Source organism: Cibotium barometz, chromosome 48 (assembly GCF_041138505.1).
Source record: "Cibotium barometz isolate CiBa-2024 chromosome 48, ASM4113850v1, whole genome shotgun sequence".
Taxonomy (NCBI): Eukaryota; Viridiplantae; Streptophyta; class Polypodiopsida; order Cyatheales; family Cibotiaceae; genus Cibotium; species Cibotium barometz.
Window position 1 is genome coordinate 37415553 of NC_141093.1, and position 72089 is coordinate 37487641.

Genomic DNA, 72089 nt, shown 5'->3' on the forward strand with positions numbered 1-72089 from the left:
AAGGAATGACAAATTGAGAACCTGTGTAATTGAAATTCTCGTGGAAAATGTTCAGATGGAATTTTCGGTCTGATGGACCATTATTGTGTAAGGAATATGAATGAATTATTCTCTGGTAATGAGTTTTGTATGTTCTTCTTGTAGAAGGGATCTTTATCCCAGGATTCTGTGGGGGGCTGACCAAACTATAAAGAACCCGAGAATGAGTTGGAGATCTAAAGTCGAATTTGAATTATAAATAAAGTGGTCTTTTCACTTGAGCATCTTGGTTAATTTGGAAAAAAGGGACTTAACAAGAATTTTCGTATATTGATAGGATCATGGATCGAGGTTGTCGTGCTGGGAATGTTAACCCCCAACTCGATGAGGAAGAGCTTGACCCGGATGTTCGTCAAACTCTTCATCGATCGTCTCGCAGCCTAGACCTTTCAAGGGTGAAGGGAAAAAATTGGGCGAGGATGTGGAGAAGTGGATCGAAGCAATGGAAGAATACTTCGATGTCACCAGGTACAACGAGAAGTGAACGAACCTGTTAGATATCCGTAACGCCGCTACGGGCGTTACCACAGGAGGGAACGGCCTCTGGCTCACCACCCAGCCATAGAGGAAGAATGAGGATTGCCCCTCATTCCCCAGGCTATATAGTGTGTGGCCTGCCGTCCACACTAGCCTGGCCGCCCATGACTCCGCATGGGCGTCCTGTCCCACTGAACCCCGGACATGGCCATCCGGTCTGCCGTCGTCGGTCACAGGCGTTACAGCCTACGTGACATTACCCCCCCTTAAGAAGAGTTTTCGTCCTCGAAAACAAATTGGGAAAACCTTTTAGAAATTGCACCACGGCGTTCTCAGGTAGCTACCTCCTCATCCCTATCTGTCCATTTAACAAGTACCTCCTGGTACACTTTATGTCGGGTTTGTCTGTCACGATACTGTAGAGTCTTTTCAGGTTTATGTGGTATCTTTGGTGGCTCTATCAGTCCACCAAAATATCTGGAGAAACTGCGTTCTCTAACCCGTGAACTGATTTCTTCAGTTTACTGACATGGAAGACAGGATGGACTTGAGAACTCTCCGGTAGCTCAAGTTTATATGTTACGTCCCCAATGTTCTTAAGGATTTTAAAAGGACCACAATATCTCGGAGAAAGTTTATCACACTTTCCCGTTTTAAAGACAGCTGAATCTGTGAAAAAGGTAATTTCATATTGGGTGTGTAAGTGGTGTGACTATCTTGAACTTTGTTTGAAGCGCTGGCTAGGGGGGCCTAGGAACTCTTTTCCCTGGTACTCGGGGCAAAACATAACCAAATTTCTAAATGGATCCTATCAATACAGTGGTTGGGCGGTTGGCTAACCCATAGGATTGGATGGGGTTAGGCTAGATTGATGGATCCCTAAAATAAGACTCAATTCTGCTATGTTATGATAGTTAAAGTAAAATCTCGAATAATCCTTGTTCTATGGAAAAGAATCAACGGTTGTGCCTCTTAATGGGAAAAAAAACGTTGGTCTCTATGATCCAAGTGCAAGTTCATCCCTTAACCTGACCATGTGATTTGTGGGTGCAGTCGGAATGTCAATGGGTAAATTTAAGGCTCCTGACTAGTTAGAATAGATTATCCTGGTGGAACCGCCTATGTTTGTTGGGTGAGGGAAATATTTTTTCGTGTTCGGTTTTTGAAAGAACCGAGGGATTAGTCTCTTGTCGAATATTCGTGGGGGGCGAGGCCCCAAGTGGGAGACTCTGCCCTGCGCAGAAGTACTACTTTCGCTGCTAGCACCCGCAAATTCGGTTGTATGATGAAATTCATACAAATTGACATTTAGAATGAAGATTTATAAATTGGAAATGGGGTCTTCAGATGATGGAAGTACCGCAATTGTGTGGAATCCTTGACTTGCTTAAGGCCTAGTTATGATGGTATTTACCTTATAGTTCCAAGGACCGTGATTACCCGTATATACCGTGGATATAACTGCAGCTCTTTACTAGCAATATATACGAGTAAATCTAAGACCTTGAAATTATAAGCAAAAATGCTATCCAGATGATGAATTCGAATGCTGGTTGATATGATTTTAGAATTCTGGTTGAGAATTAATGAGTTGATTTGGATTCTAATTGAAAGATAATTGTTTTTGTGAATTCTGGTTAAAAGAAGATAAATTGATCAAAGCCACAATGAGGATTGGTACTGTTTGACCTTTGACCCAGTGGATCTAATTAAGGAATGACAAATTGAGAACCTGTGTAATTGAAATTCTCGTGGAAAATGTTCAGATGGAATTTTCGGTCTGATGGACCATTATTGTGTTAAGAATATGAATGAATTATTCTCTGGTAATGAGTTTTGTATGTTCTTCTTGTAGAAGGGATCTTTATCCCAGGATTCTGTGGGGGGCTGACCAAACTATAAAGAACCTGAGAATGAGTTGGAGATCTAAAGTCGAATTTGAATTATAAATAAAGTGGTCTTTTCACTTGAGCATCTTGGTTAATTTGGAAAAAAGGGACTTAACAAGAATTTTCGTATATTGATAGGATCATGGATCGAGCTTGTCGTGCTGGGAATGTTAACCCCCAACTCGATGAGGAAGAGCTTGACCCGGGTGTTCGTCAAACTCTTCATCGATCGTCTCGCAGCCTAGACCTTTCAAGGGTGAAGGGAAAAGATTGGGCGAGGATGTGGAGAAGTGGATCGAAGCAATGGAAGAATACTTCGATGTCACCAGGTACAACGAGAAGTGAACGAACCTGTTAGATATCCGTAACGCCGCTACGGGCGTTACCACAGGAGGGAACGGCCTCTGGCTCACCACCCAGCCATAGAGGAAGAATGAGGATTGCCCCTCATCCCCTAGGCTATATAGTGTGTGGCCTGCCGTCCACACTAGCCTAGCCGCCCATGACTCCGCATGGGCGTCCTCTCCCACTGAACCCCGAACATGGCCATCCGGTCTGCCGTCGGTCACAGGCGTTACAGCCTACGTGACATTACCCCCCCTTAAGAAGAGTTTTCGTCCTCGAAAACAAACTGGGGAAACCTTTTAGAAATTGCACCACGGCGTTCCCAGGTAGCTACCTCCTCATCCCTATCTGTCCATTTAACAAGTACCTCCTGGTACACTTTATGTCGGGTTTGTCTGTCACGATACTGTAGAGTCTTTTCAGGTTCATGTGGTATCTTTGGTGGCTCTATCAAGTCCACCAAAATATCTGGAGAAACTGCGTTCTCTAACCCGTGAACTGATTTCTTCAGTTTACTGACATGGAAGACAGGATGGACTTGAGAACTCTCCGGTAGCTCAAGTTTATATGTTACGTCCCCAATGTTCTTAAGGATTTTAAAAGGACCACAATATCTCAGAGAAAGTTTATCACACTTTCCCGTTTTAAAGACAGCTGAATCTGTGAAAAAGGTAATTTCATATTGGGTGTGTAAGTGGTGTGACTATCTTGAACTTTGTTTGAAGCGCTGGCTAGGGGGGCCTAGGAACTCTTTTCCCTGGTACTCGGGACAAAACATAACCAAATTTCTAAATGGATCCTATCAATACAGTGGTTGGGCGGTTGGCTAACCCATAGGATTGGATGGGGTTAGGCTGGACTGATGGATCCCTAAAATAAGACTCAATTCTGCTATGTTATGATAGTTAAAGTAAAATCCCGAATAATCCTTGTTCTATGGAAAAGAATCAACGGTTGTGCCTCTTAATGGGGAAAAAAGCGTTGGTCTCTATGATCCAAGTGCAAGTTCATCCCTTAACCTGACCATGTGATTTGTGGGTGCGGTCGGAATGTCAATGGGTAAATTTAAGGCTCCTGACTAGTTAGAATAGATTATCCTGGTGGAACCGCCTATGTTTGTTGGTGGGTGAGGGAAATATTTTTTCGTGTTCGGTTTTTGGAAGAACCGAGGGATTAGTCTCTTGTCGAATATTCGTGGGGGGCGAGGCCCCAAGTGGGAGACTCTGCCCTGCGCAGAAGTACTACTTTCGCTGCTAGCACCCGCAAATTCGATGCACAGTGGGGGCAGGGATCTTTCAGCTGGTATCAGAGCGAATCGGCTAAAGTGGATCAACCGAGAAGCAAGAAATGTCAAAAATTTATGAAGTATCAGTAAAAGATTGGAATTGTATGATGAAATTCATACAAATTGACATTTAGAATGAAGATTTATAAATTGGAAATGGGGTCTTCAGATGATGGAAGTACCGCAATTGTGTGGAATCCTTGACTTGCTTAAGGCCTAGTTATGATGGTATTTACCTTATAGTTCCAAGGACCGTGATTACCCGTATATACCGTGGATATAACTGCAGCTCTTTACTAGCAATATATACGAGTAAATCTAAGACCTTGAAATTATAAGCAAAAATGCTATCCAGATGATGAATTCGAATGCTGGTTGATATGATTTTAGAATTCTGGTTGAGAATTAATGAGTTGATTTGGATTCTAATTGAAAGATAATTGTTTTTGTGAATTCTGGTTAAAAGAAGATAAATTGATCAAAGCCACAATGAGGATTGGTACTGTTTGACCTTTGACCCAGTGGATCTAATTAAGGAATGACAAATTGAGAACCTGTGTAATTGAAATTCTCGTGGAAAATGTTCAGATGGAATTTTCAGTCTGATGGACCATTATTGTGTAAGGAATATGAATGAATTATTCTCTGGTAATGAGTTTTGTATGTTCTTCTTGTAGAAGGGATCTTTATCCCAGGATTCTGTGGGGGGCTGACCAAACTATAAAGAACCCGAGAATGAGTTGGAGATCTAAAGTCGAATTTGAATTATAAATAAAGTGGTCTTTTCACTTGAGCATCTTGGTTAATTTGGAAAAAAGGGACTTAACAAGAATTTTCGTATATTGATAGGATCATGGATCGAGCTTATCGTGCTGGGAATGTTAACCCCCAACTCGATGAGGAAGAGCTTGACCCGGATGTTCGTCAAACTCTTCATCGATCGTCTCGCAGCCTAGACCTTTCAAGGGTGAAGGGAAAAGATTGGGCGAGCATGTGGAGAAGTGGATCGAAGCAATGGAAGAATACTTCGATGTCACCAGGTACAACGAGAAGTGAACGAACCTGTAGATATCCGTAACGCCGCTACGGGCGTTACCACAGGAGGGAACGGCCTCTGGCTCACCACCCAGCCATAGAGGAAGAATGAGGATTGCCCCTCATCCCCCAGGCTATATAGTGTGTGGCCTGCCGTCCACACTAGCCTGGCCACCCATGACTCCGCATGGGCGTCCTCTCGCACACTGAACCCCGGACATGGCCATCCGGTCTGCCGTCGGTCACACAGGCGTTACAGCCTACGTGACATTACCCCCCCTTAAGAAGAGTTTTCGTCCTCGAAAACAAACTGGGGAAACCTTTTAGAAATTGCACCACGGCGTTCCCAGGTAGCTACCTCCTCATCCCTATCTGTCCATTTAACAAGTACCTCCGGGTACACTTTATGTCGGGTTTGTCTGTCACGATACTGTAGAGTCTTTTCAGGTTCATGTGGTATCGTTGGTGGCTCTATCAAGTCCACCAAAATATCTGGAGAAACTGCGTTCTCTAACCCGTGAACTGATTTCTTCAGTTTACTGACATGGAAGACAGGATGGACTTGAGAACTCTCCGGTAGCTCAAGTTTATATGTTACGTCCCCAATGTTCTTAAGGATTTTAAAAGGACCACAATATCTCGGAGAAAGTTTATCACACTTTCCCGTTTTAAAGACAGCTGAATCTGTGAAAAAGGTAATTTCATATTGGGTGTGTAAGTGGTGTGACTATCTTGAACATGCCATTTTAGTTAACCTGTCCACTACCACCCACACCGAGTCATTCCCTCGACTCGTCTTGGGTAAACCGGTAATGAAATCCATGGAAATGCTTTCCCATTTCCCTTGAGGAATCTCCAACGGATGGAGTAGTCCTCCAACCTTAAGACGTTCATGTTTATTGACCTGGCACTTACTGCATTTCAGCACATAAGTCTGGACGTCCTTAAACAAACTAGGCCAATAAAACTGTCTTTTTACTAGTGCATAGGTCTTCTGAATCCCAGGATGACCCGCACTTGGACTATCATGACTTTCTTTAAGAATTTGGGCCCGAAAGTCACCAATAGTTGGTACACATATTCTACCCTTGTAAAGTAAATACCCGTCGTCAATGGAGTAATTAGCATATTTCTCCCCCCGACGAAGTTTATCACTCCCCTTTGAAGCCATGGCAGTCAAAGGTGATGAAGGGCCTACGTCAGAGCTCTCCGGCTCCAAACTATACCCAGAAGACACAGCTAGTCTCTCCGGACTAACTCTCGCTTCCCTTCCCATTGCACCTTCGGCCAGTCTCTCCGGACTAGCAATCCGTGCCAACGAGGGAGGTGGTCGCGTCTGTGAAGAAGTACGTACGCATACAGCGCGCTAGACCTCTCTAAAAGATGGATCGTGCTCACATAAACCACGTAGTGACTCCAAGAAATCATTCTTGAAGACTGTGAAACTAAGTTCATTAATCTGTGACATGCGACTAAGTGCATCTGCCACCACGTTATACTTACCTTTCTGGTAACGTATCTGAAGGTCAAACTCCTGTAGAATCTCCGCCCACCGAGCTTTTCTACCCTTCAGTTCATTTTGACTTGAAAGCCATTTCAAACTTTCATGGTCCGTTCTGACCTCAAAAGTAGCACCATATAAATAGTGTCTCCACTTTTTCAGTGCTAGTAACTCTCACTCATAAGCTTACGCTGCGCACGATCTAACTTTTTACTCTCAAATGCAATTGGGCGTCCCCTTTGCATAAGTACGGCCCCAATGGCCTCATTACTAGCGTCTGTTTCCAAAACAAACGGCTCATTTGGATCGACAATAGTCAAAATAGGTGCATCTGCTACGGTCACCTTGAGCTTATCAAAGCTCTTCTATTGGGCTTCCCCCCAACTAATGTTTTTAGTCTTTGACCGTAACTGGTCAGTCAACGGGACTGCAATCTTCGCGTAGTCCTTCACATATTGTCGGTAGAACCCCGACATGGCAAGAAAAATCTACAGTTCCTCGAGATTCTTTGGCGCTGGCCATTTAAGAATAGCCTCTACTTTTTTGGCTCCATTTGCGTACCATCGGCGGATATAATATGGCCAAGGTAGTGAATTTCTGTTTCAAAAAATTCACATTTGCTCTTCTTTGCAAATAGTTTGTGATTTCGCAACAACTCGAACACTAGACGCAAATGCTCGATGTGTTCTTTCTGTGTCTTACTATACACAAGAATATCATCTAGGAAAACTACTACGAATTTTCCCAGATATGGATGTAAAATGCTGTCCATCAGTGTCATAAACGTCGCTGGAGCATTGGTTAGCCCAAATGGCATAACCAAAAACTCAAAATGCCCGAAACGGGTCCTAAATGCTGTCTTCGCAACATCTTCTGCTTTTATTCTAACCTGATGATACCCAGATCTCAGGTCTATTTTTGTGAAGTATTTAGATCCATAGAGTTGATCAAACAACTCATCCATGCGTGGCATTGGATACTTGTTCTTAATCATTATCTGATTAAGAGCCCTATAGTCTATGCACATCCGCATAGATCCGTCTTTCTTCTTTACCAGAAGAATAGGCGATGCCCACGGACTTGAACTAGGCCGAATGAAGCCTTTGTTCAAATATTCCGTCAATTGTTTTTCCACCTCCTGTGCCTCGGAGTGGCTTAACCTATAAGCAGGTTTGCTTATAGGTTTTGATCCTGGCATAACTTCGATGCCATGGTCTACTTCTCTAGATGGTGGTAAACCATCTGGTAAATCATCAGGAAAAACATCCTGAAATTCCTCTAATAAATTCATTAAAGTATCTACGTACTTTTTCTTTAATGTCTCATTCACCTGTGATTTTTTCTTGTTTGAATCACATGCATGCCAAACAAGGTTTTCAAACAGTGGGTCTCGTCCAAGGTTATTTTGTTTTCCTTGTTTGTCTACGCAAACATCATTTATCGTTTCATCTACGGAAACAGAATTCAAAAGAGGGTAACAAGCATATACCTCTGCTATCTGGTCTCTGCGGACTGCTGTACACAGCTCCATGGAGGAAATAAGTGGTGTGGCAGGGATAGTACGGTCGCCCTGCAGGGTAATGACTCTACCTCCGTGCTCAAAACATAGCGTATTATGTAAGTAATTCCAAGCTAGACTAGGGCCCAAGCCATACAGCCACTCCCTGCCTAGATATACGTCTGCTCTGGCTAAGTGCATGACCTGAAAGTCAAGCGGAGCCTCGTAGTCCTGCATAGATAATGGGACCCCCAATACTACGGTATTCCATACCGTTTTGTCATATCCGTTGGCTAGGACAACAGTATACTCATGATCACTCCGGGTCTCAGTCAACCCCAACTTCTTGACTAACGAGTAGTTCAAGAAGTTGTGGCTAGCTCCATCATCAATAAAAATAGCGACTCTACGGCCACCTATGGTGCCATACATGGCACCATGTCATGCGGACCTACAGTAGGCTGCCACATCGCTGGTGTCACTGAACAAGCGTGATGCTCATCACAATGACACACTGTCACCTCTCTGAACTCTGCCGAACTGAGAGGGAGTCTCTGCACTGTATGCAACTACCTAGAAGATTTACCATCTTTTTTGGGCTCGTTGCCACTCGTGCTGGCTTTAGGCTTTGGACACTCAGCCTTCGTGTGCCCTACTTCATTGCAATTAAAGCAGCGATTTTCCTTTTGCGCTTTAATATACTGCTCTTTCTTTTGGATTTCGCTGTCTCTTTTCTTCTTGGATGGTCGCGGTTTTTTAGACCAATGACCACCCTGTCCTTCCTGGTCCGTCCTATCCCCTTGTTTATCACTGCGGAACCCTTTTCTTTTGAGGCCTAACCTCCTCTTTTCACTACCCTCGGCCCTGCTAGAACCACCACGCGCACTACGGCGCTTGATGTCATCAAATATCTGTGCATATTTAATTGCCTCTGCTAAGTCTTTAGGCTGTAAGGGCTCTACGTACTCAAGGTAATCATCTTTGAGGCCTCTCTTAAAGCCTCACAATGTCTGGAATGCATCGATTCCCTTTAGCTTGAGTACTATCTCCCTGTAGTCTGAGATGTACTGAGTTAGGGATTTGTTCTCCATCGAGCACTTATCCCATAACTCCCAGCTTCTCTCTGCCTCATTAACAGGCAAAAATTCTTTTCGAAACATCGTTTCAAATTCCGTCCAAGTGGCAGGGCGAGTTGTCAAACTCATCCACCACTTGTACGCTTTGCCGATTAATGAGAGGCTAGCCTACGGGCTGTATCCGGCTAGGCTGCTGTCGCAGTGCGTGCAAATCTGACCACTTCGCTAGAAACATATTGACTGAGTCCTTGTTTCTCTCCCCTCGCCACCAAAACTAGGTGGCTTTAAGTCTTTTAATAACAACGAAGCTATCGTCGCTACGGCCGGTCCCGCAGGCGCATCAGCTTGTACTCCTGCAACCACTGGCGAGGCTACGCTCACCCGTGCCGTAGGAGCTCGGCTACCACGAGGAGTCGGAGTACTCCAAGAGGTCCTCCTCGGTCCCCTCGGCGACGTCGGTGTTCATGTCCTCTGGCTCACCGGCCAGAAAGGGGTCATCTGCCAATGCGACCGCTGCGGGCTCGCTGGGTCCTAAGGCGGGGTCAATAGACGAGGAGGGCGCTGGCGGATCACGCGTGATCGACGAGCGCACTCCGGACCGAACAACGGTCGGGCGTGTACGACCTGACAATTCGGTCGGGGTCAAACCCGCGACCGAGGACAAGAGACCTGAAAAACCTAGAGAAGTAGAAGGCGGTGGGGACACACTATGCCTAGCAGACATCTTTAATTCTTGCAAAAAATAATGCGAGAACTCGGAAATTACTAAAGAAAAACGCTAATAAAATGAGCAGTGGTGGAGAGAGAATAGTCACCCCCCTTTACGGTCGCCTGTCGATTTGTGTTGCGCTGCGAGCCTCCAGACAGCCCCGCTTCTCTGGGATGCTCCGATCCGAGAGAAAAAATGCCTGCAACTCATAAGAAAAATAAATTTGTTCGGGAGGCTGTGCCTGAAACAATCGGTTATCCCTTGTCGAGATTATCCCTCCCCAACCGAGAGAGAGAATTTGTTTGAATTTAGTTTCATTTTTAATAAATTAAAATTAAAAAAATATATATATAAATGAATTTTTTTATTTTTATTTTTTTTTCTCCTCTGGTGGCCGTTGATGGTTGGCCGGCCCCCTGGCCTTGCTGGCGTTGTGGCTACGCTGGCCGCCGGCTTCTCTGGTGGCCGTCGCCGCCTGGCCTAGCTGGCCGCCTAGGCCGCCGGGGCTGGCTGCGCCGCCTAGTTGGCTTGGCCGCCCACCACTGGGCTGGTCGCCTGGGCTGGCCGCCGGGCTGGCCCATGGCTCAGGCGATCGAGCAGCAGCTACAGTGGGCCCCGATGCAGCAGCAGTTCACCCCCCAGCCGGAGCAGCAGCAGCAGTTCGTGCCGCCCACCTCCACACGCCCGCCGTCGTCGTCGCCTGGCCTGGCTAGTCGCGCGGGTATGGCCTGGCCGCTTCAGCACTGGCTACACTGGGCGCTGAATGTATCGTCATTACACCTGGGTGGCTACGCCACCTCTCATTCAAGCCGTATACAGCCATTCACAGCAGTTTCACGTAGGTTCTCGGCCCTTCACAGCAGTTTCATGAGACCGTTTAACGGAGACTCTTCGGCCATTCACAGCAGTTTCACGCAGACCGCTTCAACGCAGAAAAGAAAAAAAAACGAGATCTTACCTGCAATCGCTTGTTGTGTGTGACGGGGGGAGAGAGAGAGAGAGAGAGAGAGAGAGAGAGAGAGAGAGAGAGAGAGAGAGAGAGAGAGAGAGTTCTTCCCTTCAAAATCTTCCTTTCAATTCTGGCCGCTTCCCTCCACACACTCCATTGTGGAGATAAGGATGAGAAGATGAATGGTTGAAAACCATGAGTGGGTTCCGGTCCCCCGGTCACGCGCGGACCCTGACGACCCAATCGAACCGACGCTCTGATACCAGTGTTGGATATCTGTAATGCCGACGGCGTTACCACAGGAGGGAACGGCCTCTGGCTTACCACCCAACCATAGAGGAAGAATGAGGATTGCCCCTCATCCCCTAGGCTATATAGTGTGTGGCCTGCCGTCCACACTAGCCTGGCCGCCCATGACTCCGCATGGGCGTCCTCTCCCACTGAACCCCAGACATGGCCATCCGGTCTGCCGCCGTCGGTCACTCACAGGCGTTACAGCCTGCGTGACAGAACCCTTGAATACCCTGGTGAAGAATGCCAAGCCAGTTTCTATGGGCTGAAGCTGTACGTATGGCGAAGGATTTCGCCAAGGCCTTTGTTGTCAAGGTCCCACCGAAGCCAACACCATCATCTTTCAAAAGATTTCTAGCTCCGGAAGTGATTCCAACTTTCCATCTCCTAAGAGACAACAAGGTCAATCTCAGCATATGGGAAGTCCAGAATGGAAGAAAGGTCCTTTTCTTGGAACTCAATCCCATGGAATTCAACTTCAGAAATTCCACCCTTAAACAAAGAAGTTAAATGCTATAACTGTCAAGGATTCGGACATCGCAGTATGGATTTCCTAACTCCTTTTAGATGAAGGTTTTCGGGGCAGGGAAGTCAAGGACCAAGATTCTAGACTCTAGCTCCTTCCTTCTAAAGCAATCAGGTTCCTTTCCGTCAAAATCAGGGAAATCCCAGAGGAAGACCCTCTAACCAACCCTCAGCTTCAATGCAAAGTAATGCAAAGACCTCCGCCTCAGAATAGGGAAAGTCAAAGAGAGATATTCCTAGATCGGCCGTCCACTTCCAAGGCAGTAACGCTGGAAGTGATTTAAGAAGAAGAAGAAGAAGAAGAAGAAGAAAGAGATTATCCTCCAGTTGCGAGATGAGGACATCTCACGTTTTTTAAGTGGGGTAGGATGTAAGATTCTTCCCTCCAGCTTTTGAGATGTAAAAGTGTAAGAACCTCCCCTTCTGTTCTTGTTATTATCCCCTCTCCGAAATAGAAGAAAGATCTTGTTTTACCTTGTTTTGGCCTAGAGAGAGGTAATTCAAAATTGAGATATTTTTGGATACAAAAATTCTTCTAGTGTCTAAAATGGATTCCCCTAAAACAGAAGTTTAAAATGAACTTTCCAATGTGCATTAGGAATTAATTGAAAATGGTATAAGGGACCTTAGCCTAAGGGTCTACATTTTCAGAAATTTTTGGATTATGGTGCAATTAAGGTTCCGATGGGCCAATAGGATTAATCCAAGTGTTGGGATGAGATAAATCCAAAGAATAAAAGAAAATACAAAAAATGAGTAAATGCTCACATGAGATGAAGAGTTGACTGAGTACAAGGTTTATTAGTTAAAAAGTAAGAGATTTTACTAAAAAAATGAGATATTTTGGAGAAATGATGCATTTTTGACACCTTAGCAAGGAGAGGGAGACCTTTGAGGTAGGTGCCTTTTTCACATGTGTGGTTGGGTTTTTTAATTCAAAAAATGTGATATTTTTATCTCACCTCTATCCTGGAAAAAAGTCGATCAAAAAGGGAGCCAAACTGGTCCAAATCTTGTCTAATTTGAGTCAAACTGAAGTTGGAAAATTCTAGAACCCAGTTGGACTTCGTAAGTGGCCTCCCTCACCTATAAATAGACCCTTATTACCCCTTAAATTTTCCTCTCTCTTGGGAGCTTGGAGCTTCTCTCTCTCTCCAACAACTCTTGAAGTTTGCTCTTCTCCTCTTAGAGGACCAATTGATTGGTTGGGGGCTTGACTGCTAATCAAGAATCAAGCCAAACTTGGAGGTAAAACTAATTTTTATGGTTTTTCAATTATCTTAATGACTTTCTTCTTCTCAACCCCTCTCAAGCTTGAGAAGCCTTCAAAATGATGGTTTTTATTCAAATCAGGCTTTCCCAAAGTCTCTTAATGTCTATTTAGATGTTGAATTTTATACTTAGTTTTAATGTTTTTCTTTAAGAAAATCTCTCTCTTGAAAAGATTAGTCATTCCTATGGCTAGATCTTGAGAAAAGGATGATTCTATTTCATAATCTCTTTATCTTAAGCTAATCTCTAAGCTTGGCAAGCTAGAGAAAGAGATTAGTTATTTTTCATGATTTTTAATCTAGGAAAAAGAAGGATTAATTCTCTTAATCTTGTTTATGGTATGAAAAAGCTTATAAATTCATCCTAAATGGAAAGGAGGTTATGTTGAAATTTTCAAAAATGAGGAATGATTATTTTGGGTTAATCTAGATAATTAATCATGATTACATATTAATTATGGTGATAATTATGCTATGAATGCATAAAACTAATTTCAAGTTTAAAAGAGAAGTTTCTATCATATTTTCATTACAAGATTTTATTCTTTTAGAAAAATTAAGAATTATTAGTTATAGCAGCGAAGCTATGATAAATTTTTCAGAAAATAATACATATCTTATTTTTATGCATAATGCTAAAAGAGAAATTCCTACCATATTCTAGGATTAGAGATCTTATGCAAAAAGAATGATTTTCATCATATTCATGAAAGAATACTTTTTAGTATTTATGCATAAATATTTAATTAAGAGAAAAGAGTAATTTTTAATAAATTTATTTTTATGCGAAAAGAGGAATTCCCATGATATTTGAGATCCAAGCAATTAAATGTTAAAAGATGAATTTTTGGCATAATTCAAAATATGAGTATTTATCAAAAGTGAAATTTTGAGTATTATCATTTTTATTGAGAAATATGAGTAAAATTGACTTTTGTAAATCCCATGAATCTTTTATTCAAAAAGAAGAATATTGACTATATCTTATTTGAGAAGTTTGAGAAAGAATGTGAAAATATCCATTGAGAAAACTTGGATAATTCTTAATCAGGAAAGGGAATCTGGAATCCCTGCGGGAGGATCAAGGATCCAATAAGAAAACAGAAGTTTAGATCTAATCTCATTAATGAAGCTTAAGGAATGAAAACACAATACGTAGATGCTCTTTCTAAGTTTTTACTATAAAATTATGATAAGGTTCATTTTTCTTTTTTAAACCTTCAACAACACTCTGATACTTAGATTTAATGGGATCGAAAAAAAGTTACCTTTAACTAAGCCAAGCAATTGGCAGAAACTTAGAAAAGTTGTATCAGTATAATCGAAAGTAGAGTAACCGTTACTGAATGGATGTGATGAGATGTGAATGTGATGTGATGATATGTGAATGGAGGTGACGAGATGTGAATGTGGTGTGATGAGATGTGAATGGATATGATGAGATGTGGGTAGATGTAAATGGATGTGACTGTGATGTGATGATATGAGAATGGATGTGACGAGATGTGAATGTGATGTGATGAGATGTGAATGGATGTGACGAGATGTGAATGTGACGTGATGAGATGTGAATGGATGTGATGAGATGTGGATGGATGTAAATAGATGCGAATGTGATGTGATGAGATATGAATGGATGTGATGAGATGTGGATGGATGTAAATAGATGTGAATGTGATGTGATGAGGTGTGAATGTATGTGATGAGATGTGAATGGAAGTGATGAGATGTGGATGAATGTAAATAGATACGAATGTGATGTGATGAGATGTGAATGGATGTGACGAGATGTGGATGGATGTGAATGTGATGTGGATAGATGTGATGTGATGTGATATGGATCTGGATAGATGTAATGGATGAGATGTGATGTGGACCTGGATAGATGTGAACGGATGAGATGTGATGTGGATGGATGTGACAAGATGTGATGTGGATCTGAATGGATGTAGACGGATGTGGATGAATGTGATGTGATGTGGATAGATGTGATGAGATGTAATATGATGTGAATGGATGAGAATGGATGAAGGACGATGGGAATAGATATGAATGGGTGTGGATTAAGCAATGTGAATTGATGTAGAAGAATGTCGAATAACGAGAAATGACGTGGAACAATGTGGAAAGATGAGAGTTCGTTAGAAATTTTATTTATGAAACCTGTTTTATGTCAAGAATGCTGGGAAGCATTTTGACTATCTGGTCGATTATGGTTATGACGACCTAAGTGAAAGTTGCAACAGCTGACGGAGAGTCAATGGAGGACGTCTCGCGTGGCAAGGTCGGCCGAGGTCTTGACCAGCCTCTGTTCGATTAGAATGGTGAGCTTTCGATAGGGTGGATGAGGGACCAAGGAAGCGGCCTATGAGTGAAGCGCTAGGTGACCTAGAAGGAGTCTAGAGGGTGCTGACCATACGGTGCTGTGGCTCTGGGTTGCCAAAGATACCCACGCGTGCGTCGAGGAGAAGAAAATAGAACAATGAGTTGGAGTTGTTTTTTGAACACAGGCATGGATCTGGTTGATTGGCCTTACTGGTCTTCAATAGATGAGTTCTTGGATCTTTTATATAGATTTGTTGGTTGATCTTACTGGTCTTCAATATTAGATGAGTCCATGGGTCTTTTATATGGATCTGTTGGTTGATCTTGCTGATCTTCAACGGAGAGTCCAACTGGATCTTCTTATGTGATTATATTTCCAGGTACTATGAGTTAGGGACTATCGAAAAGGCCCTTGAGTGAGCAGGTAGTGAGCGTTCTGGTTGCCAATGAAGCCATAGGTACACCGACGAAGGAATGATCGAAAATTGGAATTCAAGCTAGATATTTTGGAGGATTATAATTAGTGATACTATGGTTTCATTAAAAGATTGTTTTAAAGACAATTGAATGTGTGAAAAAGGTAATTTCATATTGGGTGTGTATGTGGTGTGACTATCTTGAACTTTGCTTGAAGCGCCAGCTAGGGGGCCTGGGAACTCTTTTCCCTGGTACTCGGGGCAAAACATAACGAAATTTCTAAACAGATCCTATCAATACAGTGGTTGGGCGGTTGGCTAACCCATGGGATTGGATGGGGTTAGGCTAGACTGATGGACCCCTAAAATAAGACTCAATTCTGTTATGTTACGATTGTTGAAGTAAAATCCCGAATAATCCTTGTTCTATAGAAAGAATTAACGGCTATGCCTCTTAATGGGGAAAAAAGCGTTGGTCTCTATGATCCAAGTGCAAGTTTGTCCCTTGACCCCGCCATGTGACCTGCGGGTTCAGTCGGAATGTCATTAGGTAAATTTAAGGCTCCTGACTACGTTAGAATAGATTTTCTTGGTGGAATCGCCTATGTATGCTGGGCGAGAGAAATATATTTATGGGTCCGGTTTTTGGAAGAACCAAGGGATTAGTCTCTTGTTCGGATATTTGTGGGCGAGGCCTCGAGTGGGAGACTCTGCCTTGCGCAGAAGTACTACTTCTGCTGCTAGCACCCGCAAATTCGATGCACAGTGGGGACAGGGATCTTTCATATATACATATATATACATACATATATGTATATGTATGTATATATAAATATATGTATATGTGTGTATATATACATATACATATACATACATACATACATATATATATATATATATATTTGTATATGCTTTATGTGCACATTTGTTCTCTTATCATCTTCCAGAGTGTATGTACACACAATGCACATATACATATATACATCTTTAGACACGCACACAAACACAGACACCCATATAAACATAAATAAACAAATAAATATATACATATACACATATGTATATACTGGCTGTCTCTCTCTCTCTCTCTCTCTCTATATATATATATATAGATGAATAAAGTAGACGTTAAGCGGCTCTCTCTCCTGGGTGTGTGTGTAAAAGAGGACACTCTTGCTGCCACTCATCGCGGATAAAAATGGTAGGATTACCCTTTGGATAACATGAACCCACCTGGATTCAAGTCTTTCCGTCTATTGGTCTCACTAAAGTCTACTAAGTTGCCGGGCTCTCTCTCTATATAAATTAATGTGCACGTTTGTTCTCTTATCATCTTCCAGTGTATCATCATTAGCCTTCAGTCTGCGGTGCACCCAGAGCCGAGCTTAAGGCCAAATTTTAGCAGGAATAGCGGAAGTACAGTGTGGCGTGAAGCTCTGTGGATGAAGAAGGCGTTATGTTATGCAGGCGTGCAAGCTGAGCATACGAGAGGCCCACCCATCGCAGGTGGTGAAGGTCGAGTTCGATGTCTTCTCGCAGAGCGCTGCCCTCTTGCTGGAAGACGAGTCCTGCCTTCTCTTCGTCTCCCTGTCAGGTAACACTCCGCCATCATTGATCCCCCCTTCCTGCACAGACATTTGCTTTCTTCGCCTCCGCGAGCGCAGCAGCCACCTGTCCTCCTCTTCTTCTGAGAAATCTGCAGAAACGGCCAGCAGATCTGACCTCAAAAAGCTCACAAATGTTGAAGGCAAAACTGCCGTGGTCGAGAAGGAAAGGCTCGGCGATGTCACGGTCAGGGCTGGATCAGTTGGCGATGCCGTGGCTAGGGTGGGATCGGTCGGCGATGTTATGGCTGGATCGGGCGATGAAAGCCTACTGTTTCTTACCCTGAAGCCTGCGAAAGGGGGCTTTTGCACAGATTTGATGGCGTGGAGATGCAGTGAGCTAGGGTTTCGACAGACACCTGTCTTCTTGGAAGGCTGCATTGAAGGTTGCAGGAGCTTATCTCCACAGTTCAGCCACCTGCCTGCTGCAATGGCCCGATTAGATGACATCCCCCATGGGATTTCTGTTGCTATTTCTGCTTCCATCAACGTTGTGGTTGTACACTCCCCTGCCGTCGGCAAAGTGTGTATACTCTCTGCAAAGCTCTCAGGCAGAGAGCAAGAGAATGCCAGAAAACCTAGATCTGAGCTAGCAGACGAATACTCAAAGGATTGTGTGCTCAAAGACACTTTCAATAGTACTCTGAAAGGGGATAGAAAACAGCATGGAAAGGACAGACATGGCTTCTTGCATCTCATCAAATGTGCAGTGGTTGATTGCAACGGTCCTGTCTATGCCCTGCATCTATCTCTGCAGCATCTGCTGGTGGGACAGTTAGGTGGAGTGCGAGTTTGGCTCCTAAGGCCTCTTATCAAAGGATCCGTTGTGAAAAGAAAGGAATTTAAAGCTGATGCACATTGCTGTGGCAGGGGGCGCTGTATTAATAAATGTGGAACAAGACATGAAAGCACTAAAATCTCTGAAGGTCGAGAGTTTGGAAAGAAGATACTTGACACACACAAAGGATTGAATGGCCAGGATTTAATTGCATTCGAAGGAAGGGGATCTGGAAGGACTTTGAAGGGACCAGGTGTTATGTTGGCTGGGCCCAAGAATGGGTTTTATGAATTGGGCGTAGTTGGTAACGGCATCATAAATGTTAAGCTTGCAGAAAATACAGGTTATCTTGATGGATTGAACAACGGTGAAGGGAACATTGGTAAGAGTGGCAAGCCCTTGGAACAGGTCTTTTCTGTTTCTGATGGCGGATGGACATGTGGGCAACACATAGGAGCTACTCAAAAGCAGAGTGGAAGTTCTGATGTGCAGCAAGTCATCACCAACACTTCTAGTAAGTTCCAAGAAGCATGTTTCTTTTTTTTGTTCTTGCAGCACATCTTCTTTGTTCAGAACCTGAATTCCGAGAGCTAGAAATGTGATTCCTTTTCATTTCTTCTCTGTGTTCTTTCTTTTTACAATCAATGCATCTTGTGCCATAAGACTCCAAAAAACACTGAAAAATCCCCTAGGAAGGCCATCCAAAGAGTATGAGAGGCAATTTTCTCTCAATTTTTAAGTTACTGCTAAGGAGAGGAGAGGCCTCTTTGAGTGCGGGCCAGCTCTCAGTTAGCAATCTGCCAGACCCACGGCTTTTCCAGCATGCACCTGTTGCTTGGCCAACCCCCCTCTTGCCTGAGGATCTGGATTGAAGTCTGAGATGCAATGATGCCAAACAGCAAGCTGAAATGCAGAAGACGGAGCGAGCATTGGATTTAATTCATGGGTCCTAATGGCCTCTTGGGCTACTTCTAAGGAATATTCACTTTGTTGAAGGAAGCTGCTGCATAACTTGTGATACTGTTTAGAATGATGCATAGACCTAAGAGTTTTGCTTCGACCATGTAGGATCCCTTGCAAGCAAAACTCCGACCCTAGCAAAAACTGCCTCCATGCAAAAACACAATGGAGAAGATAGAGATCTCCAAGATAGATGCAAAAAACTGTAGCAATTTAACCACCCAACCATTATATATATGAGTGACACTGGGCAACCAAAGTGCACCTTACCCGCCATAGACCATACTCACGTGTCCCTTGTGCTCCCTCTGGTACTGTGTGCTACACATCATTGGGTCTTTCGGCCGACAGTCACCCAAGTACCTGGCCTGCTGTTGACAAGCTTTCTCATTATTACACTAAGGGTTGATGTGTCGTCCTCGATATGGCAAACTCTCAAGAACAAATGTCATTAAACAACTAGGAACCGTGAAGAATATAATATCATAATTGTCTTGCTTAATCAAATATAATTTATGATTAGCTCGATCTACTACAAAGCCAATCAATTCATTTCCAATTGCTTCCATGTCTCTAGTGTTTTCTTTGAGCGTCTAAGTCCCTTGTTTCCTTTCAACACGCATAACAATCGACACATGCATCCCACACTACGTATGTCTACACCTTCGTGGTGATTTTGTCACTAGTCCTTTACTATTTCTGTTCACCTTGTAGGAGTGATCAATAGTCTTGTCAGTGTTACTTGCAGTCTTTGACACAATTCCAAATTATGTTAGACATACGTCTCCTTAATAGGAATGAAGTTGTTAATGCACCTTCTAGTTTCTTGAATTCACTTGCACCTCTTCTTCAACAACGGAATGAAGTGTGTAGTGCCCCGGTTGCGATTACCAAGGTGAAAATGTTGATCATACCAGGTCCTTTCACATAGGTCTCCCTTGAATCCTAAAGTCTTATTGACTTAACATTTACATATACACCTCCTAAGTCTTCTCGACTCGACATATAAAAAAAAGTATTCCCAACTTAGTATGTATAGGTCCTCTTGACCTCCAAAGTCTTACTGACTTAACATAGCGAGTATCATTGTCCAACACATGGACTTTCATGACAAACATGGCTCACTTTAGCTTATATACACATCTTTTGAGCACGATGAACACAATCCCATTATTCGTATGATGTAGCAAAGTGAAGTTGACTTGTTATCTATTTAACAAAACATGCCACGTGAGTCTTTTGCGGCTTTCAAACTTATTGCATTGCAAACATGCTTGGAACAACGATCGATTTATAATTTTAAGGAATCCTATTTATGACTACTTGTTGGCATGTCAAATGGTCCAATAGAGACAAAACACTGTGTGAAAGTTGTAGTCTTCTCACAAGTAAAGAATTCCGGCTAGGAATGATGCAAGGAAGTTAGTAACGTATCATTATACGTGTTATCAAAGGGAAAATGTTATCACATCGTTGTGGATGTAAGTTGTATTGTGTCTTGGATATACCGTAATCATGTTGTACGTAAGGTTTAATCATTCTAAAATCAATCATCGTATAAAGGCATACAAATTCATTACGTTGTAAACATTATTAATAAACACTAATAATGTACACAAGATGTTATGTGCATATGTATGTATGCATATATGTGTATGTACATGTATGTATGTACATATATGTGTATGTACATATATACATATATGTATGTATAATATATATATATGTGTATATGAATGTATGTATATATATGTATGTATGTATGCATGTATGTGTATATATGTATATATGTATGTATGTATATATACATACATACATACATGCATATATATACATACATACATATACACATATATACATAACATATAGGAACATACTCCAAGTAATATCTTCTCTAATATACCAAAGCAGAAACTCTGGTTGTTGTTGGTAGTCTCCGAGAAATCCGTGCACTTTGAAGACACCCCCCGTGTCATATCCTCCCAAGGTGAAGAAAAATATGGCGATATGTCCACATGCGGTACTTCCATGACACTAGACATTGAAGATACTCCACCCAATGCAAACTGAAGCTAAGAAGAGTCCTCTTGTTCAAGTCTCACAACCGCCATTGTGGCCAAAGATTCTCCACCTAGTGCAGAATGCAATTGTGAAGACTCCCTTAGGGATGAGTCCAGAAACTTCCTCTGTTCGAGTTTGTGGCATGACCCAATGAAGCACCCTGGGTGTGTGCTCAACCTGAGAAATAAAAAATCTAAGACATACGCTGTAGACACATGCATCTCCTTCACACTCGTCCTCTGGTTCTAAAGAAGCCTCCTCTTGTTCCAAAGAAGCTTTCCTCCTTCAAGGTCCTCGGACAATCCTTTGCGATGTGATTTGTGGAGCCACACTTGAAACATTGACCAGCCAGTTGCGTGGCTCAGAACTCCTCCTGAGAGAGTCATGTCCGTGACACTCTCCCGCTAGAACTGTTGTTATCCTCCATGGCCTTAAGGACAACTTCTTCTTGCCCTTGTGTTGTTGGACTTTTTGTTGAATCCTAGACTTGGGACTCTCCTGTGTCTCGAGGGTTGTAGCAAGACGAATTGTGTTGAAAGATCATGGATCCAATTTATGAACAGCAAGACGGTTTCTAACCATCCATGAAACGCTCAACTTGGCCCGGCCGTCGGACGGTCCTTGAGAGCATGAGCAGAAGCTTCGAGAAACGTGCTCGGTAGTTGGTCACTTGCGCACCGTGCTTTTGAGCAAAGCGCTTCCATTGCCACTTTAGCTTGCGGTAATAGTCCACGAGAACAAACTGCCTCAAGACCACCTTGTGGCAATCATCCCAACAAGAAATAGAGTGGTGCCTAAGGTGGTCTTGCCACCACAAGAGGGGAGTAGTTGGCAAAGTCGTATGGACCAAATGGAGATAAACATCTGAACCACCTCCGGCCGTCAATGTGGTAGCCATCTTTTGGGTCCAATTGGTGACTAGTTCTAACTCGGCAAACCGGTAGTCCTACGGCATCTCGTCGGTGAAGATGATTTGGTGGAGAGGGACTCCATGAAGGCGATAGTCTGTGATGCGAACGATGTCTCTTTTGTTGACTAAACATATGAGAGAATGGTGATGTAACGACGTTTCTCTTACCGATTACGTGTAGGAGAGAATGATGGTGGTTAGATCGGGAGTGAAGCCGCCTGAAAGGTCTACACAGTCCATGCCCAAGGATTATCTAACATGCCCAAGGATTATCTAACCTAGAACCGAAACCCTAACGAGGTTTCATAGACCCAACATCGTTGTATGCATCGCATAACCGTGATGGATTGTGGCTAGTGACTCACCACCCAACCGTAGGTTCAGTGCCTTGACCCCGGAGCCTGAGGTCTAATTGCCACGAGCTTGCTTGGTACCGATGGCCCCAACCTAGCATCCCATACCACTAGGCTGAACTACCCACCTTGCAGCTACATGGCAACCATGCTTCGTTGGTAGCCCTAGGCCACCCTGTGACTACTTGACCTCCTGTCTAATATATGACCCCAAGGTCACTTATATAGTAATAGCCCGGCTATTATTGGCCCTTGTTGCCCTTGCTTTATTTATAAACTTTCATGCGTTATTTATAAGCTTTTAGCCATAATTAATCCTAGGCTATTAATTATAAGCTCTTAGCCAATCTAGACCTCTTCTTGCTAGTGTCCTTAGTCCATGCATGAACCCTCTAGGTCCCCTCATCTCGGCTAAGCCTTAACCCTAATCATAGGTTAACCCGAACCCTAATACCCCCCCCCCCTCTCTTCCCCTTTTGTTCGATTCACGTCATCGTGAATGCATAAGGAGACAGGCCTATGTAAGCGAATCCTTGGATCCGAACCTCTATCCATAATAGAACCTCCTACAAAGATCCAATTGCTTATTGTCAATCCAACTCTCATCCAAGAGCTGAATCTCAATAGGGCATATAGTCACGAAGTGAAGCAAGCTCTACGGTAACAACCTTGGCACAAACACATAGCACAACTCAATTGTCATACGAAATGGCATCCTGCATTAGTGCCGGCAACAAACACTAGTCCACTGTATGCACAACCAAATCCTATTGCCATGTACTTCTAGTACAAGATCTCCCAAATCTGATCCTCATCTAAGATTGAACGGAGATTGTGTTTCACACATAACAGGAGATACTCACGTCTACTTTTAGGGCAAGCATAAAACTTCACGTCAACTTTTGTGTATGTCCCATGTCCTCAAATAGCCTGAAGACAACACACGGCTTCTAGCTACTTTTCACCCCACCAAATGAGGATGAGCCAAAGGTCCACACAATCTTAATAATAAAGATGTTGAAGGACAATGGTTATAACATTGTAACATGCGGAAGCTCTAGGAGTCTTCTTTCAGCCCTAAGTACCGCATAGGAACTCTTTTTGACATAGAGAGAGGAGAGAGAGAGAGATGGTTGTGTATTCAATATATTCATATAGTACAAAAAGGTGTATATGTTTGCTCAAATTCCATGGCCTTTGGCTTGCCGAGAAGGGTGACTAATGACCTTGTAATTCTTATCTAGGACCTATCTCCATATGGGAGAGAGATACCACAATGACCCTTGGCCTAGCCTTTATATAGGCCCCATAAATTGGCTGACTTGTTGTCGGTGAGAAGAGAGGATACATATAGGCAATAAATGCTGGCCGACCCCCTTGATTCACTTGCTGTGATGCTGGGTGACTCCATCTGTATCCAATCTCAGCGTGTTTGATAGGCACAAGTGTTCTACAATTGGTATTAGAGCCTAGGGTACTTGCATATTCTTTTTATTTTCTGGCACCCATGTGCATTGACTACTTGGATAGAGTAGAACACTTAGATTCCAAGAGTGCATAAGTTCAGGTTTGGAGAAAGTGAATATTCATTGCACCTAGGTTAATTGGGTATAGTGTGCTTCCCTGTCCCACCAAACACTTTTGGGAAAAGTGAATATTTGGGTTCTCTTCATTGAACTTAGGCTAATTGGGATATACTGTGCTTCCTTGCCTTGGGCTAATTGGGTTATACTGTGCATGCAAGCGACTTAAATGGAGGCTATGTTTGTCCATCTTGACAAGATGGAGTCGGCACCTCGAGCACCTAGTATTTTGGATCTGGAATCTACAAGGGCTCATACTTCGAAGCAAGCGTTGGATGAAGTGGAAAAACTTTTTCGAGGAGAATTTTTCACTTCTTTGGATGTAGGCAAGGATGTACTAGACGAGCTTTGCTCCTAGTTTAGTAGTCATCATTCTACACAGGAGCGTAGTTGGTTAGAGAGGTGTCACCGACGGTCTCCTTTGCGGAGTCCCTCTCCACGTGCTCGCCTTCACCAGCTTGACATCGGTTTGTCGAGTTCTTCCTCGCAAGATGGCTGCCACGTTGGCAGTGGCAAGTGGTTTAGATATTTTTCAGCTCCATTTGGTGCATACAGTTTTGACGGGTGCCACTCTCTTGTGGTGGGAAGACCACCTTAGGAACCACTCCGTGGCTTGCGGGATGATTGCTGCAAGGTGGTCTTCAAGTAGTTTGTTCTTGTAGATTACGAGCATGAATAGAAGAAATAGTGGGAGCATTTTACGCAGAAACATGGCGAATTGGTATCCGACTATCTCACTCGTTTTTGGAAGCTTTTGTTGATGCTCACAAGGACGATCAGGCAATTGGAGTAGGTTGAGTGATTTGTGGATGGTTTGAAACCGTGTCACATGTACTCTGCACTGAAGTGCATGGTAACAAACTAGCTCATCATCATCATTGCAACATTGTACAGTATTAGTACCTTCAGGATGATATTTGTCGTACGCCGTGACCCCATTGTAATCCTCAGTCCAGGATAAGTCAGGCGCGAGCTATGTAGGTCATTCTCAGCCATAGCAAGTCAGTCAGTCAGTCAGTCTAAGTCCCTTAACCCACTTAAAGAGACGCATTCATGCATATACGGTCAGTAGAAACCTTAGGGTTTGCATCGGAAAACATTCTGCATATTGCACATCATTCATCCATTGCATCTAGACCATGGGAAACACCCCAGATATCATCTAGTATTTATTAGGATATTTACTAGGAATTTTCTGGTAATTTTTCCATCATTTTCAGCATTTTATACATATTTTATGCATTTAATGTGAACATGAGCAGTCGGCCAGCTCTCTGTAGCCAGCCGACTGGCTCTTGTGGTCCATATAAATAGAGCCCTAGCATATTCAGCCATTCATTCAATCATATTTCAGCATAAGCATTCAAGCGCTTGGCATCTTCAGCACAATGAGCATAAGCGATTGCAGTTTCAGCCACCATCCCGCAGCGTTTGTCTCCTACAGCCCTAGGCGCCTCAAACGCATGAGCATTCAACACTTCTACATCAGCAAAACGCATCAGTTCAGCATTCAGCTAGCAGTTCACCTTCCGTTTTCTGCATCCATACAGTTTTCAGCATTCATCTATTCATCGTTTTGCTCTAGCCACTTGGTGAAGGTAAAACGCAGCATTCGTAAGCGTTTTACACGTTAGTCGGTTGGTTTATACATGCTATTGGCTGCTGTCCAAACTCTGTCGGCTGCCTCCATAAGCCCCAAATGCTTTGGTCTAGATGGCTAATGTGATGCTACAATGTTGAATCCAACCAATACCATGTGGTACATGCTGAAAACATTCATTTAAATGCCCATAAAATGCCTGATAAATCCTGATGATGTTTATGATGCTAAAATGATGCCATGTCACTGTACACCTGAAGGGTGTGCACGTGACATTCCCCTCTGCTAAACTGTTGCTGGGTGGTATACCTGGCAACCTTTCGACTCCTCTAGTCCTTCTCCTCCGAACCACTGCCTCCTTCTGTCTTCTGCTGCCGGGGCTGAGGTCGTCTGCAGGAGTGAAATCCTTTGAGCCAAAGACTTTGTCGACTGTGGGAACTGAATGGCAAATGCTGCTAAAACTGCTTGGAAATAGGAAACCTTTCACCTACTATCTCCGTCGTTCCTGAAGCTCTGAACCTCCTGAGGCAATGTTGGAGCAAACTTCCGTCTTCTGTGGAAGAGAAACCCCCTGCTGCTGCCAGTTGAAGCCCAAAACTTATGTCCTCCTTTGATGATGGATGTCATTCTTCCCCAGAGAGTTCATGGGCAAACATGTATGCCTTGCAGATGCAAGACGGACTGCTAAGATGACTGCTAAGATGACTACCATGCAAGCCATGTGCAACCCTATATGCTGTGCAAGAATGCAGATGGATGGTTACTAATGCATACCTAAGGGAAAATCCCTAAGGGTGGCCTGCAAGATTTTGAGAACTGGGTTTAACTATGCGGAAGCGATTAACATGATGTCTGATTGAATGACTGATGGAATGAAAATGATCTAAGGCTGGTTATCCTGTAACGCTCTGATACCAATGTGACATGTGAGGTCTTCGACCGTAGTAAACACAACCTTAGTTATGTTAGTCTAACTAAACTGCACTTAATGATGCTTAAGAAAGACCGATAGTGTCAATGCAATGCAATGCAGCTATATTAGATGATGAATGTGGTTACAATGAGCAAATGGATCTATGCTGTTCTAGATGATGTCTACCCTTGGAAGAGAGGGAAACATGCTGAAGGATGATGAAGGATGGCTGTCCTGACTCCAATGCTGAGTTCCACCACTTGTCTGCTGGTATCCCTCTATGTAGGAGTTGGGAAGATGATTGAACATGCTGATTACTGATGTAGATGCTGAACTGAATGCGATGCTGGACTGAATGCGATGATGGGCTGAAACGCTGATGTTAGATGCCCCTCATGGACTAAAACGCTGATGTGTCTCTATTTATATGGGGGACTGGTGCTGGTCGGCCAGCACTGAATGCTCACGACTGCCATAAAATACTATAAATGCTATAAAACGTCAGTCGGCTGGTTTATACATGCTGTCGGTTGCTGTCCAAACTCTGTCAGCTGCCTCCACAAGCCCCAAATGCTTTGGTCTAGATGGCTAATGTGATGCTACAATGCTGAATCCAACCCATACCATGTGGTACATGCTGAAAACATTCATTTAAATGCCCATAGAATGCCTGATAAATCCTGATGATGTTTATGATGCTAAAATGATGCCATGTCACTGTACACCCGAAGGGTGTGCACGTGACATTTACAGCATTCATATTCAGTCTAGAACAGTCCCAAACAACCCCTCTCTGAGCCTCAGCTTTGCATCCCCTTCTCATTCCATTGGGAAGAGTGCATAGGCTTGAGATTGGACATCTTTGGTGCTTCTACAGCAGTGTACAGTTCAGCCCAACACTTGGTCTTCAGAGGTCTTGCGTTTGGCTTATCGTCAGTCACACCGTCAGTCTCTTTAAAGATAATAAAGCAAATACTATCTCGGTAACGGGATAGGGGGCCCTTCAGTGGGTAATTCGGGACCCCATATGGTGTACAGTTCTCATCTCTCTCTCATCTCTCTTTAAAGTTTGAAGTCATTAAAGTGGATTGCTAAACTCGCGAAACTCAGGATACAAAAGACGGTGTGAGCATTTGTGTGACAGGATCCTCCAATGCAAATACTTCCACTGCATGTTACAAACCATCATTGCATGCAGACTTTTGTGCACATCAGCCTCGTGATCTTTCAGATGCGGTTCGTCTTGCTACAACCCTCGAGATGTGAGAGAGTTCAAAGTTTGGGACTCAACAATAGGGGCAACAGAAAGGCAATGACAAGGGTAGTGAGTCCAAGGCCAAGGATGGTAAGGACAAAGCAAGTGGGGGAGCCTCGGTGACTCGCCCCACCTTTGAAGAGCGTTATGCCTTGAAGGCTACTAGACAATGCTTTTATTGTGACTCCACCGAGCACATAGCGAAGGATTGTCCGAGGACCTTGGAGGAGAAATCCGAGGCGGCGACTTCTTCAGAATCGGAGGAGCAATCCAAAGAGGAGGCTTCTTTAGAACTAGATGATGAGTGTGTAGACAATGCATATGTGCACGTCTCAGCTTTTTTCATTTTTGGGTCCAACACACACCCAGGGTGCTTCATTGCATCAGGCCACAGGTATGAATAGAGGAGGTTTTCAGCCATGTCTCTTGTAACATGTGGAAGCTCTGGGAGTCTTCTTTCAGCCCTAAACACCACTTAGAACATGCTGATGCAAAAACGCAGACAGAAGGGAGAGTAGAGAGAGAGAGAGAGAGAGAGAGCTGGAAATTCAGTATATTCATATGGTACCAAAAGGTACCCCTAAATCTGCAGCCATGGGCTGTCTTCATGAAAAAGTTGAAACACCCAAAACAGTCCTAATGCTGGACCCACTCCATAAGGGAGTGAATGACTAACTCAATGAGCACATGCGCCTTTTATAGGCCTCTTGAAACATTGGAGTGTTGGCCGATTGTTGGTCGACCAGCCGATTGGGTATTTTCTCCATAAAACGCATCCACGACCTGTACCATGCAGCCGACAGCATCTTATGCAACCGACAGATCCTTCAAAGTCTTCCATGTCGTGCTCCAAGTCCAGCACTGGCCCAAACTGCACAGCATGCTCCTAAATTCTGTTTTCTAGTCATCTTTTCTGGCTGCCCCTTCTGGATTAGCTTTTGGACATGTCCATGGGCAAACTTGCACATGACATCGCCCCTTTGCTAAACTTGATGACGGGATTCCAACTTGGTCTTGGATGACTGTCATCATCCCATTTTGTTCCCTGAACCCCTCTATCATCCATCCATCTCTGGCAACCCTTTTCACTGAAAACCCGGCCCGGTCTCCAAAACTACTCTGACTCTGAATAATATCTATGCATCTGTTCCATCCAGTCCCCAATCCGTTCTTGCCCTTACTTTGAACATTGTCTTGGTCTTCATTCCTGAGAAATGAGTCTGGTACTCTCACTCCACCCCTTGGAGGATAATCCTCCCTTGGGACCGTTGCCCGAGAACCTATCTGGCTCACAAGACTGCCATCCCCTCTGGCTTTGTGGAACACCACCAACAAAACTCTTGGGAGCTTTTCCCGATCTTGTGTTCTTTGCCTTGGGCCTCGTACCTGTGCACTTTCCTGTACCTTGGACCTGTACACCATCATATGGGACTGAAACAGCGTTTAGCCTTGTTGAGCCTGATGCTCTGATACCAATGTAACATGCGGAAGCTTTGGGAGTCTTCTTTCAGCCCTAAACACCACTTAGAACATGCTGATGCAAAAACGCAGACAGAAGGGAGAGTAGAGAGAGAGAGAGAGAGAGAGAGAGCTGGAAATTCAGTATATTCATATGGTACAAAAAGGTACCCCTAAATTTGCAGCCATGGGCTGCCTTCATGAAAAGGTGGAAACACCCAAAACAGTCCTAATGCTGGACCCACTCCATAAGGGAGTGAATGACTAACTCAATGAGCACATGCGCCTTTTATAGGCCTCTTGAAACATTGGAGTGCTGGCCAACTGCTGGTCGGCCAGCCGATTGGGTATTTTCTCCTTAAAACGCATCCATGACCTGTACCATGCAGCCGACAGCATCTTATGCAACCGATAGATCCTTCAAAGTCTTCCATGTCCTGCTCCAAGTCCAGCACTGGCACAGCATGCTCCTAAATTTTGTTTTCTAGTCATCTTTTCTGGCTGCCCCTTCTGGACGTGTCCATGGGCAAACTTGCACATGACATCTCTGAGGGATAGTTTTCACAATTGCCGTTTGTACTTAATGGAGAATCTTTGGCCTAAAGTGGTGGTCGCTTTAGTTTTTGGGGTTGTTCAGGAGGACTCTTCTCACCTGCTGTTTGCATTGGGTGGAGCAAATGTCATGGAGGCGCCATAGGAGGACGTGTCATCAGATTTGTCTTCGTCCTGGGAGGATAGGCCAGTTGGTGTATCTTCACATTACACATATTTCTTGGAGACTGTATTGGCAACAACGGGGGTTTTGACAATGGTGTGTCAACGTATATATATTACTTGGAGTATGTTTTACAGGACATGGGTGGTTTAGACATACAAGTGCTGAGCAATACTGATGGATACAGTGCATTGAGGAGTATTGTTCTTGGTTTTGCTTTCTTCCTTCAGGGTGCATTGGAGCCGTTGCGCAAGCAGTTCTTGTGCTTCATCTGAGCCGATGCATTAGTGGCTAGAGTTTGGATGATGGGAGTTTTGCTCGGCCATTCTCTGGAGTGTCCTTGTGGGCTATACTCGCGTAGACTTTGGCATTCATATAGGAGGAGCAAGATCTCTTACTTCTTCGGCTATTTTTACATGGTGGGCTCCCTACTAATCATCGTAGAGCTATCTTTGGTGCTGATCCAGCCTGTCCCAGATGCACAGCCCCTTCATTGCTTATGGGAGTGCAAAACATGCATTAGAACATGCACAAGTGGAGGACACCCAATAAACTTTTGGTATGCATCAGTAGGTAGGCATGCATGCATCTTTTGGAATATACAGTAGATTAGGGTTACATCTCTTGTCTCTCTTCTCTTGTGTGTTTGCTAGATCGTGAGGATCAGCGTTAATGTAGTTTGCTAAGCATTAATCGTGTGTTAAGTCTTTGGCTGTTTGCATTTGTATGGCAAAAAAGTGCTATACTAATTTATCAATATTTGTGTTTGGACCTTGCAATTCTTGTTTGCAAATTTTCAAGTTTATACATTCTCACACCTGTTTGCTCTTGTCCAGAAGTTGTACAGCTTGAGCAAGTGACCATGCCTGCGTATAGGAATGGAATGCTGCCATTTGAGTTTGATCCGGAGGAGTTGCATAGTCAGCACAAATTGTCACAGTCGTCCATGTTCTCTTCCTCTTCAAGCTCATCGTCATCATTGCCTCCTTCTCATGGTGCCTGCACTATTACTGGTGCTCAGTGTTCATCCTGCCATAGCTTAACATCCTCTCTGTCTTCTATTGCTGGCGTTTCCGAAACAAACAGTGCCTTACACAAAGCAGAGTTTGTGAAGGGAGCCCAGGATGGAGTTTTTGTTCCATTTCAAAACCAGATGTTCCCACAGTTGTTCACTGATTTTTCAAGGGTAGAGCAGGTAACCAGCATACATGGCCTTTCAGAGAGAGAATTTGTGATCTTAGACTCTCTTGGAAAGTTGCATTTATTGGCTTTGCAATATTCGATTCGAGGGGACGAGGCAAGGCTGCAACGAGCTTCCCGAGTTTCAGTGAACGCTTCTTTGCAGCCTGTGACGTGTGCCATCAAAATAAAAATGCTCACTGTTCTTCCTGTCCTCCACAGTGACAAGAGGAACTCTTGTTCTGGTAAGACCTTGGAGCAAGCTCCATTTCTTTTCTTATGCCTTGCCTGTGATTCATTATCTGGGGCAATTTAGACAGCTACAGGGAATTTAATGTACTTTGTTTTGGTGCTGATGACTGATCTGAAGGAGATGGTGTGTTCATGAATGTAAAGTGTGTGTTTGTGTAAGCATTTTGTGGATTGTTGTGGGACTTGCATATAGTGGGGTGTTAAACTGAAAGCTAGAGGATGGAGCTGTCCTAGCGAGTAATGCAAACCATGATAATAATGATTGCTCGAGCATGTATAATCATAGCTTTAACAGCCAATAGCTGCTGTGATTGGTCTTGCATGTGTATCTGCATGTCTTGTAAGCACTTTAGTAGTCCCTTACATTATTGATTAGGTAATTCAGTTCAGCTAAATGATTGATTGTTAAATATTAATTGTGATTAATGTAGGAATAAACGAGTGCTAGGTGGTTGTGTAAACCAGCACTTTAGTGTGTCTAAGCTTAGGCTTTAAATAAAGCGGTTCTAGTGTGTGTGAACAGCCGCTAGTTGTGTGGGATCTTTCGTGTGTGGGAACCACCTCTTGAGAGGATCTTATGTAAGCAATGATGTATGTAGGTGACACCTCTTAGGGACACTTTGGCATCATAGTTTGACATGTAGCATATGTGGTGGCAGCACATGCATGCACCTTGTAAAGGGGGCTCTCTCCTATAAAAGGACCATTTTCATAATGTTAAAGTGTGCCTAATCTTTCAGCTTATCTCATGTCCTCTTGCTAATCACTCTTGTTTAACTCTTTGATTAACTCTAATTTCCAACAAGTGGTATCATAGTCGCCCTATTCTGCCCATCCAGAGCCAGTCGTCGCTCATTTCCGCCACCTTTCTGGGTGGAGCTAGTGGACAGCGAACAGCCATTCATTTCTGCCACCATTCTGGGCGAAGCTAGTGGACAACGAACCACCACGGCCTGGCTTTTCCACCTGTGCTTAGGCCAAGTCAGGTTGCTCCCTCCATAGACGGCTGACCTCATGACGGCTTTGCCAGATCTAGCGACTCTCCTCCACCACTTCACATTCAGAATTGGCAAGCCCGACTTTTGTCCTTCCTGTCATGGTGTTGCTCACTCTTCCGTCCCTGCCTTTGCACTCCATGCTCCACGCTACTTGGCATGTGAGGATTCTACTCCCTATTTATGCTACAAATTCCAGCGGAAGCTATTCTTAACTAGGTAGAGTAACTCTCGGGGCCTCTCCCTATGATATCTTAGGCAAAGGGTATCCTGGAAGCTTCGCACGCTTGACTAGGAAATACCCTTGTCTAAGAAAAGAGGGAGATTCCTCCGGATTGTCCACCAATCCTAGGGCTTTTCTCTGCCACCTCTATGAAGGATGATTACTCGGCGGCTCCCCCAGGCTCAAACAAGCAAGTAGCCAGCAACATAAAAATTGAGGAGGAATACTCCCAAGACTTTTATTAACTACGGTTAGGTATAAAATATTTTCAAACTTCATAAATTTGATCTATCTCTCACTCCCCTTTTCAAAATACATTCATCAGATCCAATGGCCATGCCTAACCCCATCCAGCCCATGGGTTAGCCGCCACCCAACCGCATAGTCATAGGATTCTATTCAAATTTAAGGGAGGGTTGTGTCCGGGTACAAGGGGTTTCTCATCCAAGCCCCCTAGCGAGCACTTCACAAGCAATAGAAAAGAGACACACCATCATAAAACTCACACACACGATACCGGTTGTGAATAAATAAAATAGTCTATACAAAGTAGTATAATTTGTCGCAATTAAATAAAATATCTTTTAAGAACAAAATAAACTCTTCTTCTTTTGATCTCAGTAACTGTGGCTAGCTCGCGGTGGTCTCATCTCACTAACCCTCAGTATAACCACGATCAATCTGCCATGGATTTGATTCTTTGTTACCACCGACAGCCCGCAATGGTCACATCTCCCTCGTTGCATGACTTAGGTTTATTGGTATCCAAGAGATCGACATCTCTGAGGCTTGTCAGGAGTGAAGGTTGGCGGTGATCATACCACTCCCTCGCCTATGGCCGGATTCACTTGCTACCATGATGCCATAGAGGATAGATTCCCCGCGACACTCCCTGCCTTTTCTATAGAGACCGCACAAGCTATTACTCCGAGTTGCACCCGAGAAGTGGCTCATGTCATGGCAATCGACCAGGACCTTGACCCCTCACAATCAAGCGTGGGTGAGCTATTGGTATGTCTAGGTGAGGGACAAGGCAGGCGGGTACCTCCACAGGCTCCACATTCACTTGTGCGGGGCTCACTGCGTACCAGTGATCAATTCAAATAATACATTCATTTAAGAAGACATCTAAAAAGGCTGAATTCATAAAAGAATAACAATGCATCATACAACATTTCCGGCATGGTATTCTCTTCTAGCTTTGTGACTTTAATTGAATTCTTCTTGGGGTTTATTTCATGAAACCTGTCCACAAGTTTTGCCTCTACCCTAGCCTAGGTTAGGAGGACAAGTCTACATTTACACCAACTAAATTTATGTACCCATTCATCTATGGTATAAAATAGATTCAAAAAAGGAGAGATGTTGATCAATTGTCTTGCCACTTCAACTGTATGTTGGGTACTTCACTTAATTGACCTTTGCAAAAATTATGTCCATTTACTTAGGACAACCAGCCTAGGTTTATGTGATGGGAGGATGTATAAGAGGTTGAATAGGAGTGTTGTAGGCAGGCCTCCTCTCCTTCAAAAAAATCTAGGTTTTTTTGCTTCTCTCAAGGTGCAAAAAAGTATCTATAGTACTCGTCAAGTGCAGAGGAGGTAAGTCCAAATCTTAGGAAAGGGATCAAGAACTCTTATAGTTGGTACGGAACTAAAATTTATGTAGATTTCTCTCTCTCTCTCTCTGAGCATGCGTGGGAAGTTAGCTCTCCCTCTTCTCTATTTAGCTTGGAAAGTGATGGTTTGAGAGTTTATAATAGCCTTCGTTATAAACTCTCAAACCATCACTTTGACCCCTTTGTCCTTAATTTCTAGTAAATTTTTCTACATGTACATGCAAACTTTGATCATGCTTTTATCCTTCTCTCGTATAAATAGCTTGGATGTGCACAACTCCATATATCTTTATTTCTTTTCATATAAACCACCCCTTTTTTTAAAATTTGAAGACCATATTTAACCTTCCAATCATTAGGCTAAGACTATTAACCATTTAACCTTACAATTTCAAATGTGTAATCCTTAGATGCATGGTTTCACAATTTAATTGATTTGTGCACTTACATACACATGTTCTATTATTTTGCAAATAACCTCCTATTATTTTTCACTCCAAATTCATTATTTTATTTTTCTATTTTTCTAAGGCTATATTTTTAGCCTTCTCTCACTAACCCAATTTTATGAGTTAAGGATGTGCACGGTGCACATTTGCGCTTGAGCACACCCAGGGGGTCCTAATAAATTTTCCAAGGTTCCAAATTGCACATTCTCTTTGCATTTTTGATTCTCCATAATATTTTACATTTTTTCTAATATTTCTTGGCCTTGGTATATTTTCTCTCTTCAGTGTATACAACATCTTTTACATACATTCTCTCTCTACACACATTCTCAAAAAAAATTGATCTCTTTATTGATAATTTTGTATGTACATATTGGGAATAATCAAGAGGGATCTTACATGGCAGCTCCGTTTCGCCATCATCACTAGCTGTCTAAGATCTAGTTCATCATTGGCAAAACTTTGGGGTATTTTGGGGCTTTCTCTAGGAGAGAGTTTTTTGGGATTAGGCATCCACAATTCTTGTGTTCATACCTCGGAACTTTTGTTCTGCTCACTCAAGTAGACATCTTGTTTTTGGTATACTTTGGTGATCGCACCTCACATGCCGTCATATCCCAGTGCCTTGTGTGCACATTCCCGTACCTCTCTCCTTCCCTTACTTTCCCAAGAACTTGTCAGAATATGCAGCGGAAATGATAACCAAACTTGGGTAGACAAGAGCAAGTAGACTGCAGAAAATAAACAGCAGAAGAAACACAGAGAGATAGGTGTGTAAACTCTTCTCTATACACAAGATCCCGGAAAAACTGAATGAGAAAGTGGTGGGGGCTGAGGGGCTATATATACATCTCATAGAGGGCAGTCGGCCAGCAGCAAGAGTGCCCACGACTGGAGAAAAAATCCCACGACTGCATAAATGCAGTCGGCCAGCATACTGATGCCCACGACTGATGAAAAGCAGTCGGCCAGCAGCCCTGAAGGCCACGACTGATGAAGATCCAGTCGGCCAGCACTGGGGTGCTCCTGGCATCATCTGGCAGCCCTCCCACCACTAGGAAAAATGAAAAAAAATAGGGAAAAAATACGGGGAGTGTGGAAAAATGATAAGACACCTCATAAGGGCGGGCGCACCCACAACAAAGGCCCTGGTGTATACAAATAGACAGGAGATGACTTCTAACACCCACTCTCAGCTCCTGGCTGTGAAACCAACCCAAGGGAGCTGGAGTGCCGCCTGAGCGTAGCTTGAGGTAGAGACTTCGTGAAGAGGTCCGCCGCATTATCCTCTGTCCAACAATAAAGTAGCAAGATGTCACCAGCCAAGATCTTCTCACGTACAAAGTGATACTGTATCTCTATATGCTTGGTCCGGGCATGGAAAACCGGGTTCCGAGCAATAGCTATACAACTCTGGTTATCGCACTGGATGACTGTGGGCTCCCTCTGTGGAAACCCAATCTCGCCTAGCAGCCTCGCAGCCATACAACCTCACAAGCAGCACCACAAGTAGCCCGATACTCTGCCTCTGTCGAAGAAAGGGCAATAGTTGGCTGTCTCTTGCTGCTCCAAGAAACTGCTCCTGAGCCGAGGGTAAAAGTGTATCCTGAAGTAGATCTCCTCGTGTCTGGATCTCCTCCCCAATCTGAGTCACTCCAACCTTGGAGCTTGACTCCATTCCCTCCTGTGTAAAAGAGTCCCAGATCCTTCGTACTCTGCAGATACCGCAAGATCCGCAATCCTGCGTCCCAATGAGACTTCAATGGCGTCTGCATAAAAGAGCTCAACAGCCCCATGGAGAAGCTCAAGTCCAATCTGGTGATCAGCAACCAGATCAATGAACCAACCAACTTCCGGTACTGCGAGGCATCAACTGGCTCACAAGGATCTGTAAGGGTTAACTTTGTGTTCGGGTCCATGGGCGACGTAATAGGCTTGCAGTTCTCCATCCCAAAGGCCTCAAGCAACTCATGAACATACCGCTGCTGAGAGACGAAAAACCCCCTCTGGGTCTGCCAGATCTCCAATCCCAAGAAGAAGTGGAGTAAGCCTAAGTCGGTCATCTCAAACTCCTTTGACAAGGCAGCCTTCGTCACTCCAATGTGCTCCACATGACCGCCGGTGAGAATGAGATCATCCACATAAAGGATGATAAGTGTGACCATGCCGCGTTCCCGAAAGAGATACAGGTTCGGATCTGCAACCGATCTCTGAAATCCAGTCCGAATAAAGAAGGAATCAATCTTCTGATTCCAAGCCTTGGGAGCCTGCTTAAGACCATACAAGGCCTTACGTAACCTGTAAACCATCCCTTCCGATCCTGGAACAATAAAGCCTGGAGGCTGCTCAACGTACACCTCCTCCTGCAGGTCACCATTAAGGAACGCAGATTTTACATCCATCTGGTACACGGGTCACCTCTGAGAAGAAGCAAGGGCAAGAACGGTCCGAATCGTGGTCATCCGCGCTGTCGGTGCAAAGGTATCCTCGTAGTCGATGCCTGGCCGTTGAGCATAACCTTTAGCCACAAGCCTGGGTTTGTGTTTGTCCACCGACCCATCAGACGCGTACTTGGTCTTAAAGACCCATTTGACACCAATGACTGACCGCTTCGACGGCCTCGGTACCAACTCCCAAGTGTTGTTCTTCTCGATGGCATCAAGTTCCACCTGCATGGCTTTCCTCCAAGTATCCTGTGAAAGGGCTTCCTTTACGGAAGTGGGCTCTTTGTCCCGCATGATACGAGACATCAAAGCATAGTGCACCGGAAGAAGCTCCGCCGTGTTGCTTTTATCTCGGACTCGATGTGATCCACTCGGAGGGTAACTCCGTGACACCTGACTCCCGAAGGGTGTCTAACAACCACGTAGGTACTCGAACAGATCGTGGAGCCTCCTGTGGTCGCGGGGGCTCAACTCCAGCTGCGGGCTCAACCTCCTGTGATGACTGAGGTGGATCAACTGGAGTAGTAGAGTGGGAATTATCATCAGACTCCTCTGGATCTCCAAGAAGTGGCGGCTCCTCGACAGTGGATGCTGGAACATGCTCGTCAAAGACCACATCCCGGCTGACAACAATCTCGTTCCTCTCTGGATCATACAACCTGTATCCCTTGGAAAGAGAGTTATACCCCACAAATACCAGCTTGCGAGACTTGGAGTCAAGCTTCCCCCTCTGCTTCTTCGGAATATGTACATACGCGTCACTCCCAAAGACACGGAAGTGCGAGACATCGGGTTTCCTGCCAAAATATGCCTCAAATGGAGTCATATGGGGTACAGAAGTCGTCGGAGAGCGGTTAATGGTATGGACAGCCGTTGCCACAGCCTCACCCCAAAGTGGACGAGGAAGATCGCGATGCTCCAACATGGTCCTCGCCATCTCCACCACAGTCCTGTTCTTACGTTCAACAACTCCATTCTCCGAAGGCGATCCGGTATTGGCCAATTCCCTCTTGATGCCATGATCTGCACAAAACCGGAAAAATACAGTCGAGGAGAATTCACCTCCTTTGTCAGCCCTGAGAGTCTTGACGTGAAATCCAGACTCTTTCTCCACCATCAGGTGCCAATCCTTGAACCGAGCAAAAGCCTGGTCCTTCTGGGAAAGAAAGTAGACCCACGTGAATCTGGTACAATCATCAACAAGCAGCATGAAGTAGAGAGATCCTCCCAAGGATGTTATCTGCTGTGGTCCACACAAGTCAGTGTGAATCAACTCCAATGGTTTCGAAGCCCGCTTGGAAGCCTGCTTCGGAAAGGATTCCGTGTGCTGCTTACCACGTATGCAAGAACTGCAACGTCCTTGCCTATTACCAACATCTGGCAAGCCAACCACCATCTGGTCCCGGAAGGCGCGCCGCAAAGCATCCACATTTAAGTGGCCAAAACGAAAGTGCCACAAATCTCCGACCTGAGAGCCTGTCAATGAGGAGAGTGCAGAGAGCTTGTAGATGCCATTCTCCACACCGCCTTCCCAAACAACTTTGCCTATCTCACGGTCCCTTAGAGCAACTGAATGCTCCTCAAATTCCACCCGAAAGCCAGTCTTGCATACCTCATGCACTTACAGAAGATGAAAACCCAGAGCAGGGACATAAAGAACACGGGAAGCATGCTTGCCCCCCTTGCTGTCGGGAATAATCTCCATCCGGCCCTCACTATGTATCGGAATAGTGGAGTTATCGCCAATAAAGATACGACCTGACTGTCGTTTCAGATCCAGAAAGAAGTCACGGGATGGAGTCATGTGCCTGGAAGCACCATTGTCGAGAATCCATTCCTGGGTATCCTTCGCGGTGCAGCCAACTGCCTCCTCGCTCGAAGATGATGAAGCATCGAAGTCCACCATCTCTAAGTGCACAAATGCCGGAGTCTTCGCAGGCTCAGGCTGAGGAATCAGCACTCTTCCCTGTCCGCTTAGGACACTTCCTCCAGTAGTGGCCTTTCTCGCCACAATCATTACAAGATCTTTTGGCCTTCAGCTTCTCTCGTTCTGGATCAGGCTTCTTCTCAAAAGACTTCTCCGGTGAAGCCTTCCCTTTGCCCTTGTTGCTATTACGGCCTTTCGACCGTTGGCCAGTTAAGGCCTCTGAACCTCCGCCGTGAGGAGGGTTCGTGAAACGTTCCTCCTGGTCCAAGACCATTGGCACAAGCTCCTCCCAAGTAATGGTGCTGAGCCTGCCACTCGTGATCAACGAGGAATAGAAAGCAGAATACTGACCAGGCAAGTGGGAAAGTAACGTGATGGCCATATCTTCGGATGATATCTCTTTCCCAGCTTGAAGGACTTTCTGCTGAAGGGCCTGCAGCTTGTTAACGTGTTCCCGCATCGTCGAAGACTTTGCAGGGTTCATAACCCGCATCTGCACTTCCAAGGATATCCGTTTCATGGGTGACAGCCTGTTATACAAAGAAGCCAAGTGCTCCCATATGCCTCTCGCCAGCGTCATGTGCTTCACATGGTTGATCACTTGTGGTGTGCAATTGAGGAAAATAAACGACCGGACCCTGGCGTTGACACGATCCCACATGTGTGCCTGTGCCTCTCGGTCCTTCCTCGTCGATAATAACTCCCCTTCCTCAGCTTCCGGCCGTGGCACCCCTATGATAATAAAATCAGCAAGGTCATATGACTTCAGAACTGACTCCATCATGACCTTCCAGATGCCGTAATTGGACCCGTCCATCTGACGATCCACTGGGAACGTGGGGAGAGTCGGAATCTTCACGTGCTTCTCAGCCATCTCTAATAAATCTGCCATCGTGGAGAGTAACCTGAAAGGGTGGGTGGGTGGGAAAAAAAAAACTGAAAATCTGCAAGTGGCTGTCCAGCACCTTTGCCCGCCTTCCTCTTGCACCTTCTCTTCCCGTTCAGCCCGAAACAGTCCACCAATTAGCAACCTGTTGCTCCCCCTCTTGCTCAGAAAAACGCCCAAGATCTCCTAGAGCCTAGGGCTCTGATACCATGTCAGAATATGCAGCGGAAATGATAACCAAACTTGGGTAGACAAGAGCAAGTAGACTGCAGAAAATAAACAGCACAAGAAACACAGAGAGATAGGTGTGTAAACTCTTCTCTATACACAAGATCCCGGAAAAAATGAATGAGAAAGTGGTGGGGGCTGAGGGGCTATATATACATCTCATAGAGGGCAGTCGGCCAGCAGCAAGAGTGCCCACGACTGGAGAAAAAATCCCACGACTGCATAAATGCAGTCGGCCAGCATACTGATGCCCACGACTGAAAAAAAGCAGTCGGCCAGCAGCCTTGAAGCCCACGACTGATGAAGATCCAGTCGGCCAGCATTGGGGTGCTCCCGGCATCATCTGGCAGCCCTCCCACCACTAGGAAAAATGGGAAAAAATAGGGAAAAAATACGGGGAGTGTGGAAAAATGATAAGACACCTCATAAGGGCGGGCACACCCACAACAAAGGCCCTGGTGTATACAATTAGAGAGGAGATGACTTCTAACAGAACTAACATCCAGGGGGGCTTTACACCCTATCCAACTTTGGGAAATCTAGTACTGTGAGGATGTCGCAAAGAGCACTTGCCATTGATCTTTTTGGGTTTGGTGTGTTCATGAAGATTGAAGATCGGCTTGATGGTCTGTCTACTCACTACGGATTTTCATGATGAACAGTCTGTTGATAGCTAGGAGGCTATGGGAGATTGTCACAAGACAAGAGCATATTGCTAGTAATGATCTTCCACCTCTGCCAAGTGCCTGTGATACTCCTCGTGCCATATTGTTAAATATTAATAGTGATTAACGTGGGAATATTCAATAAACAAGTGCTAGGTGGTTGTGTAAACTGACACTCTAGGGTGTGTAAGCTTAGGCTTTAAATGATTGTGTGTGTGAACAGCCGCTAGTGTGTGGGTTCTTTTGTGTGTGGGAACAACCTCTTAAGAGGATCTTATGTAGGCAATGATGTATGTAGGTGACACCTCTTAGGGACACTTGGCATCATAGTTTGACATGTGGCATGTGGTGGCAACATATGTACGTGCCCTCTTGCTAATCACTCGTTCAAGTCTTGTGATTAACCCTAATTTCCAACACTGATGGGAGTGTGTCACTTTTTGTCGCTGGGGTTGGTCAGTTTTTACCTCAACTGTGGAGAGATCCCAGCTTGACAGTGTCATATAAAACAAGAGTTAGCTAGGATGTAGGTCATGGATATACTAATGATGGTAGTAAGGTGTCAACTAAAGAATGAAGGATAAGTAGGAATGGTTGGCTCCAAGCATGGGTGCCGCCCTGAAATTCAAGTAAATTGTACTGATCTTCTACACATTAGACTTATTTTTAATTAGAGTTTATTATTATTTTGGATTGCTGAACATGTCAGGCTAATACAAATGGACTGCTGTTTACAGAATCTAGAATACTTTGGATTTCAGATGGTTGTCACACTATATACATTGTAACGCTACCAGCACGAGGGGCTTCTAAGGAAGGGTCAGGGAAAAGTCTTCTGGGACCGATAAGTAATCCAACAGGTTCTTTGTTAAACCTTTCTCTTGCAATATGTGACCCGTCTGTTACTTTCCATGTGATGCTGCTCCTTAAAGTGGATTCTCAAGAATAACCTTTCAAGGCCTAGGTTGTCAGATGTTTGCATTGAACATGCAATCAATAATTTGTTGGCACTGGACAGTCTAGGAAATGAGGTTCTCGGAACCTCTCCACCCTACCACAAGCCTCAACAATCCTAGGTGCTGGTTGACAGGCTGGGACGCTGGTTCTGACAATGTGCCAAGTCCTTTAGATGATTGCATTGAACATCGCAATTGATTGATTGTTGGTGGTGCAGGAAATGAACCTCAAACTAGGTCCATGGAACCTCTCCACCCTACCACAAGGGTAGGCTCCTCAACAATATTAGGCCCTGGTTGACAGATGCCGGCAGGTTCTGACAATGCACTAGGGGTTTTGTTTGGGAGAGTCTGGGATGTTTTGGCTACCTGATGGAAGGACATTCCTCCCATTTCTGAATACACCCTGATTTTCAGACAAGTAAACATTTCTGTTTTGGCTAACTGATGGAGAACATTCCTCCCATTTCTGAATCCACCCTGATTTGCAGACAAGTAAACATCCACCCAACATGCTGGGGAACTTGCATCTGCACATGGCAGATTGGATCTCTCTCTCTCTCTCTCTCTCTCTCTCTCTCTCTCTCTCTCTAATCCAACAACATGCAGGCACGTGCACAGTTCCCCGAGTTTGCGAGTCTAAATTTGTGTTCCCTGCAGGGCATGCAGTTAGCCAAACAGTTTTTACAACTGACCGCATATGCTCACTTTCTGCTCTCTCTCTAAATTCAGTTATGGTGCTAACAGAAGGTATTTATAACATGAAGCAATTGCTTTTTCTGGGTGTTATCTAATGATAATGCAGCTAGCAGCTAATGCAGAATGTATGTTATTTGTATGACAGGAAGCATGCTTGCATATTCCTCAATTGGGACATAATTATGTTACAAGTGAAGGAGGTATTCTTATGCTGGTAACCTCTCTGCTCTATGCATGGATCCCGTTATTCACAACTGTTTTTATCCCTTTCTTCAGTAGAATCATCAATCTTGCCCATGAGCTTAGCTACTGAAAGAGATCTGTAATGTGTAAATGTTGACGTAGCAGGAATCGCAAATGTTAATGGATTGCTTCAAATATAGACGGACAGTGTTGGAGGTGCTGACTTTGGAGCCAGTACTAGGAGCCTAATGGTTTTAAGCCGTCTTTTGGCATCCCTTGAAGCAGCTGCATATAGAAAGCAGGGTAGGCCTAATGATTTGGTATTTGATTTACACAGTTTTTCGTTAATTCTCTAATTTTGATGGGTGTAAGGTTTTCTTAACACAAGTTGTTTTGGTTTGATGTTTAAAATATCAGTTAACTGTGCTATCTCGACAAAATCATATTACTGCTTTCGGTGGTGATGATCTGTATGCTTATTGTTGACCATTTATGTGATACCTGAATCAAGCATGAACCTACACCCTTCTACTGTCTTCCTGTTTTGCGACATTACAGCTCCACACCAGTGCAATCGAAAAGGCTGAAGGTACAAGCAATCATTTGAGGGGTGGGTGAGAGAGAGAGAGAGAGAGAGAGAGAGAGAGAGAGAGACTGATATCAGAGTTTTAGGTGCAATCAGGATGACTGGACATGGTTGAGTTCGCACACGCTGGTCAGGCAATGCCAAAGCTTATGAATAAAACATGTCAAGTATGGAAGTACTTGCGAGATGCACAGCTGAAAATAATAATGCTATTACTAGCAACTGGAGTCTTGTACGAGTACTTCTGAAGAGGGAGCCACATATGCAGTTAAAGGATAGTTTTTAGAATGATGCTAGAAGCTTGAATATAAGGGCAGGGTTGCATGGTTTGTGTACTGTGCACTTGAAATTGGGGTCTAGTTGTGAATGTGCAACAAGAGATATACTCTCTCTCTCTCTCTCTCTCTCTCTCTCTCTCTCTCTCATTGTGCACACACGTGCATGTGCATGGTAGTTCCTCCTTTTTGTGAAATGTGTATCCAACCGATTTAAGCTAAGATAATTTTCCTTTCAGTCCTTTTGGTTGAGTGCTCATAATATATTTCACCTTTGGAAGAGACTGTACAGGGTATGAATCGTGCTGTTTGAGTTTGTAGCTGCCCTTATGATACTACTGCTACCTGTGTGCTTTCTGTACATGGTAAACCTAGAGACTGCTGTTTAAATGGCTTCAAATGTGTAATGCCTTTATGGCCACTAGTCAAATCAAAGAAACTTAGAGAAGTTCCAGGTGCCATACAGATCTCTCTTGAATTTCTCTGCGCTGGTTGCTTTCTTTATGTAATACCGCTGGTTGCTTTCTTTATGTAATACAAGTGTTTCATTATGCAGCTGTGTTCAGCATAAAGCATAAATGTTTTGTCATTCAAGTACAATGTACACTTTTGACACGTCATGTGATGCATGACACATTTTAGACACAAATCAGTACATAACATGGTGTAAAGGGCCAAACAAGTAGCAACTCACATATGGTCATTGCCTTCATGTATACAAACTACTATTGATATCAGCGATCATATGTCTGTCATGTAAATGATTCAACCAGATGCAAGTGCCATCATGCATATTAAATTTGTGTGGCAGGAGTACAAAACTTAATTGAGGATGATGAAGAGTGTTCGTCATATACTCGCTGTTTTAGGGAACAATATGCTTGAATGGTAATGTCTATATTGAATGTAACAAAGATGCGCATCAATTTTAAATTACATGACTCTAATTTGTAGCCCATTGGTCTCTATGTGCACTGGGATTGGCTACCAAGCTCTCTACTGGTTTGCAAAGAAGGAACTGGTCACCAAAGGCTAATAATCAGTTATAAGTCAGCATCTTTTATGTCTCTGTGTTTGACATCGGTGGTGTGCAATCTGGCCTGATATTATCATAGAATGAGAAGTATTGACCAGAGTTCTTGCTCAACTTAGATGTTTGGTGGAAGACGTTGAGCTTAATGTAAAGGCATGCAAGTCATGACTAAGAAAATGAAACTTTGTTGTATACTTTGTACAAAAAAGTCTCGCAAATTTGGTCCAATTTGTAAATAAGTAACATCTCTCTCTCTCTCTCTCTCTCTCTCTCTCTCGTGCACACTTAGAATTACGCTTAATGTTTTATATTTCTCTCATGGTTACTTTGCATTTTAGGAATTTTGTGTGTTATAGAGTCCCTCATACTTGGGTTGTGTTTTTGGGGTTTCTCTTAGTAGTTTAGGGTTTCTAGTTGCATTTCTAGGGCTCTATTGTAGTTGCTTTGTGTTTTTAGGTTTTTCTCATGGTTACTTTGCATTTGAGGGATTTTTCGTGGCTGCTCTTTGTCTTAAGATTTTTCTACACTTACAGTGTATTCATTTTTGTTTTAGGGCTTTGGTCTTCGTATTAGGGGTTTGGTTTTCATATTGGGATTTACAACTTTTCTTTGCTTTTGTTTGAGTGTTTTAGGTTTTTGTCTATGTATTAGGGTTTTCCTACTTGCTTTTGGGCTTTGTTTGCATTGTAGGGCTAGGGTCTTTGTGTGTGAATGTGTGTAGGTTTCCACCCATTTGAAAGTTTTAACTTTCACTTTTGCTTAAAAAAATCTAAGATATCCATCAATCATTGGGTTTGATCAAGACATCATCTTTTGCATACAATAGGAAGTGCATCATCTGGGTACATTTGTGGACCCTAGATGACTTTTTATGTTGCACATGTGAGGGTAAGTTCCTGGAGTTGGGTGATACGTAAGTGACTCCAATGTCACTAGAGAAAGCCTATGAGAGATTGCAATTCATGCAAATTGTGCAGTCCACCAAAGGTTGCATAAGGTCTTGGGGGATGTCAATGTCGTGGAGTCGTTGCTAAAGAGACCATGTCAAATGCTTTGCAGAAATTGGCAAAACAACACATTGCACTCTCTATGCACGACTAGTCTTGCAAGAGTACTCGATTGTGACCAAGTCATGTGTAGTGTTGTGTGCTTGTCGAATTGCACTGTGCTCTTTGGCTCTCATTCCTTGACCCTCAATCCTATTGTTGATTTTGTTTTCAAGAATAGTTTCATATAATTCAGCAAGTGTGGATTGAACCATCTTGGTACTAAAGTTTTCAGGGGTGCCCTCCCTTGAGAAGGGGTGCAATCTAGTTGCTTGTCTAGTCTTTTGGAAACCCTTGGACAACATTTATGAAAGGTACATATTGATTTATTTATCTCTGCTTGCATCTCTCAGAGTTCCAAGCCCTAGCTCTACATCCTTAACGATAAAAAATCATGGGGGTGGGGTGGGGTGGGGTGGGGCGGGGGGGATGTTGTGTTCTATCTTTGGCATGGGTGGCTCACCTATCTTGATACTAATTATGCTTAATTGAGGCTTAATGGACCTAATAGCTCTGATACCATGTTAGAATCACGGGGGGGGGGGGGGGGGGGGGGGGATGCTAATGAGCCATTCGTAATATGAAAAACAACTTGATTGCATTACTAGAAATGAGCTAGATAGCCTTTAAGGAGCTTCTTGTGTGGTCAAACATGGCCTCTAGGATGATTAAATTTGGTTGTTTACCTTGTTAGGGTTAATTTCTTTTGAGAATTGCCCTAGTTAGCATGCTAGTATGTTGTCAACTTTTCCTTCGGGTGAATCTTCATTCTTTCTTAGTCTTCAATTTCTCTTTCTTCTACTATTTTGGCAACCATTACTCTTTTCTGGACTTCCTTGTATTCTTGATTGTACCACCGTACAATGTAGAACTATGCTACCTCGCAAATGGTTGTTTGAAAAGCTTCCGCACCTGTGGCAATGAGATTTGAGTTGTGGTCCATCGTAAGTAGAGATCTCTCTACTTGCTTCGCATGTGCACGTGCATGCTCATACTCCACATGCAGCCATGTACAGGTATGTGCAGTGGTTGAGTATGTGTAGGGCAACGAGATAGATGCAAATGGAGGGCATAGAGGCATGATTTCAATTGAAGTGCTTCTGTGATGAAGTGCCTCATACATCCTAAGCGTGAGTCGTGTATCATGGCATAATCAATGATATTCACACAGTGCACATGACATGTGAAGGGTCCTCGTCTCATGAGTAGTAGCGTGTTGCCCCATGTTATATAAAATTACTTAATCATTTTTTTTTGGTAAGATGTAAGATTGCTTGTAGAGAAAACTTGGGCAAAATTAACTTTGTATCTATTTTTGGTGAAATAAATCTATGAAAATACTCAAGTGGGAATGCTTTGGATACACACTTGAGAGGGCTATTGATACCGAACTAGGTTTTTCTCTCCCACGCGTTTTGAGGACATGATTTTCCGTAACACTAATATCAGAGCACGGCTATGCTCTGTCAGGGTTTGGATATCAAAATGTTTTTGGTGTGTTTTTTTTTAGCACTTAGACGACTCTGCAAGGGGACAACACCTAGCACACAGACTGATAAGGGACATAGGTCACATACCTGTATCCATAGATAGGTAGGGTAGCGCACCAGTATCAGACAAAGGCAGTGCATTGGAACAATGCGCGGCAGTGGCGACAAGAGTCCCGCTCTCACAGACGCACGATGAACAACATGGAGACGCTTCTCTCTCTCTCTCTCTCTCCCCCATGAGTTGAAGGCAAAGGGAAGCCCTTGTGGATCTTATACCCTCTTGGTCAGGCATGGATATCCTCGCGTGGCATAAAAGGAGGGATGCGAGGCAGTGTGAGGTGAGGAGTGAAGAAGAAGACGAGAAGGAAGAAGAGAGAGAGGAAGAAGAAGAAGAAGAAGAAGAAAAGGAAGAGAGAGAGAGAGAGGAAGAAGAAGGGGAAGAGAGAGAAGAGAAGAAGAGGAAGGAATTTTGACATTAACTGCCTTATCTAGATTACTATAATTTTGTTTTTCTTTAATATGGTATCAAAAATACTCATTCATATTCCTAAAACTAAAGAAGAGTTTCCAATAATGGCTATTACCCTTCTTGTGAGTAGTTTCCCTCGCCATCTTTTAGGCTTTATGAACAAGGCACCGCTAGCCTTAGTCAAACCTTTTCATACTTCTTTTTTACATAATATCTTTGGCCATCCTTACTTCAAATTTTGTAGCATATATATATATATATACATACATATATATATATATATTTGTATATATGTATATATATACATATATAGATATGTATATATATACACACATACACACGCGCGTGCGCGCGCGCGCACACACACACACACATAGATGTATATATATATAAATGTATATGTATATATGTATATAATATATACATATATATGTACACACACACACACACATATCTATATGCATATATATATGCATATGTATATATATGTATGTATATATATAGATATGTGTGTGTGTGTGCACGTGCGCGTGTATATATAACACACACGCACACGTGCGTGCGCGCGCGCACACACACACACGTGTGTGTGTGTATATATAACACACGCACGCGCGCGCACACACACACACACGTGTGTGTGTGTATATACATATATATATATGTGTGTGTGTGTGTGTATATATATATATATATATATATATTTACATAGACATACATACATACATACATACATACATACATACATACATATATATATATATATATATATACATACATACATACATACATCCATACATATATATATATATATATATATATATTTACATATACATACATACATACATACATACATACATACATACATACATACATACATATATATATATATATATATATATATATATATATATATACATATACATATACATATACATATACATATACATATACATACATACATACATATATATATATATATACTGTTTATTCAACCCAATTCATATTGTAATTTTTATTTGTAAGAATTTAAGGTCTTTTAATTGCATATTGTCTAAGTAAATAAGTTTAATGTTTTAATAATTTTGTAATTTAATATCTCACCCTTAATCGTGTGTTGGCATAATCTTCTTTGATTGTAGAAACCACAGATATATTGTCTATCCCATGTAACGTTGTGAGTTATTCCAATGTCAATAATTAGTTTGATTTAAATCCTAAGCTATTATTATTTTATATCAATTGATGTCAGTTGAGTCTTGAATAGGATTTCATTTGTTTAGGTTTAGTTAAGATTTTTAAGTTTCTAATCTCAATTGGTCAAAAGTTTGGTATTATTTCAATAGTCTTTTGAATGTTATTATTTCACCAAGTACTTACAACTCTTACAGCTCGACCCCCGCAAGGTAAGTGCTTGTTTCTTCTTATGTTTTTTCCTTTTCCTAATCACTCTATTTTGTAGAATATAATTCGCCCATTTTAGATAAGTTCTTGATTTACCTAAAATTAATTCTTGTTTTAACTCAAACCTTTAAATTTTGTATTTATAATAAAAAATAGTCTCTCTACGATTTATGATTTTCACCTAATTTATTAAAACTCAAATTTCACTATTTAAATTTTTTGTAGACTTCAAAGAATTCTACCTCAATGTATCTGGATTTGTTTCTACATGCTAGATGATTTGGAGCGACTCCAATCAATCCTATTTGAGGAAGTGGTCCTTTACCTAATGCATGAATTGTGAACGAGTCCAATTCCATGTGATGGATGGTTGTTGAGTGAGTCCAGCCAATTTCATTGTGAAAGATTGTTGTTGAGTGAGTTCAATAAATTCCATGTGACGGATAGTTGTTGAGTGAGTCCAACCAATTTCGTGTCAAAAGAATGGTTGTTGAGTGAATCCAACCAAGTATCTCTGGGAATTGATTGTGAGTGAATCCAATCTAATTTTATATACACACTGCAAATTGGCGTGCAAGTTGGTCGTGAGCGAATCAAACCTAACCCCATATGCATGTGATCCAGATTCTTTCTTCAACGATTCTGGAGTGACTCCAGCATTTCACTACTGCTATTCTACGCAATTGAGGAAAATTTCTCTCTTAAATGAGGCAATTGTTATATAAAATTATTTAATGATTTTTTTGTTAGATTTCTTGTAGAGCAAGCTTGGGAAAAATTAGCTTTGTATCTATTTTTGGTGGAATAAATATATAAAAATACCCAAGTGGGGATGCTTTGGACACACACTTGGAGGGGCTATTGGTACCCAATTTGGTCTTCTCTCTCACATGCATTTTGAGGATGCAATTTTCCGTAGCACCCCACAACATTTTTAGGCATCATTTGAGATGTAGTCCCGACCTCTCTCAAGGCATCATACAATCTCATCTAAGGTCGTGTGGCATCTAATTCAATCTCGAAGTTTATATGTCCCAGCGTGTAGGCATTCATGTCCCCATCCCCCTCCAAAGATAGCTGTGTGATATCCCTCTCTAGCTCTTGAAAAAGATTGTTTAGATTTATACCAGTGAAGGAGCGATAGTATACAGAATCATCTCACGAGGGATGAAATGGACCACCATATAAAGAGGATGGTAGTTGAAAACAAATATAATGTTTTTGGGCATCCATGCTATGCAATAAAACTAAAGAGGGGAGAGTTCAATGGACACAGCATGCAATCCCATGGCCATAATATCCATGGAGATATTCATAGAGATTCTTGAGTCACCTTTTCCTTGAATCCTTCAAGGACTAGCACATCTTGAAATTTTCTAGCTGCACTTGGCTACATAACAGCACACAGATTGGGTGTTTGCAAGGATGGACATGTGATTCTTACTTGCTAACCTTGCATAGGGTATCATGCAAAATGGGATATCGTCTTCCTCACAAAGATGCACAAAGTCCTAGTAGAAAGAGGTTAACTATAGGTCTCAAGATATGTTTGGGAGTCAGACTTTAGAGGATAGAGAGGATGTGGAGGAGTTTGAGGATCAAGGAGCTTTAACCCTATTCAAACTGTAACTTTGCACCATCCTCATAGTTGTTTTAGGAGAGGTTAGGTGGACAGATTCATGAGGATATGGGTTTGGTTGCTAAAAGGGAGGATCTTGCACATGCTACTCTCCACCTGAGATGTCCAACTATGCATAGGATATCACTTGGGCCATTTGTACTTTTCGCACTTCAATGAATTCATTGTTGCCTCATTTTCAAGTTCATTGTCTAAAGTTATAAGTTCTTTGTTTAAGTTTAAGGTCATTATGTAATGATTAAGTCTTTCTCTTTGTCATTGATGTAAGGTGGGGGACTTAAATGCTACACATACACAAGTGTGCACAACTACAAGTCTTCATCTATTATGTATCTATTATCTCTCTATATACCTCTATATCTATCGTAGCCCTATATTTTTATGAGTGTACTTTTTTCTATATCTGCAATTTTCTTTTCCTTGCAAGACAATGCATGCCATAAGACTAAACCATCTAGAATTGGAATCAATTGTAACATTGCACAAAGTTTAAGCATAAATAATCTTGATGGAGAAAATATTAGTATAGTATTTATTGAAAAGCTCAATTAGCAATACGAATGTATGCTTGATGGAGAAATCGGTGAAAATAACCTATTTTTGATTAAACCAATCTCTTAAGGAGAAAATCTACAATCACCTCAGTACAAGTACTATAAGATTTAAATGAACTATTATAGCCAACATTTGCATATCGTAATACATCTGACCCATTTCTCATTGCATTGCAAGGCATATAGCCCATTTCTTGCAACATTTGCATTGCAAGACATTTGACCCGTTTCTCACATCGTTTGGGACTCAAGATTGTCCATAACCCCACATTAGTAAAACTCACTATGGTAATTCTTCAAAATTTCCACATAGACTAATGCATGTTGATAGGAAACCCCATGATCAAACTACAAAGCCATATATGCTCTATATCCAAAAAGAGAAGATAAAATTATTTGATGCACGAATGCCTACATAACTCTCTCATAGGAATATTGATAAATGTAAGCACATGTATAAGCGCTGTCACAATGCTTTCATGGTTCTTACAAAATGTTGGACTTGGCCATTTTCCATTGTCTCTTATCCATCTATGGATGAGATGCACTCTACCTCAGGATGTGTCATAATGCCTTAACTCAAGTATAGTTCTTTGGGTTAGTAAAAAGTAGACACACATGGCTCTATTAAGATTACATATTGAAATTGCATCTGTTGCCTTGATAGTTAAGGATCGCTATTCACACCTTTCGCACATTAGGCAATCCTTGCCTCTAGTCTAAGAACATTTCACGTTTTTTATGGCCATGGACCCTAATGATGTAGCAATCGCCTAGACATCAAGCTTGTATGTATGAATAGTGATAGGCAATGGGCATCCGCTTAAGTTGGGCGGCCGAGCAAAGTCCTTGTGTATATGTACAACTTTTGATAACGTGAATGTGGAGAATTCAAGCATTTCTTTGCACAAAGCTTTCTTCTTCCCTTGTCCTCTTACCTTCTTGCTTGCTTGTGGTATGCATGCTTACGTGATTGCTTGTAGTGTGATTGAATGTGCATGTTTGTTATCTTGAGTGAGAGAGTGGTTGATCTACAGTGGAGTGGAAAGAGGTTTAATCTCTCTTGCTTAACCATTGCCATCGAGTAGGATTAACAAAGAGGATTGAGAGTAGAGGAAGGGCTTAAACAAGAGGAATTGACACAACTCTTGCCTCTTTCGCCTCTCATCCACTATTCTATGATTCCTTGTACTTGGGCAAGAAGGTTCTTTGACATGAATGAATGGCATCGTTTGTTAGGGAGGAATAACTAGTCTTGGATGATGGTGGAGCTATCTTCTAGTAAAAAATTTTCTATTTTTCTCACTTTATCTTTCCCTTGGATGCAAATCCTTGGTCTATTATTAGGAAATGTGTTTTAGAGTAGGATATAAAGTTGATTTGAGTGACTGTGTGTGATTGATGTGTTTGTGAGTTGATTTGAGTGACTGTGTGTGATTTATGTGTTTGTGAGTTGATTTGGGTAATGAAAGTAGACTTCATTTCTAAACTTAACCCTTTTGTGTTTTTTATTTTTAATTAGATCTATTCTTTGTCTCATGAGAGTGATGGAACGAAGGGCAAGCTCTCCGGGGTGTGATTGAGGTAAGTTATCTCTCCACGGTTGCTTTTGTTATTACCATGAGAATTAGTGTAAGATTCCTCCTCGGGCCGAATATTGATTAAGCCTCTACTTCAATCCCTTGTAATCATTCTATGTTTCTGAATACAAGAAAATATTATTTTTCCTTATTTTGCCTAGTGAGACAAAAATTTCTAGAGAGTGGTAAACCAATATTGGGATATTTTTGGATAAATAAATTCTACAAATATCAAAAAATGTTCCCTTGAAAAATAAAAATAAAAATAGATTTTCCAAGGTGCAATTGGAATTAATAAAAATTGATTTAGAAGACCTTAGCGTAAGGGTCAAGATTTTTGAAATTTTTTTGATTATGGTCCAATTAAGGTTCCTATGGACCAATAACATTAATCCAAGTGTTGGGACAAGATAAATCCAAAGAATAAAAGAAAATATCCAAAAATGAGTAAATGCCCACATAAGATGAAGAGTTGACTAAGTACTAGGTTTATTAGTTAAAATTTTAAAGTATTAATAAAAAAATGAGATATTTTGGAGTAATTATTCATTTTTGACACATGGGTAAGGAAAAGGGGGCCCTTCAAGGAGGTGCCTATTTCACATGTGTGGATGAGTTTTAAACTAAAAAATAATAGAATATTTTTATCTCTCCTCTCTCCTAAATCAAACAAAATAAAAAAGGGAGCATTGTCCAAATTCAGCCAAACTGAAGCTGGAAAATTCTAGAACTCAGTTGGACTCAGTTAGTGGCCTCCCTCACCTATAAATAGACCCTCATTCCTTTGTATTCTCATCTGTGAACTAAACTATACCGGTATTACTCTAAGTTAAGCTTATTTATTATTATCCTGTAAAAACCCTCTACAAATTGAAGAGATTGGAGCTTCTCTCTCTCTCTCTCTCTCTCTCTCTCTCTCTCTCTCTCTCTCTCTCTCTCTCTCTCTTCAATCTTCCTTGGAGACTCCAACAACATACAAAACCAATTGATTGGTTGGGGGCCTCTACTGTGATCAAAGAATCAAGTAATTAAAAGGGTTTTTGGAACCAATCTCAAACTGGAATTTTACTTGCAAAATGGAACCTCTGTTTTTTCATTCAAAGGACTGTTTTACGCCAGAATGCTGGAGGAAGTATTTGGCTTATGTTTTTCTAAGAGGAGGTTCGTTGTTGGAACAGCTGGTGGGGAGTCGTCAAGGGACATTGCTCGCGGCAAAGCCTGTCGAGGTCTTGACCAGCCTCAATACGGTTAGAATGGTGCGCTTCCGGTACGATGGGCGAGGACCGACGAAGCGTCCCTGAGTGAAGTGCTAGGACACCTAAGGAGGATCCTAGAGGGTTCTAACCAGGCGATGCACGGGCTCGCGGTTGCTAGGACACCCATGCGTACGTCGAGGAAGATTTTGGATGGACAAAAAGGAAAGATTTTTGGAAACCAAATTTTGTTACTGGATCTCGTTGGTTGGCCTTCAACTGAGAGTTCAGAGGATACATTTTTGTAATATAATAGACTCGGAATTTTGGAAAATGATGATCAGAAATATTATGATTTCTGTTGAAGGATTGTTTTTAAAGCCAATCGAATCTGTTATAAATGGCAATTTCATATTGGGTGTGTACGTGGTATGCCTACCTTGATTTTTGCATGAATCGCCGGCTAGCGGGCCTGGGAACTCTTTTTCTCGGTACCCGGGCAAAAACCTAACCAAATCTTTATAAAGGAATCCCACCAATTCAGTGGTCAACCTAACCCATGGGGTTAGGTTGGATTGGAGGATTCCTGAGAAACAACTAGATATGATTAGTCACGTTATTTAGTTTTAAATCCTGAGAAGACCTTGTTCTGTGGGAGGGGATCATCGGCTGTGCCTCGTAAATGAGAAAAAAAGCGGTGATTCCATGGACCAAGTGCAAATCTCTTCTTGATCTAACCATGTGACTTCAGGATTGGTCATCAGTTTATCTAGTTAAGACTTGACTCGTTAGAGTAATTTTCCCTGTTAGAAGATTTTTCCCAATTGGTGGAATCGCCCGTGCCTTCGGGCGAGGGGAGTCTTCCGGGCCCGCTGGTCTCGGAGGGGCCGCCCAAGCTAGGCTCTCGTCTCCCGGACATCCACGAGCGAGGCCCCGAGTGTGTGGACCCCACCCCGCCGGGAGGCCGACGCCGCTTCCACCGGTTGGAGCCCCAGAGCGGGCGGGGGACCTCACAGGCTGGTATGAGAGCTTTGTTGAAAGCTATAAGGATAAACGAATTCTTATCAAGAAATTGATAATAAAAACTCAGAAAAAAGCTTTTTCATAATGTATTATTCATTTCTTAAGCTTCTTTAATGAAGACTTTTTAATCAAAGAAATTATTTTTATAGATGGAAGTTCCGTACTTATTTGGTATTCCCAACCTCACCCAATCACAAGACATGACTGCGTTTACCTTTGAGCATCTCATCTCTTCCACTGCAATTCGAACAAGCTGAGTCAGACTCGCACGCCATTTCGAGGATTTATATTTTCCTGACCCAGCAGAGAGACGACAGCATAAGTGGTTTGCAGGGTAGTATGTCCACGCCTCTTGCGACCGGCGTGCAACGCTGAGGCAAAACCTCTCATTGGCCATGATTCTGATAAGTTGAAAGTGGTACATGGTGTCATTCTATATCATTCAACGTCTCGGAATTTCAGACTCTCATGCCAAATCTATAGACTCCTTAGTCGCTTTATTCCTAAGGAGAAGATAATAGCTCCCTTGGCAGTAAGTGAACATTTGTAGTAGGGCATGGCTATGGCCCAGGACCGCCGTCTTATGCGTCTCCCGAGGAGATTTTGATTTCTGGAGCCGAGCTACTCTATGTACATATTGAAACTTTCATATAAATAAAGAAATGTTTTTTGGAGAAAAATTCCCTGCTGTATAAGGGATTGTTTATGGACGAGCTGATAAAGAAAAATCTGTTATCGGACATATGTCATAGATCTCCAATAAGATCATTTGTCTTGTTAAAAAAAATTATTTTCCGAACCTCTTAAGTCTTAGGATCTCGTGGATGATATCAAAAATAAAAATTATAATAATATATCATTTTTGGTAGAATCATGAGACGAGGAAACCGTGGCCGTCAGAGCCAGACCCTCTCTTTGAAGATGATGAGCTTGACCCTGACGTTTGCAAGGCTCTTCATAGAATTGAGCCAGGACCCTTCAAAGGAGAAGGGGAGAACTTGGGCAAGGCTATGGAGAAATGGGTGGAAGCCATGGAAGAATATTTTGACGTCACCGGCTACAATGAGCGAAGCAAAATGGCTCTTGCCAGGCTGAAGATAGTGGAAATAGCCAGGGTGGCATGGAGGAACCATTGTGACACCAACCAACTGGACAGAAATACTCAGTCCTGGAACGACCTTAAAACCTATTTAAGGAAGAGATTTTGCTCCCCTAGATTTTTGGAAACCAAAATGAACGAATTCTTAGAGCTGAAGCAGGGGAGCAAAACCATCGAGGAATATCACCAGGCCTTCGCTCTTCTACTTAAATATTCTCCACCCCTACATGAAGAGCAACTCATGGCCAGATTCATTTGGGGAATGAACGAACCCTTGGACACACTGGTCAAAAATGCCAAGCCAGTGTCCATGGCTGAGGCTGTTAGAATGGCGAAGGACTTTGCCAAAGCCTTCATCGTAAAAGTCCCGCCAAAGCCAGCTCCCTCATCCTTCAAGAGATTTCAGACTTTGGGAAGTTCTTCCAACTTTCCGCCTCCAAAGAGACACCAAGGTCCTAACCAGAATGTGGAGATGGGAAGCTTCAGAAATGAAGGAAGACCTTTCCCCCGAGGTACATTCTCAAGAACTCCGGCTCTCTCCAGAATGCAAAGGGAAGAGCTTCGAAGCGAGAACAAATGCTTCGGATGTTAGGGATTTGGGCACCAGCTTAAGGATTGCCCATCTCCTTCTATGGGCTAAGGAAGCCAGGGTCCCAGAGTTCCGAGACCGACTCCTTCATATCAGCCCATCAGGGTCCCCCGCGCTAGAATCAGGGTAACCCAAGAAGAGTGCCAGCTCAGCCTGCAGCCTCCATGCAAAGCAATCTCCGAACTCCCTCCCAGAATTGGAATAACCAAAGAGAGAGAGTTCCACCTCAGACTGCAGCAGCCAGAGCAGTCACCATAGCCGAGGAAGTGGAGGAAGAGAAAGGACAGATCTATGCGCAACAATTGAGCATCAGGGGAATAACCGTCAATTCTCAGTCCTCCAGACTCCAGCAGAGTACCAGGGTAAATGAAAATTAACTTCAATAGCATTATGTAACTCTTCACTACTATTCAAACTTCAATAGCATTAAAAAAAAACCATACCAATTAAACTTCTCAAGCTTGAGAGGGGTTGAGAAGAGAGAAACATTGAGAAATTATAGAAAGATCAATATTCACTAATTACCTTACAACTTGCTTGATTCTTTGTTCACGGTAGAGGCCCCCAACCAATCAATTGGTTAAGTATGTTGATGGAGCCACTAATGGGGATTGAAGAAAGAGGGAAGCTCCAAAAACTAGTGAATTATTAAATGAATTCACAGTTTCTGGCTTAGGTGGAGTAGAGTAACGATGCATAAACACTATATATTTTTCAACAAGGGGGAGGCTTCTATTTATAGGAAAAATTGAGCTCCTAACCAAACAAACTGATTCTAGAATTTTCTAAATCAGTTTGGTCAATATTTGACCATTTTTAGATCAGTTAGGCTAACTTTTTGGAACTAGACTTGAATGAGGAGAGAGGAGAGATGAAATATCTCAATTTTTATGAGTTTAAAACTCATTCAAGCATGTGAAATATGCACCTCCTTTAAAGAACTCCCCTTCCTTACATATGTGTCATAATGGAATCATTTTAATATTGCTCATAGTTTTTTACTAATAATCCTTGTACATTTTCAACTCTTCATCTTATGTGAAATATGCACCTCCTTTAAAGAATTCCCCTTCCTTACATATGTCATATTTTTAATATTACTGATAGTTTTTTACTAATAAACCTTGTACATTTTCAACTCTTCATCTTATGTGAAATATGCACCTCCTTTAAAGAATTCCCCTTCCTTACATATGTCATATTTTTAATATTGCTCATAGTTTTTTACTAATAATCCTTGTACATTTTCAACTCTTCACCTCATGTGAGCATTTACTCATTTTTGGGTATTTTCTTTTTACAAGTTGGATTTATCTCCTCCCTACACATGGATTGATGCTATTGGTCCATAGGAACCTTAATTGGACCATAGTCTAAAGATTTCTGAAAATCTAGACCCTTAGGCTAAGGTTCTTTATAGCTATTTTCAATTAATTCCAATTGCACATTGGAAAATTCTTTTTGAATTTCTGTTTCAGGGGAACTCATCTGAATTAGAAGAGATATTTTTCTATCCAAAAATATTCAAAATCTGAATATTCTCTCTCTAGAATATTTTTCTCTCTCTAGGCTAAAACAGATAGAAACAAGGTCTTTATATTTCTGAAGAGGGATTGATTACAGGGAAAGATACTAGACATCAAAAAGGGGGTGGGGGAGGAATCTTACATTCTACCCCACTTAAAAAAATGCGAGATGTCCTCATCTCGCAAACTGGGATAATTTCGCAAGATGCACGAATATGAGACTTAGAGAAAAATTTTAATCAAGATTAACCACCAAGATAAGTCTTAAAGAGAGCAAGATTCAAAATACGAACAAGATTTAAACTTTATTCATTCTTGGAACTTATACAATAAAGATAGAGGAACTCTTTACACTTCCATAAGTCCGTCCATCATATGGTCACAAAAGCAGTCCTCACAAGCTGCACAAGTATAAGGTAACTCATCTATGGGAATGATTCTGTGGGTTATTGCTGCGCCTATCTCAGTGGTATGAGGTGTTCTAAGAAAAGGACCTCTGAGAGGCAAGCCAAAAACGGGGTAAAGGCATATCTTCTCATGAGGAAGAAAACACGCCAGTAAGAAGACCCGCTCAGAAAACCCAGGATACCTTGATCTCATGACGCAGTAGTATCGGGGACCCAAACCCAAAGCTTCAATAACCATGGCTAAGCGGACATTGTTACGAAAATGTTGCTGACCCCAGGGTGTTACCCTAGTTATGTCTTGATAGGTCCGCCATTTGGTCTGCGTTACAGAAGTTCCTAGGTGAGGAAAAAGTGAGCGCTCATACTGTTCTATAAAATCCTTCTTCACAGACTCACTTGCGTCTTGAAGGTGAGGAATCATTATGGATAAAACTAGTTCTTGTTGCCAAGCCATGAAGGAGATTAAGAAAGAAAGGAGATCGATGGGAGTAAGATTACTGTGAACGACAAGTAAAAGTTACGACTTATATAAAGGAAGGAGCTAGCGTAACTTAGAAGCCAACGGTAACTTGCCACTGAAGTTTTACCGTCTTTCCATGATTTGGGTTTGGCACATTTTTCTATAGAAGGCATTCAGAACTTTGAGATGAGGAGATAAAAGAAGTTCGTAAGCTAAATCACCTACTTCCTTTGGTCCTTAATATCTGGGAGATAACTTCTTATACTTCCCAAGAGATAAAGAACTTCTTTTGGGCCGTACTCGAGACCAAAACCTTGATATCCAAAACATCGATTCTCACTTCTGAACTCATTGTTCTGAATCCTTAAAACAGGTGGGACTCTTGAGAAGTATTCTAGGAAAAGGGTCTTCCTTTGTTAAACAGAACTTTCTTTTATTTTAGAGAGGGAATAATTATAAGATCAGAAAGGGAGATTCTTACTCCTGTATACCTCGAAGGCTGGGGAGGAATCTTACATTCTACCCCACTTAAAAAGTGCGAGATGTCCTCATCTCGCAAGGTAGAGGACAACTCTTTTTCTTAACATCCAATTTTATTTTAGGGTTCCTTATATTCTGGTCAACCCAACAGAACACTGGGATAAATATCCCTTATATAGAACTCATCATTAATATTCAGATCATATCATTCATATCTTTAACATGATAATGGTCCATTAGACCGAAAAATTTCCTTCTGAACATTCCTCCACGGGAATTTCAGTCAAGCAAGTTCTCAAATTGTCATCCCTTAACTTGATCTACTGATCAAGTGTTAACAGTAACAATTTGACAGCACAACCCACTAATCTCATAGTGATTTGCTGAATTCATTATCATCATTCCAGTTATGAATATCATCACTGGGACTCGTCCCATTCATCCTCATTGTGGTTTTGTTCAGATTTTTATATTTCAACTAATTTCAGAAATCATCAATTTTCAATCAGAATTTTCAATCAGAATCCAATTCAATTCATCAATTCTCAAACAGAATTAAAAATCATATCAACCACATTCGAATTCATCATCTGGATAGCATTAACGCTTATAATTTCAAGTCTTAGATTTACTCGTATATACTGTCAGTAAAGAGCTGCAGTATACTCTCGGTATATACGGGTAGTCGTGGCTCTTGGAATTATAAGGTAAATACCATCATGTCTAGGCCTCAAGCAAGTCAGGGATTCTATATAATTGCGGTACTTCTATCTGAAGACCCAATTACCAAAATACGAATTTCAGTTTGAATATCAAATTGTATGAATTATATCACACAATTACAACCTTTTTGTGTTTCTACATAAATTTTTGACATATTTGTCTTCTCATTTGATCTTTATTAACCAATTCGCTCTGATACCAACTGTGAGATCCCTGTTCCCACCAAGCAACGGATTCAAGATACTGGCAGCGGAAGTAGCACTTCTCGCGCGGGACAGGGGTCCCACATTCGGGGCCTCGCCCACGGATATCCGGACAAGAGACTAATCCGTCGGTTTTTCCAAAACCGGACCCGAAAAAACTTCCCTTACCCGGAAAGCACGGGCGATTCCACCTGGATAACTTTTTACTCTAACGTAGTCAAGAACATTTCTGATCGAGCTGATCCAATTGCATCTATAAGATACATGGTCAGATTAAGGAAGAAACTTGCACTTGGATCATTGGGATCAACGCTTTTTTCCCCATTCAAGAGGCACAGCCGTTGATTCCTATCCATAGAACAGTTACTGTCCGGGATTTATTTTATCTATCGTAAAAATAAAAGTTTGAGTCTCGATTTACGGATCCATCAGTCCAGCCTAACCCCATCCAATCCCATGGGTTAGCCAACCGCCCAACCACTGTAGTGATGGGATCCAATTTGGAATTTGGTTAGGTTTTGTCCCGGGTACCAAGGAAAAGAGTTCCAAGGCCCCCTAGCCGGAAGTTCATGCAAACATAAAACTAGCCACACCACTTACACACCCAATATGAAAATTGCCTTTTTTCTTAGCATCAGCTAACTTTAAAACAATCCTTTAATGAAACCATAGTACCACTGATCACAATCTTCCAATTTATCCAGTTGATTCATAATTTCCCATCATTCCTTCACCAGAGTATCTATGGCATCATTGGCAACTAGAACGCTCACCACCTGTCCACACAGGGGCCGTTTCAATAGTTCCTAGCCCATAATACTCAACAATATAATCACTTATCAAGATGGACTCTCGTTGAAGATCAGCAAGATCAACCAACAGATCCATATAAAAGAGCCATGGACTCATCCGTTGAGGACCAGCAAGGTCAGTCAACCAGATCCATGCCCGGTTCCAGAAAACAACTCTTACTCCTTATTCCAATATCTTCCTCGACGCACGCGTGGGTATCCTGGGCGACCCAGAGCCCGAGCACCGTATGGTCAGCACCCTCTAGGATCCTTCGCAGGTGACCTAGCGCTTCACTCATAGGCCGCTTCCTTGGTCCCTCATCCACCGTACCGGAAGCTCACCATTTTAATCGAACCGAGGCTGGTCAAGACCTCGGCCGACCTTGCTACGCGAGACGTCCTCCATTGACTCTCCGTCAGCAGTTGCAACTTTATCAGTTAGGTCTCCACGACCTTAATCACAAGACGGTCAAAATGCTTTCCCAGCATTCTTGACATAAAACAGCCATTTACAAACAGCATTTACAAACAGTTTACAAATACAATTTCTATATTAACTCTCATTTTTCCACATTATCCCTCATACAATCCACATTACTTATTCCACATTTCATTTATATGTATACTCATCCAATCATACCATTTTCCATCTCTTCACTTCAGATTCCTTCACATCACATATCATATATTCACATCCATATCCACATCCATACATCCACATCCACATCCACATTCACATCCATACATCCACATCTACATGCTTAACTCCATTTTCACATCCTCCTTTATACATCCACATCCCATATCCACATTCATACATACACATCCATATCCACATCCATATCCGCATTCATACATACACATCCATATCCACATCCACATGCATACATTCATTATCATGTCCTCATTCATACATCCACATCCACATACATACATACATACATCCACATCCACATCCACATTCCCATTCACATCTATACATCCATATCTACATGCACATTTCATCCATACATCCACATCTATATCCTCATTCACATCCATACATCCACATTCATGCATCCACATCTACATGCTTATCTCCATTTTCACATCCTCATTTATACATCCACATCCCATATCCACATTCATACATACGCATCCATATCCACATCCACATGCATACATATATCCACATCCACATTCCCATTCATATATATACATCCATATCTACATGCACATTCACATCCATACATCCACATCTATATACTCATTCACATCCATACATCCACATTCATGCATCCACATCTACATGCATACATCCATACATCCACATCCACATTTACATCCATGCATCCACATCTACATGCTTAACTCCATTTTCACATCCTCATTTATACATCCACATCCCATATCCACATTCATACATACCCATCCATATCCACATCCATATCCGCATTCATACATACACATCCATATCCACATCCACATGCATACATTCATTATCATGTCCTCATTCATACATCCACATCCACATACATACATACATACATCCACATCCACATCCACATTCCCATTCTTTTATGCATACCTCTATGCATGAAATTCAATTATGCTAAAAGTAACACTTTTATAATAAAATATTCAACTTTTATGCATACCTCTATGCATGAAATCCAATATGATAAAAGTAACACTTTTGATATAAAAATTTTCCTTTATGCATACTTCTATGCATGAAAATTAAAAATGGTAAAAGTAACACTTTTAATATAAAAAATTATCTTTTATGCATACTTCTATGCATGAAAATTAAAAATGATAAAAGTAGCACTTTTGATATAAAAATTTTCCTTTATGCATACTTCTATGCATGAAAATTAAAAATGATAAAAGTAACACTTTTGATATAAAAAATTATCTTTTATGCATACTTCTATGCATGAAAATTAAAAATGATAAAAGTAGCACTTTTGATATAAAAATTTTCCTTTATGCATACTTCTATGCATGAAAATTAAAAATGATAAAAGTAACACTTTTGATATAAAAATTTTCCTTTATGCATAATATTAAAATTCAATTTCTCCATGATTGTAATGAAATTCTTTCAATTAATCTAGGATGATAATTCCTAGAATATGGTAGGAAGTCCTCTTTTTATGCTTTGAATGAGATTATTTTATGCATAATTTTTATAAAAATTTTGCCATAGCTCCGCTGCTATGACTGATAAATCTCAATTTTTCTAAGGGATAATGCTTATCATTAAGAAAATAACTAAAATAATCTCTAATTGGATTATCAATCCATAATGGATTGAATCATTAATATATATAAACTAAAAGCATAGAAAAAGCCATTAATTTGGCCTCAAGCATAGCTTAATCTTGGGTTAAGGAAAAGCTTTATGAAAAGCTTGAATTGGATTGAGAACGGTTCATGATTATGACCATTTCTTGAGTGAGAGAGAGAATTTACATAAAAATCATTAGAATTTAAACATAAATGAAAATTAACTTCAATAGCATTATGTAACTCTTCACTACTATTCAAACTTCAATAGCATTAAAAAAAAACCATACCAATTAAACTTCTCAAGCTTGAGAGGGGTTGAGAAGAGAGAAACATTGAGAAATTATAGAAAGATCAATATTCACTAATTACCTTACAACTTGCTTGATTCTTTGTTCACGGTAGAGGCCCCCAACCAATCAATTGGTTAAGTATGTTGATGGAGCCACTAATGGGGATTGAAGAAAGAGGGAAGCTCCAAAAACTAGTGAATTATTAAATGAATTCACAGTTTCTGGCTTAGGTGGAGTAGAGTAACGATGCATAAACACTATATATTTTTCAACAAGGGGGAGGCTTCTATTTATAGGAAAAATTGAGCTCCTAACCAAACAAACTGATTCTAGAATTTTCTAAATCAGTTTGGTCAATATTTGACCATTTTTAGATCAGTTAGGCTAACTTTTTGGAACTAGACTTGAATGAGGAGAGAGGAGAGATGAAATATCTCAATTTTTATGAGTTTAAAACTCATTCAAGCATGTGAAATATGCACCTCCTTTAAAGAACTCCCCTTCCTTACATATGTGTCATAATGGAATCATTTTAATATTGCTCATAGTTTTTTACTAATAATCCTTGTACATTTTCAACTCTTCATCTTATGTGAAATATGCACCTCCTTTAAAGAATTCCCCTTCCTTACATATGTCATATTTTTAATATTACTGATAGTTTTTTACTAATAAACCTTGTACATTTTCAACTCTTCATCTTATGTGAAATATGCACCTCCTTTAAAGAATTCCCCTTCCTTACATATGTCATATTTTTAATATTGCTCATAGTTTTTTACTAATAATCCTTGTACATTTTCAACTCTTCACCTCATGTGAGCATTTACTCATTTTTGGGTATTTTCTTTTTACAAGTTGGATTTATCTCCTCCCTACACATGGATTGATGCTATTGGTCCATAGGAACCTTAATTGGACCATAGTCTAAAGATTTCTGAAAATCTAGACCCTTAGGCTAAGGTTCTTTATAGCTATTTTCAATTAAGAATCAACTGGATAAATTGGGAGATTGTGATCAGTGGTACTATGGTTTCATTAAAGGATTGTTTTAAAGTTAGCTGATGCTAAGAAAAAGGCAATTTTCATATTGGGTGTGTAAGTGGTGTGGCTAGTTTTATGTTTGCATGAAATTCCGGCTAGGGGGCCTTGGAACTAATGTAAGATTCCTCCCCAGCCTTCGAGGCATACAGGAGTAAGAATCTCCCTTTTTGATCTTAAAATTATTCCCTCTCAAAAATAAAAGAAAGATTCTGTTTTTTTTAAAAAAAAAAAAAGACCCTTTCCCTAGAATACTTCTCAGGAGTCACGCTGTTTTAAGGATTCAGAACAATGAGTTCAGAAGTGAAAATCGGTGTTTTGGATACCAAGGTTTTGGTCTTCATTCGAGTACGGCACAAAAGAAGTTCTTTATCTATTGGGGAGTTTAAGAAGTTATCCCCCAGATATTGTGAGCCTTATCCGATTTCAAAGAAAGTAAGTGACTTAGCTTACGAACTTCTTTTATCTCCTCATCTCAAAGTTCTTAATGCCTTCTATAGAAAATTGTGCCAAACCCAAATCATGGAAAGACGGTAAAACTTCAGTGGCAAGCTACCGTTGGCTTCTAAGTTACGCTAGCTCCTTCCTTTATATAAGTCGTAACTTTTACTTGTCGTTCACAGTAATCTTACTCCCATCGATCTCCTTTCTTCCTAATCTCCTTCATGGCTTGGCAACAAGAATTAGTTTTATCCATAATGATTCCTCACCTTCAAAACGCAAGTGAGTCTGTGAAGAAGGATTTTATAGAACAGTATGAGCGCTCACTTTTCCCTCACTTGGGAACTTCTGTAGCGCAGACCAAATGGCGGACCTATCAAGACATAACTAGGGTAACACCCTGGGGTCAGCAGCACTTCCGTAACAATGTCCGCTTGGCCATGGTTATTGAAGCTTTGGGTTTGGGTCCCCGATACTACTGCGTCATGAGATCAAGGCATCCTGGGTTTTCTGAGCGGGTCTTCTTACTGGCGTGTTTTCTTCCTCATGAGAAGATATGCCTTTACCCCGTTTTTGGCTTGCCTCTCAGAGGTCCTTTTCTTAGAACACCTCATACCACTGAGATAGGCGCAGCAATAACCCATAGAATCATTCCCATAGATGAGTTACCTTATACTTGTGCAGCTTGTGAGGACTGCTTTTGTGACCATATGATGGACGGGCTTATGGAAGTGTAAAGAGTTCCTCTATCTTTACTGTATAAGTTTCGAGAATGAATAAAGTTTAAATCTTGTTCGTATTTTGAATCTTGCTCTCTTTAAGAATTATCTTGGTGGTTAATCTTGATTAAAATTTTTCTCTAAGTCTCATATTCGTGCATCTTGCGAAATTATCCCAGTTTGCGAGATGAGGACATCTCGCATTTTTTTAAGTGGGGTAGAATGTAAGATTCCTCCCCCACCCCCTTTTTGATGTCTAGTATCTTTCCCTGTAATCAATCCCTCTTCAGAAATATAAAGACCTTGTTTCTATCTGTTTTAGCTTAGAGAGAGAAAAATATTCTAGAGAGAGAATATTCAGATTTTGAATATTTTTGGATAGAAAAATATCTCTTCTAATTCAGATGAGTTTCCTTGAAACAGAAATTCAAAAAGAATTTTCCAATGTGCAATTGGAATTAATTGAAAATAGCTATAAAGAACCTTAGCCTAAGGGTCTAGATTTTCAGAAATCTTTAGACTATGGTCCAATTAAGGTTCCTATGGACCAATAGCATCAATCCATGTGTAGGGAGGAGATAAATCCAACTTGTAAAAAGAAAATACCCAAAAATGAGTAAATGCTCACATGAGGTGAAGAGTTGAAAATGTACAAGGTTTATTAGTAAAAAACTATGAGCAATATTAAAAATATGACATATGTAAGGAAGGGGAATTCTTTAAAGGAGGTGCATATTTCACATAAGATGAAGAGTTGAAAATGTACAAGGTTTATTAGTAAAAAAATTATGAGCAATATTAAAAGTATGACATATGTAAGGAAGGGGAGTTCTTTAAAGGAGGTGCATATTTCACATAAGATGAAGAGTTGAAAATGTACAAGGTTTATTAGTAAAAAACTATGAGCAATATTAAAAATATGACATATGTAAGGAAGGGGAGTTCTTTAAAGGAGGTGCATATTTCACATGCTTGAATGAGTTTTAAACTCATAAAAATTGAGATATTTCATCTCTCCTCTCTCCTCATTCAAGTCTAGTTCCAAAAAGTTAGCTTAACTGATCTAAAAATGGTCAAATATTGACCAAACTGATTTAGAAAATTCTAGAATCAGTTTGTTTGGTTAGGAGCTCAATTTTTCCTATAAATAGAAGCCTCCCCCTTGTTGAAAAATATATAGTGTTTATGCATCGTTACTCTACTCCACCTAAGCCAGAAACTATGAATTCATTTAATAATTCACTAGTTTTTGGAGCTTCCCTCTTTCTTCAATCCCCATTAGTGGCTCCATCAACATACTTAACCAATTGATTGGTTGGGGGCCTCTACCGTGAACAAAGAATCAAGCAAGTTGTAAGGTAATTAGTGAATATTGATCTTTCTATAATTTCTCAATGTTTCTCTCTTCTCAACCCCTCTCAAGCTTGAGAAGTTTAATTGGTATGGTTTTTTTTTAATGCTATTGAAGTTTGAATAGTAGTGAAGAGTTACATAATGCTAATGAAGTTAATTTTCATTTATGTTTAAATTCTAATGATTTTTATGTAAATTCTCTCTCTCACTCAAGAAATGGTCATACTCATGAACCGTTCTCAATCCAAATCAAGCTTTTCATAAAGCTTTTCCTTAACCCAAGATTAAGCTATGCTTGAGGCCAAATTAATGGCTTTTTCTTATGCTTTTAGTTTATGTATATTAATGATTCAATCCATTATGGATTGATAATCCAATTAGAGATTATTTTAATTATTTTCTTAATGATAAGCATTATCCCTTAGAAAAATTGAGATTTATCAGTCATAGCAGCGGAGCTATGGCAAAATTTTTATAAAAATTATGCATAAAATAATCTCATTCAAAGCATAAAAAGAGGACTTCCTACCATATTCTAGGAATTATCATCCTAGATTAATTGAAAGAATTTCATTATAATCATGGAGAAATTGAATTTTAATATTATGCATAAAGGAAAATTTTTATATCAAAAGTGTTACTTTTATCATTTTTAATTTTCATGCATAGAAGTATGCATAAAGGAAAAATTTTTATATCAAAAGTATGTATACATGTAGATGTATATGTATGAATGTGAATGTTGATGTGGATGTGGATGTATGGATGTAGATACGGATGTGTATGTATGTATGTGGATGTGTATGTATGAATGAGGATGTGAAAATGGACGTATGTATGTAGATGTGGATGTATGGATGTATGTATGTAGATGTGGATGTATGTATGTAGATGTGGATGTATAGATGTGAATGTGGATGTAGATGTGGCTGTATAGATGTGAATGCACTTCTCGCGCGGGACAGGGGTCCCACATTCGGGGCCTCGCCCACGGATATCCGGACAAGAGACTAATCCGTCGGTTTTTCCAAAACCGGACCCGGAAAAACTTCCCTTACCCGGAAAGCACGGGCGATTCCACCTGGATAACTTTTTACTCTAACGTAGTCAAGAACATTTCTGATCGAGCTGATCCAATTGCATCTATAAGATACATGGTCAGATTAAGGAAGAAACTTGCACTTGGATCATTGGGATCAACGCTTTTTTCCCCATTCAAGAGGCACAGCCGTTGATTCCTATCCATAGAACAGTTACTGTCCGGGATTTATTTTATCTATCGTAAAAATAAAAGTTTGAGTCTCGATTTACGGATCCATCAGTCCAGCCTAACCCCATCCAATCCCATGGGTTAGCCAACCGCCCAACCACTGTAGTGATGGGATCCAATTTGGAATTTGGTTAGGTTTTGTCCCGGGTACCAAGGAAAAGAGTTCCAAGGCCCCCTAGCCGGAAGTTCATGCAAACATAAAACTAGCCACACCACTTACACACCCAATATGAAAATTGCCTTTTTTCTTAGCATCAGCTAACTTTAAAACAATCCTTTAATGAAACCATAGTACCACTGATCACAATCTTCCAATTTATCCAGTTGATTCATAATTTCCCATCATTCCTTCACCAGAGTATCTATGGCATCATTGGCAACTAGAACGCTCACCACCTGTCCACACAGGGGCCGTTTCAATAGTTCCTAGCCCATAATACTCAACAATATAATCACTTATCAAGATGGACTCTCGTTGAAGATCAGCAAGATCAACCAACAGATCCATATAAAAGAGCCATGGACTCATCCGTTGAGGACCAGCAAGGTCAGTCAACCAGATCCATGCCCGGTTCCAGAAAACAACTCTTACTCCTTATTCCAATATCTTCCTCGACGCACGCGTGGGTATCCTGGGCGACCCAGAGCCCGAGCACCGTATGGTCAGCACCCTCTAGGATCCTTCGCAGGTGACCTAGCGCTTCACTCATAGGCCGCTTCCTTGGTCCCTCATCCACCGTACCGGAAGCTCACCATTTTAATCGAACCGAGGCTGGTCAAGACCTCGGCCGACCTTGCTACGCGAGACGTCCTCCATTGACTCTCCGTCAGCAGTTGCAACTTTATCAGTTAGGTCTCCACGACCTTAATCACAAGACAGTCAAAATGCTTTCCCAGCATTCTTGACATAAAACAGCCATTTACAAACAGCATTTACAAACAGTTTACAAATACAATTTCTATATTAACTCTCATTTTTTCACATTATCCCTAATATAATCCACATTACTTATTCCACATTCCATTTATATGTGTACTCATCCAATCACATCATTTTCCATCTCTTCACTTCAGATTCCTTCACATCACATATCATATATTCACATCCATACATCCACATCCACATCCACATTCACATCCATACATCCACATCTACATGCTTACCTCCATTTTCACATCCTCATTTATACATCCACATCCCGTATCCACATTCATACATACACATCCATATCCACATCCATACATCCACACCCACATGCATACATCCACTATCACGTCCTCATTCATACATCCACATCCACATACATACATACATCCACATCCTCATTCCCATTCACATCTATACATCCACATCTACATCCACATACATACATCCATCCACATCCACATTCCACATTCACATCTACATCCACATTCACATACATCCACATCCACATTCCCATTCACATCTACATCCACATTCACATACATCCACATCCACATTCCCATTCACATCTATACATCCACATCTACATCCACATACATACATACGTCCACATCCACATTCCACATTCACATCTATACATCCACATCTACATCCACATTCACATACATCCACATCCACATCCACATTCCCATTCACATCCACATTCCCATTCACATCTATACATCCACATCTACATCCACATTCACATACATCCACATCCACTCTCGCCCTATCACAACCCATATACATCTTATCTCATCTCATACACTTCTTATCTCATCCCATACACATCTTAACTCATCTTTTCACCTCTTATCACCTCTTATACACCTCTTATCACATCCTATCACATCTCATATCTATTTATAGAATACAAGAGAATTTTTATATTTGATATAAGATTTCTTTACACATTTACTTATCCATAATTTTCATTTAAGGAGATTAATACTTCCGAAGTAAAATCAATCTTTTATGCATCTTCCTATGCATAAGTTCATTTTAAATGAAAATGACACTTTTGAATTAAAATTCAATCTTTTATGCATCTTCCTATGCATAAATTCAATTTAGATGAGAATGACTCTTTTGAATTAAAAATCAATTTTTTTTATGCATCTTCTTATGCATAAATTCAATTTAGTAGGAATTACACTTTTAGAATAAAAGAATTTCTCTTATGCCTCTAAGTTATGCATAAAATCCATTTATGAGGAAAATCACACTTTTAGTATAAAAAGAATATCTTTTATGCATACCTATATGCATGAAATCCAATATGATAAAAGTAACACTTTTGATATAAATTTTTTTTTCCTTTATGCATACTTCTATGCATGAAAATTAAAAGTGATAAAAGTAACTCTTTTGATATAAAAAATTTTCCTTTATGCATACTTCTATGCATGAAAATTAAAAATGATAAAAGTAACACTTTTGATATAAAATTTTTTCCTTTATGCATACTTCTATGCATGAAAATTAAAAATGATAAAAGTAACACTTTTGATATAAAATTTTTTCCTTTATGCATACTTCTATGCATGAAAATTAAAAATGATAAAAGTAACACTTTTAATATAAAAATTTATCCTTTATGCATACTTCTATGCATGTAAATAAAAATGATAAAAATAACACTTTTGATATAAAAATTTATCCATTATGCATGATATTAAAATTCAATTTCTCCATGATTATAATGAGATTCTTTCAATTAATCTAGGATGATAATTCCTAGAATATGGTAGGAAATCCTCTTTTTATGCTTTGAATGAGATTATTTTATGCATAATTTTTATAAAAATTTTGCCATAGCTCCGCTGCTATGACTGATAAATCTCAATATTTCTAAGGGATAATGCTTATCATTAAGGAAATAATTAAAATAATCTCTAATTGGATTATTAATCCATAATGGATTGAATCATTAATATACATAAACTAAAAGCATAGAAAAAAGCCATTAATTTGGCCTCAAGCATAGCTTAATCTTGGGTTAAGGAAAAGCTTTATGAAAAGCTTGATTTGGATTGAGAACGGGTCATGAGTATGACCATTTCTTGAGTGAGAGAGAGAATTTACATAAAAATCATTAGAATTTAAACATAAATGAAAATTAACTTCAATAGCATTATGTAACTCTTCACTACTATTCAAACTTCAATAGCATTTTAAAAAAAAACCATACCAATTAAACTTCTCAAGCTTGAGAGGGGTTGAGAAGAGAGAAACATTGAGAAATTATAGAAAGATCAATATTCACTAATTACCTTACAACTTGCTTGATTCTTTGTTCACGGTAGAGGCCCCCAACCAATCAATTGGTTAAGTATGTTGATGGAGCCACTAATGGGGATTGAAGAAAGAGGGAAGCTCCAAAAACTAGTGAATTATTAAATGAATTCACAGTTTCTGGCTTAGGTGGAGTAGAGTAACGATGCATAAACACTATATATTTTTCAACAAGGGGGAGGCTTCTATTTATAGGAAAAATTGAGCTCCTAACCAAACAAACTGATTCTATAATTTTCTAAATCAGTTTGGTCAATATTTGATCATTTTTAGATCAGTTAGGCTAACTTTTTGGAACTAGACTTGAATGAGGAGAGAGGAGAGATGAAATATCTCAATTTTTATGA

At 41.4% G+C, this 72089-nt stretch overlaps 1 protein-coding gene across 6 annotated transcripts; it reads left to right on the top strand.

The window, feature by feature from the left end:
- The first annotated feature begins 16947 nt into the window (after positions 1 to 16947).
- LOC147611147 (uncharacterized) lies at positions 16948 to 43666 on the top strand. 6 transcript variants are annotated; one of them, XM_086785820.1, is made up of 8 exons: positions 16948 to 18527; positions 30658 to 31245; positions 41425 to 41547; positions 41862 to 42393; positions 42488 to 42556; positions 42691 to 42828; positions 42943 to 43114; positions 43208 to 43666. In XM_086785820.1, exons 1-4 carry the CDS (start codon positions 17093 to 17095, stop codon positions 41942 to 41944), a joined length of 2229 nt encoding a protein of 742 aa, XP_086641946.1. In that variant the 5' UTR covers positions 16948 to 17092; the 3' UTR covers positions 41945 to 42393; positions 42488 to 42556; positions 42691 to 42828; positions 42943 to 43114; positions 43208 to 43666. The 6 variants fall into 6 exon arrangements, with proteins under 6 accessions (XP_086641946.1, XP_086641941.1, XP_086641945.1 ...); XM_086785815.1 differs by having other exon boundaries at positions 42304 to 42393; XM_086785819.1 differs by having other exon boundaries at positions 42313 to 42393.
- The last annotated feature ends 28423 nt before the right edge of the window (positions 43667 to 72089 follow it).

Bases quoted from the DNA above. Each gene is read 5' to 3' on its own strand.
- LOC147611147 (XM_086785815.1), top strand. From the start codon at position 17,093: ATGCAGGCGTGCAAGCTGAGCATACGAGAGGCCCACCCATCGCAGGTG. The intron at 31,246-41,424 runs GTAAGACCTTGG...TGCTGTTTACAG, and splicing joins CAAGAGGAACTCTTGTTCTG to AATCTAGAATACTTTGGATT. The intron at 42,394-42,487 runs GTATTTATAACA...TTTGTATGACAG, and splicing joins AGTTATGGTGCTAACAGAAG to GAAGCATGCTTGCATATTCC.